Consider the following 72,089-nt stretch of genomic DNA (forward strand, 5'->3'; position numbering starts at 1 on the left):
AGATGTCAGTGTGACGTCACAGAGATATCTCTGTGAAATCACAGGAAGTTGTGTAACATCACAGAAATTTATTGGTGACATCGCAAAGATATAAGTGTGACATTCCTAAAAGCTGAGTGCTTTCACAGAGATTTCAGTGTGACATCACAGAGAGCTGTGTGACATCCCAGAGACGTCCATGTGGTATCACAGGGAGCTGTGTGACGTTATGGAGGCATCCGTGTGACAACATAGAGATGTAATTGTGAGATCAGAGGAGGAGGCTGTGTGACTTCACAGAGAAGTCAGTGTGACATCACAGAGAGCTGTGAACCATCACAGGGAAGTCCATGTGATATCACAGAGAGCTGTGTGACGTTCTGGAGGCATCAGTGTGACATCATAGAGATGTAATTGTGAGATCAGAGGAGGAGGCTGTGTGACTTCACAGATATTGGTGCAACATCACAGGGATGTCCATGTGACATCTCAGAGAGCTGTGTGACATCACAGAGATGTCAGTGTGGCATCTCAAAAAGATGTGTAACCTCACAGGGTCACTGTGACATTACGGAGGTGTCTGAGTGACATCACAGAGATGTCATTGTGACATCACAAAAAGATTTGTGACCTCAGAGGGTCTGTGCGACATCACAGCCATCTAAGTGTGACGTCACAGAGGTGTCAGTGTGACATCATAGAGATGTCACTGTGATGTCAGAGGAGGTTGTGTGGCATCACAGAGATGTCCGTGTGACATCATAGACAGCTGTGTGACCTCACAAGGTCAATGTGACCGCACAGAGATGTCACTGTGACGTCAGAGAGATAGCTCTGTGACATCACAGGAAGTTCTGTGACATCACAGAGATGTCTGTGTGACATCACTAAAAGCCCTGTGACCTCACAGAAATGTCAATGTGACATCATGAAGGGCTGTGCGACATCACAGAGATGTCCATGTAATATCACTGTCAGCTGTGTGACGTCACAGATGTGTCAGTGTGGCATCAGAGAGATGTCATTGTAACATCAAAGGAGGATCTGTGCAACCATAGAGGAGTCAGTGTGACATCAAATAGAATTGTGTGACATCACAGTGTTGTCAGTGCGGCATCACAGAGAGCGGTGTGACGTCACAGAGATATCTTTGTGTCATCAGAAAAAGCTGTGTGACTTCAAAGGCTCTCTGTAACATCACAGAGGTGTCTGAGTGACATCACAGAGATGTCTTTGTGACATCACAAAAAGCTTTGTGACCCCACAGGGTCTGTGCGACATCACAGCCATCGAAGTGTGACGTCACAGAGGTGTCTGTGTGACGTCATAGAGATGTCATTGTGACATCAGAGGAGGATGTATGACATCAAGGAGATGTCTGAGTGACATCATAGACAGCAGTGTGACCTCACAAGGTCAATGAGACAAAACAGGGATTGTTGGAGGCTGCCGCGGGAGACAAGACTCATGCTATCATGATCATCAAGTCTCAGTTTATTGTGACAGATTACACAGTTTATAGATGTTTGTTAATTAGGTCATACATATTGCAAAAGCCGAGCTCATGAGTGGTTGCTATGTGACTTGTACTATTATCTTAAAAGTATCTTTGTGAATGATACTTGCCTGTCCAGCTGGCCTTGCAGCTAGAACAGCTTAGTAGTTCTTTGTTCTTCTCTATCTACTTCTACATACCAAGCAGTTTCAATATCCTGCTTTCTGCACACCATCTACTCTTCAGGGTCATGCGAACTTTGCAGCAGTCACGTAGCCCTCCCTAGTTGGATTAATTTTACAGCATCATGTCCCCTGTTGTACAACCATTCCTCTGTCAAGCTCTCTTCAAGAGATGTCAGTGTGACGTCACAGAGATATCTCTGTGACATCACAGGAAGTTGTGTAACATCACAGAAGTTTATTGGTGACATCACAAAGATATAAGTGTGACATTCCTAAAAGCTGAGTGCTTTCACAGAGATTTCAGTGTGACATCACAGAGAGCTGTGTGACATCCCAGAGACGTCCATGTGGTATCACAGGGAGCTGTGTGACGTTATGGAGGCATCCGTGTGACATCATAGAGATGTAATTGTGAGAGCAGAGGAGGAGGCTGTGTGACTTCACAGAGAAGTCAGTGTGACATCACAGAGAGCTGTGAACCATCACAGGGAAGTCCATGTGATATCACAGAGAGCTGTGTGACGTTCTGGAGGCATCAGTGTGACATCATAGAGATGTGATTGTGAGATCAGAGGAGGAGGCTGTGTGACTTCACAGATATTGGTGCAACATCACAGGGATGTCCATGTGACATCTCAGAGAGCTGTGTGACATCACAGAGATGTCAGTGTGGCATCTCAAAAAGATGTGTAACCTCACAGGGTCACTGTGACATTACAGAGGTGTCTGAGTGACATCACAGAGATGTCATTGTGACATCACAAAAAGATTTGTGACCTCAGAGGGTCGGTGCGACATCACAGCCATCTAAGTGTGACGTCACAGAGGTGTCAGTGTGACATCATAGAGATGTCACTGTGATGTCAGAGGAGGTTGTGTGGCATCACAGAGATGTCCGTGTGACATCATAGACAGCTGTGTGACCTCACAAGGTCAATGTGACCGCACAGAGATGTCAGTGTGACGTCAGAGAGATAGCTCTGGGACATCACGGGAAGTTCTGTGACATCACAGAGATGTCTGTGTGACATCACTAAAAGCCCTGTGACCTCACAGAAATGTCAATGTGACATCATGAAGGGCTGTGCGACATCACAGAGATGTCCATGTAATATCACTGTCAGCTGTGTGACGTCACAGATGTGTCAGTGTGGCATCAGAGAGATGTCATTGTAACATCAAAGGAGGATCTGTGCAACCATAGAGGAGTCAGTGTGACATCAAATAGAATTGTGTGACATCACAGTGTTGTCAGTGCGGCATCACAGAGAGCGGTGTGACGTCACAGAGATATCTTTGTGTCATCAGAAAAAGCTGTGTGACTTCGAAGGCTCTCTGTAACATCACAGAGGTGTCTGAGTGACATCACAGAGATGTCTTTGTGACATCACCAAAAGCTTTGTGACCCCACAGGGTCTGTGCGACATCACAGCCATCGAAGTGTGACGTCACAGAGGTGTCTGTGTGACATCATAGAGATGTCATTGTGACATCAGAGGAGGATGTATGACATCAAGGAGATGTCTGAGTGACATCATAGACAGCAGTGTGACTTCACAAGGTCAATGAGACAAAACAGGGATTGTTGGAGGCTGCCGCGGGAGACAAGACTCATGCTATCATGATCATCAAGTCTCAGTTTATTGTGACAGATTACACAGTTTATAGATGTTTGTTAATTAGGTCATACATATTGCAAAAGCCGAGCTCATGAGTGGTTGCTATGTGACTTGTACTATTATCTTAAAAGTATCTTTGTGAATGATACTTGCCTGTCCAGCTGGCCTTGCAGCTAGAACAGCTTAGTAGTTCTTTGTTCTTCTCTATCTACTTCTACATACCAAGCAGTTTCAATATCCTGCTTTCTGCACACCATCTACTCTTCAGGGTCATGCGAACTTTGCAGCAGTCACATAGCCCTCCCTAGTTGGATTAATTTTACAGCATCATGTCCCCTGTTGTACAACCATTCCTCTGTCAAGCTCTCTTCAAGAGATGTCAGTGTGACGTCACAGAGATATCTCTGTGACATCACAGGAAGTTGTGTAACATCACAGAAGTTTATTGGTGACATCACAAAGATATAAGTGTGACATTCCTAAAAGCTGAGTGCTTTCACAGAGATTTCAGTGTGACATCACAGAGAGCTGTGTGACATCCCAGAGACGTCCATGTGTTATCACAGGGAGCTGTGTGACGTTATGGAGGCATCCGTGTGACATCATAGAGATGTAATTGTGAGAGCAGAGGAGGAGGCTGTGTGACTTCACAGAGAAGTCAGTGTGACATCACAGAGAGCTATGAACCATCACAGGGAAGTCCATGTGATATCACAGAGAGCTGTGTGACGTTCTGGAGGCATCAGTGTGACATCATAGAGATGTGATTGTGAGATCAGAGGAGGAGGCTGTGTGACTTCACAGATATTGGTGCAACATCACAGGGATGTCCATGTGACATCTCAGAGAGCTGTGTGACATCACAGAGATGTCAGTGTGGCATCTCAAAAAGATGTGTAACCTCACAGGGTCACTGTGACATCACAGAGGTGTCTGAGTGACATCACAGAGATGTCATTGTGACATCACAAAAAGATTTGTGACCTCAGAGGGTCTGTGCGACATCACAGCCATCTAAGTGTGACGTCACAGAGGTGTCAGTGTGACATCATAGAGATGTCACTGTGATGTCAGAGGAGGTTGTGTGGCATCACAGAGATGTCCGTGTGACATCATAGACAGCTGTGTGACCTCACAAGGTCAATGTGACCGCACAGAGATGTCAGTGTGATGTCAGAGAGATAGCTCTGGGACATCACAGGAAGTTCTGTGACATCACAGAGATGTCTGTGTGACATCACTAAAAGCCCTGTGACCTCACAGAAATGTCAATGTGACATCATGAAGGGCTGTGCGACATCACAGAGATGTCCATGTGATATCACTGTGAGCTGTGTGACGTCACAGATGTGTCAGTGTGGCATCAGAGAGATGTCATTGTAACATCAAAGGAGGATCTGTGCAACCATAGAGGAGTCAGTGTGACATCAAATAGAATTGTGTGACATCACAGTGTTGTCAGTGCGGCATCACAGAGAGCGGTGTGACGTCACAGAGATATCTTTGTGTCATCAGAAAAAGCTGTGTGACTTCGAAGGCTCTCTGTAACATCACAGAGGTGTCTGAGTGACATCACAGAGATGTCTTTGTGACATCACCAAAAGCTTTGTGACCCCACAGGGTCTGTGCGACATCACAGCCATCGAAGTGTGACGTCACAGAGGTGTCTGTGTGACATCATAGAGATGTCATTGTGACATCAGAGGAGGATGTATGACATCAAGGAGATGTCTGAGTGACATCATAGACAGCAGTGTGACTTCACAAGGTCAATGAGACAAAACAGGGATTGTTGGAGGCTGCCGCGGGAGACAAGACTCATGCTATCATGATCATCAAGTCTCAGTTTATTGTGACAGATTACACAGTTTATAGATGTTTGTTAATTAGGTCATACATATTGCAAAAGCCGAGCTCATGAGTGGTTGCTATGTGACTTGTACTATTATCTTAAAAGTATCTTTGTGAATGATACTTGCCTGTCCAGCTGGCCTTGCAGCTAGAACAGCTTAGTAGTTCTTTGTTCTTCTCTATCTACTTCTACATACCAAGCAGTTTCAATATCCTGCTTTCTGCACACCATCTACTCTTCAGGGTCATGCGAACTTTGCAGCAGTCACATAGCCCTCCCTAGTTGGATTAATTTTACAGCATCATGTCCCCTGTTGTACAACCATTCCTCTGTCAAGCTCTCTTCAAGAGATGTCAGTGTGACGTCACAGAGATATCTCTGTGACATCACAGGAAGTTGTGTAACATCACAGAAGTTTATTGGTGACATCACAAAGATATAAGTGTGACATTCCTAAAAGCTGATTGCTTTCACAGAGATTTCAGTGTGACATCACAGAGAGCTGTGTGACATCCCAGAGACGTCCATGTGTTATCACAGGGAGCTGTGTGACGTTATGGAGGCATCCGTGTGACATCATAGAGATGTAATTGTGAGAGCAGAGGAGGAGGCTGTGTGACTTCACAGAGAAGTCAGTGTGACATCACAGAGAGCTATGAACCATCACAGGGAAGTCCATGTGATATCACAGAGAGCTGTGTGACGTTCTGGAGGCATCAGTGTGACATCATAGAGATGTGATTGTGAGATCAGAGGAGGAGGCTGTGTGACTTCACAGATATTGGTGCAAAATCACAGGGATGTCCATGTGACATCTCAGAGAGCTGTGTGACATCACAGAGATGTCAGTGTGGCATCTCAAAAAGATGTGTAACCTCACAGGGTCACTGTGACATCACAGAGGTGTCTGAGTGACATCACAGAGATGTCATTGTGACATCACAAAAAGATTTGTGACCTCAGAGGGTCTGTGCGACATCACAGCCATCTAAGTGTGACGTCACAGAGGTGTCAGTGTGACATCATAGAGATGTCACTGTGATGTCAGAGGAGGTTGTGTGGCATCACAGAGATGTCCGTGTGACATCATAGACAGCTGTGTGACCTCACAAGGTCAATGTGACCGCACAGAGATGTCACTGTGACGTCAGAGAGATAGCTCTGGGACATCACAGGAAGTTCTGTGACATCACAGAGATGTCTGTGTGACATCACTAAAAGCCCTGTGACCTCACAGAAATGTCAATGTGACATCATGAAGGGCTGTGCGACATCACAGAGATGTCCATGTGATATCACTGTGAGCTGTGTGATGTCACAGATGTGTCAGTGTGGCATCAGAGAGATGTCATTGTAACATCAAAGGAGGATCTGTGCAACCATAGAGGAGTCAGTGTGACATCAAATAGAATTGTGTGACATCACAGTGTTGTCAGTGCGGCATCACAGAGAGCGGTGTGACGTCACAGAGATATCTTTGTGTCATCAGAAAAAGCTGTGTGACTTCGAAGGGTCTCTGTAACATCACAGAGGTGTCTGAGTGACATCACAGAGATGTCTTTGTGACATCACCAAAAGCTTTGTGACCCCACAGGGTCTGTGCGACATCACAGCCATCGAAGTGTGACGTCACAGAGGTGTCTGTGTGACATCATAGAGATGTCATTGTGACATCAGAGGAGGATGTATGACATCAAGGAGATGTCTGAGTGACATCATAGACAGCTGTGTGACCTCACAAGGTCAATGAGACAAAACAGGGATTGTTGGAGGGTGGCGCGGGAGACAAGACTCATGCTATCATGATCATCAAGTCTCAGTTTATTGTGACAGATTACACAGTTTATAGATGTTTGTTAATTAGGTCATACATATTGCAAAAGACGAGCTCATGAGTGGTTGCTATGTGACTTGTACTATTATCTTAAAAGTATCTTTGTGAATGATACTTGCCTGTCCAGCTGGCCTTGCAGCTAGAACAGCTTAGTAGTTCTTTGTTCTTCTCTATCTACTTCTACATACCAAGCAGTTTCAATATCCTGCTTTCTGCACACCATCTACTCTTCAGGGTCATGCGAACTTTGCAGCAGTCACATAGCCCTCCCTAGTTGGATTAATTTTACAGCATCATGTCCCCTGTTGTACAACCATTCCTCTGTCAAGCTCTCTTCAAGAGATGTCAGTGTGACGTCACAGAGATATCTCTGTGACATCACAGGAAGTTGTGTAACATCACAGAAGTTTATTGGTGACATCACAAAGATATAAGTGTGACATTCCTAAAAGCTGATTGCTTTCACAGAGATTTCAGTGTGACATCACAGAGAGCTGTGTGACATCCCAGAGACGTCCATGTGTTATCACAGGGAGCTGTGTGACGTTATGGAGGCATCCGTGTGACATCATAGAGATGTAATTGTGAGAGCAGAGGAGGAGGCTGTGTGACTTCACAGAGAAGTCAGTGTGACATCACAGAGAGCTATGAACCATCACAGGGAAGTCCATGTGATATCACAGAGAGCTGTGTGACGTTCTGGAGGCATCAGTGTGACATCATAGAGATGTGATTGTGAGATCAGAGGAGGAGGCTGTGTGACTTCACAGATATTGGTGCAAAATCACAGGGATGTCCATGTGACATCTCAGAGAGCTGTGTGACATCACAGAGATGTCAGTGTGGCATCTCAAAAAGATGTGTAACCTCACAGGGTCACTGTGACATTACAGAGGTGTCTGAGTGACATCACAGAGATGTCATTGTGACATCACAAAAAGATTTGTGACCTCAGAGGGTCTGTGCGACATCACAGCCATCTAAGTGTGACGTCACAGAGGTGTCAGTGTGACATCATAGAGATGTCACTGTGATGTCAGAGGAGGTTGTGTGGCATCACAGAGATGTCCGTGTGACATCATAGACAGCTGTGTGACCTCACAAGGTCAATGTGACCGCACAGAGATGTCACTGTGACGTCAGAGAGATAGCTCTGGGACATCACAGGAAGTTCTGTGACATCACAGAGATGTCTGTGTGACATCACTAAAAGCCCTGTGACCTCACAGAAATGTCAATGTGACATCATGAAGGGCTGTGCGACATCACAGAGATGTCCATGTGATATCACTGTGAGCTGTGTGACGTCACAGATGTGTCAGTGTGGCATCAGAGAGATGTCATTGTAACATCAAAGGAGGATCTGTGCAACCATAGAGGAGTCAGTGTGACATCAAATAGAATTGTGTGACATCACAGTGTTGTCAGTGCGGCATCACAGAGAGCGGTGTGACGTCACAGAGATATCTTTGTGTCATCAGAAAAAGCTGTGTGACTTCGAAGGGTCTCTGTAACATCACAGAGGTGTCTGAGTGACATCACAGAGATGTCTTTGTGACATCACCAAAAGCTTTGTGACCCCACAGGGTCTGTGCGACATCACAGCCATCAAAGTGTGACGTCACAGAGGTGTCTGTGTGACATCATAGAGATGTCATTGTGACATCAGAGGAGGATGTATGACATCAAGGAGATGTCTGAGTGACATCATAGACAGCTGTGTGACCTCACAAGGTCAATGAGACAAAACAGGGATTGTTGGAGGCTGCCGCGGGAGACAAGACTCATGCTATCATGATCATCAAGTCTCAGTTTATTGTGACAGATTACACAGTTTATAGATGTTTGTTAATTAGGTCATACATATTGCAAAAGCCGAGCTCATGAGTGGTTGCTATGTGACTTGTACTATTATCTTAAAAGTATCTTTGTGAATGATACTTGCCTGTCCAGCTGGCCTTGCAGCTAGAACAGCTTAGTACTTCTTTGTTCTTCTCTATCTACTTCTACATACCAAGCAGTTTCAATATCCTGCTTTCTGCACACCATCTACTCTTCAGGGTCATGCGAACTTTGCAGCAGTCACGTAGCCCTCCCTAGTTGGATTAATTTTACAGCATCATGTCCCCTGTTGTACAACCATTCCTCTGTCAAGCTCTCTTCAAGAGATGTCAGTGTGACGTCACAGAGATATCTCTGTGACATCACAGGAAGTTGTGTAACATCACAGAAGTTTATTGGTGACATCACAAAGATATAAGTGTGACATTCCTAAAAGCTGAGTGCTTTCACAGAGATTTCAGTGTGACATCACAGAGAGCTGTGTGACATCCCAGAGACGTCCATGTGGTATCACAGGGAGCTGTGTGACGTTATGGAGGCATCCGTGTGACATCATAGAGATGTAATTGTGAGAGCAGAGGAGGAGGCTGTGTGACTTCACAGAGAAGTCAGTGTGACATCACAGAGAGCTGTGAACCATCACAGGGAAGTCCATGTGATATCACAGAGAGCTGTGTGACGTTCTGGAGGCATCAGTGTGACATCATAGAGATGTGATTGTGAGATCAGAGGAGGAGGCTGTGTGACTTCACAGATATTGGTGCAACATCACAGGGATGTCCATGTGACATCTCAGAGAGCTGTGTGACATCACAGAGATGTCAGTGTGGCATCTCAAAAAGATGTGTAACCTCACAGGGTCACTGTGACATTACAGAGGTGTCTGAGTGACATCACAGAGATGTCATTGTGACATCACAAAAAGATTTGTGACCTCAGAGGGTCGGTGCGACATCACAGCCATCTAAGTGTGACGTCACAGAGGTGTCAGTGTGACATCATAGAGATGTCACTGTGATGTCAGAGGAGGTTGTGTGGCATCACAGAGATGTCCGTGTGACATCATAGACAGCTGTGTGACCTCACAAGGTCAATGTGACCGCACAGAGATGTCAGTGTGACGTCAGAGAGATAGCTCTGGGACATCACAGGAAGTTCTGTGACATCACAGAGATGTCTGTGTGACATCACTAAAAGCCCTGTGACCTCACAGAAATGTCAATGTGACATCATGAAGGGCTGTGCGACATCACAGAGATGTCCATGTGATATCACTGTCAGCTGTGTGACGTCACAGATGTGTCAGTGTGGCATCAGAGAGATGTCATTGTAACATCAAGGGAGGATCTGTGCAACCATAGAGGAGTCAGTGTGACATCAAATAGAATTGTGTGACATCACAGTGTTGTCAGTGCGGCATCACAGAGAGCGGTGTGACGTCACAGATATCTTTGTGTCATCAGAAAAAGCTGTGTGACTTCGAAGGCTCTCTGTAACATCACAGAGGTGTCTGAGTGACATCACAGAGATGTCTTTGTGACATCACCAAAAGCTTTGTGACCCCACAGGGTCTGTGCGACATCACAGCCATCGAAGTGTGACGTCACAGAGGTGTCTGCGTGACATCATAGAGATGTCATTGTGACATCAGAGGAGGATGTATGACATCAAGGAGATGTCTGAGTGACATCATAGACAGCAGTGTGACCTCACAAGGTCAATGAGACAAAACAGAGATTGTTGGAGGGTGCCGTGGGAGACAAGACTCATGCTCTCATGATCATCAAGTCTCAGTTTATTGTGACAGATTACACAGTTTATAGATGTTTGTTAATTAGGTCATACATATTGCAAAAGCCGAGCTCATGAGTGGTTGCTATGTGACTTGTACTATTATCTTAAAAGTATCTTTGTGAATGATACTTGCCTGTCCAGCTGGCCTTGCAGCTAGAACAGCTTAGTACTTCTTTGTTCTTCTCTATCTACTTCTACATACCAAGCAGTTTCAATATCCTGCTTTCTGCACACCATCTACTCTTCAGGGTCATGCGAACTTTGCAGCAGTCACGTAGCCCTCCCTAGTTGGATTAATTTTACAGCATCATGTCCCCTGTTGTACAACCTTACCTCGGTCAAGCTCTCTTCAAGAGATGTCAGTGTGACGTCACAGAGATATCTCTGTGAAATCACAGGAAGTTGTGTAACATCACAGAAATTTATTGGTGACATCACAAAGATATAAGTGTGACATTCCTAAAAGCTGAGTGCTTTCACAGAGATTTCAGTGTGACATCACAGAGAGCTGTGTGACATCCCAGAGACGTCCATGTGGTATCACAGGGAGCTGTGTGACGTTATGGAGGCATCCGTGTGACAACATAGAGATGTAATTGTGAGATCAGAGGAGGAGGCTGTGTGACTTCACAGAGAAGTCAGTGTGACATCACAGAGAGCTGTGAACCATCACAGGGAAGTCCATGTGATATCACAGAGAGCTGTGTGACGTTCTGGAGGCATCAGTGTGACATCATAGAGATGTAATTGTGAGATCAGAGGAGGAGGCTGTGTGACTTCACAGATATTGGTGCAACATCACAGGGATGTCCATGTGACATCTCAGAGAGCTGTGTGACATCACAGAGATGTCAGTGTGGCATCTCAAAAAGATGTGTAACCTCACAGGGTCACTGTGACATTACGGAGGTGTCTGAGTGACATCACAGAGATGTCATTGTGACATCACAAAAAGATTTGTGACCTCAGAGGGTCTGTGCGACATCACAGCCATCTAAGTGTGACGTCACAGAGGTGTCAGTGTGACATCATAGAGATGTCACTGTGATGTCAGAGGAGGTTGTGTGGCATCACAGAGATGTCCGTGTGACATCATAGACAGCTGTGTGACCTCACAAGGTCAATGTGACCGCACAGAGATGTCACTGTGACGTCAGAGAGATAGCTCTGGGACATCACAGGAAGTTCTGTGACATCACAGAGATGTCTGTGTGACATCACTAAAAGCCCTGTGACCTCACAGAAATGTCAATGTGACATCATGAAGGGCTGTGCGACATCACAGAGATGTCCATGTAATATCACTGTCAGCTGTGTGACGTCACAGATGTGTCAGTGTGGCATCAGAGAGATGTCATTGTAACATCAAAGGAGGATCTGTGCAACCATAGAGGAGTCAGTGTGACATCAAATAGAATTGTGTGACATCACAGTGTTGTCAGTGCGGCATCACAGAGAGCGGTGTGACGTCACAGAGATATCTTTGTGTCATCAGAAAAAGCTGTGTGACTTCAAAGGCTCTCTGTAACATCACAGAGGTGTCTGAGTGACATCACAGAGATGTCTTTGTGACATCACCAAAAGCTTTGTGACCCCACAGGGTCTGTGCGACATCACAGCCATCGAAGTGTGACGTCACAGAGGTGTCTGTGTGACATCATAGAGATGTCATTGTGACATCAGAGGAGGATGTATGACATCAAGGAGATGTCTGAGTGACATCATAGACAGCAGTGTGACCTCACAAGGTCAATGAGACAAAACAGGGATTGTTGGAGGCTGCCGCGGGAGACAAGACTCATGCTATCATGATCATCAAGTCTCAGTTTATTGTGACAGATTACACAGTTTATAGATGTTTGTTAATTAGGTCATACATATTGCAAAAGCCGAGCTCATGAGTGGTTGCTATGTGACTTGTACTATTATCTTAAAAGTATCTTTGTGAATGATACTTGCCTGTCCAGCTGGCCTTGCAGCTAGAACAGCTTAGTACTTCTTTGTTCTTCTCTATCTACTTCTACATACCAAGCAGTTTCAATATCCTGCTTTCTGCACACCATCTACTCTTCAGGGTCATGCGAACTTTGCAGCAGTCACGTAGCCCTCCCTAGTTGGATTAATTTTATAGCATCATGTCCCCTGTTGTACAACCATTCCTCTGTCAAGCTCTCTTCAAGAGATGTCAGTGTGACGTCACAGAGATATCTCTGTGACATCACAGGAAGTTGTGTAACATCACAGAAGTTTATTGGTGACATCACAAAGATATAAGTGTGACATTCCTAAAAGCTGAGTGCTTTCACAGAGATTTCAGTGTGACATCACAGAGAGCTGTGTGACATCCCAGAGACGTCCATGTGGTATCACAGGGAGCTGTGTGACGTTATGGAGGCATCCGTGTGACATCATAGAGATGTAATTGTGAGAGCAGAGGAGGAGGCTGTGTGACTTCACAGAGAAGTCAGTGTGACATCACAGAGAGCTGTGAACCATCACAGGGAAGTCCATGTGATATCACAGAGAGCTGTGTGACGTTCTGGAGGCATCAGTGTGACATCATAGAGATGTGATTGTGAGATCAGAGGAGGAGGCTGTGTGACTTCACAGATATTGGTGCAACATCACAGGGATGTCCATGTGACATCTCAGAGAGCTGTGTGACATCACAGAGATGTCAGTGTGGCATCTCAAAAAGATGTGTAACCTCACAGGGTCACTGTGACATTACAGAGGTGTCTGAGTGACATCACAGAGATGTCATTGTGACATCACAAAAAGATTTGTGACCTCAGAGGGTCGGTGCGACATCACAGCCATCTAAGTGTGACGTCACAGAGGTGTCAGTGTGACATCATAGAGATGTCACTGTGATGTCAGAGGAGGTTGTGTGGCATCACAGAGATGTCCGTGTGACATCATAGACAGCTGTGTGACCTCACAAGGTCAATGTGACCGCACAGAGATGTCAGTGTGACGTCAGAGAGATAGCTCTGGGACATCACGGGAAGTTCTGTGACATCACAGAGATGTCTGTGTGACATCACTAAAAGCCCTGTGACCTCACAGAAATGTCAATGTGACATCATGAAGGGCTGTGCGACATCACAGAGATGTCCATGTAATATCACTGTCAGCTGTGTGACGTCACAGATGTGTCAGTGTGGCATCAGAGAGATGTCATTGTAACATCAAAGGAGGATCTGTGCAACCATAGAGGAGTCAGTGTGACATCAAATAGAATTGTGTGACATCACAGTGTTGTCAGTGCGGCATCACAGAGAGCGGTGTGACGTCACAGAGATATCTTTGTGTCATCAGAAAAAGCTGTGTGACTTCGAAGGCTCTCTGTAACATCACAGAGGTGTCTGAGTGACATCACAGAGATGTCTTTGTGACATCACCAAAAGCTTTGTGACCCCACAGGGTCTGTGCGACATCACAGCCATCGAAGTGTGACGTCACAGAGGTGTCTGTGTGACATCATAGAGATGTCATTGTGACATCAGAGGAGGATGTATGACATCAAGGAGATGTCTGAGTGACATCATAGACAGCAGTGTGACCTCACAAGGTCAATGAGACAAAACAGGGATTGTTGGAGGCTGCCGCGGGAGACAAGACTCATGCTATCATGATCATCAAGTCTCAGTTTATTGTGACAGATTACACAGTTTATAGATGTTTGTTAATTAGGTCATACATATTGCAAAAGCCGAGCTCATGAGTGGTTGCTATGTGACTTGTACTATTATCTTAAAAGTATCTTTGTGAATGATACTTGCCTGTCCAGCTGGCCTTGCAGCTAGAACAGCTTAGTAGTTCTTTGTTCTTCTCTATCTACTTCTACATACCAAGCAGTTTCAATATCCTGCTTTCTGCACACCATCTACTCTTCAGGGTCATGCGAACTTTGCAGCAGTCACGTAGCCCTCCCTAGTTGGATTAATTTTACAGCATCATGTCCCCTGTTGTACAACCATTCCTCTGTCAAGCTCTCTTCAAGAGATGTCAGTGTGACGTCACAGAGATATCTCTGTGACATCACAGGAAGTTGTGTAACATCACAGAAGTTTATTGGTGACATCACAAAGATATAAGTGTGACATTCCTAAAAGCTGAGTGCTTTCACAGAGATTTCAGTGTGACATCACAGAGAGCTGTGTGACATCCCAGAGACGTCCATGTGGTATCACAGGGAGCTGTGTGACGTTATGGAGGCATCCGTGTGACATCATAGAGATGTAATTGTGAGAGCAGAGGAGGAGGCTGTGTGACTTCACAGAGAAGTCAGTGTGACATCACAGAGAGCTGTGAACCATCACAGGGAAGTCCATGTGATATCACAGAGAGCTGTGTGACGTTCTGGAGGCATCAGTGTGACATCATAGAGATGTGATTGTGAGATCAGAGGAGGAGGCTGTGTGACTTCACAGATATTGGTGCAACATCACAGGGATGTCCATGTGACATCTCAGAGAGCTGTGTGACATCACAGAGATGTCAGTGTGGCATCTCAAAAAGATGTGTAACCTCACAGGGTCACTGTGACATTACAGAGGTGTCTGAGTGACATCACAGAGATGTCATTGTGACATCACAAAAAGATTTGTGACCTCAGAGGGTCGGTGCGACATCACAGCCATCTAAGTGTGACGTCACAGAGGTGTCAGTGTGACATCATAGAGATGTCACTGTGATGTCAGAGGAGGTTGTGTGGCATCACAGAGATGTCCGTGTGACATCATAGACAGCTGTGTGACCTCACAAGGTCAATGTGACCGCACAGAGATGTCAGTGTGACGTCAGAGAGATAGCTCTGGGACATCACAGGAAGTTCTGTGACATCACAGAGATGTCTGTGTGACATCACTAAAAGCCCTGTGACCTCACAGAAATGTCAATGTGACATCATGAAGGGCTGTGCGACATCACAGAGATGTCCATGTGATATCACTGTCAGCTGTGTGACGTCACAGATGTGTCAGTGTGGCATCAGAGAGATGTCATTGTAACATCAAGGGAGGATCTGTGCAACCATAGAGGAGTCAGTGTGACATCAAATAGAATTGTGTGACATCACAGTGTTGTCAGTGCGGCATCACAGAGAGCGGTGTGACGTCACAGAGATATCTTTGTGTCATCAGAAAAAGCTGTGTGACTTCGAAGGCTCTCTGTAACATCACAGAGGTGTCTGAGTGACATCACAGAGATGTCTTTGTGACATCACCAAAAGCTTTGTGACCCCACAGGGTCTGTGCGACATCACAGCCATCGAAGTGTGACGTCACAGAGTTGTCTGCGTGACATCATAGAGATGTCATTGTGACATCAGAGGAGGATGTATGACATCAAGGAGATGTCTGAGTGACATCATAGACAGCAGTGTGACCTCACAAGGTCAATGAGACAAAACAGAGATTGTTGGAGGGTGCCGTGGGAGACAAGACTCATGCTATCATGATCATCAAGTCTCAGTTTATTGTGACAGATTACACAGTTTATAGATGTTTGTTAATTAGGTCATACATATTGCAAAAGCCGAGCTCATGAGTGGTTGCTATGTGACTTGTACTATTATCTTAAAAGTATCTTTGTGAATGATACTTGCCTGTCCAGCTGGCCTTGCAGCTAGAACAGCTTAGTACTTCTTTGTTCTTCTCTATCTACTTCTACATACCAAGCAGTTTCAATATCCTGCTTTCTGCACACCATCTACTCTTCAGGGTCATGCGAACTTTGCAGCAGTCACGTAGCCCTCCCTAGTTGGATTAATTTTACAGCATCATGTCCCCTGTTGTACAACCTTACCTCGGTCAAGCTCTCTTCAAGAGATGTCAGTGTGACGTCACAGAGATATCTCTGTGAAATCACAGGAAGTTGTGTAACATCACAGAAATTTATTGGTGACATCGCAAAGATATAAGTGTGACATTCCTAAAAGCTGAGTGCTTTCACAGAGATTTCAGTGTGACATCACAGAGAGCTGTGTGACATCCCAGAGACGTCCATGTGGTATCACAGGGAGCTGTGTGACGTTATGGAGGCATCCGTGTGACAACATAGAGATGTAATTGTGAGATCAGAGGAGGAGGCTGTGTGACTTCACAGAGAAGTCAGTGTGACATCACAGAGAGCTGTGAACCATCACAGGGAAGTCCATGTGATATCACAGAGAGCTGTGTGACGTTCTGGAGGCATCAGTGTGACATCATAGAGATGTAATTGTGAGATCAGAGGAGGAGGCTGTGTGACTTCACAGATATTGGTGCAACATCACAGGGATGTCCATGTGACATCTCAGAGAGCTGTGTGACATCACAGAGATGTCAGTGTGGCATCTCAAAAAGATGTGTAACCTCACAGGGTCACTGTGACATTACGGAGGTGTCTGAGTGACATCACAGAAATGTCATTGTGACATCACAAAAAGATTTGTGACCTCAGAGGGTCGGTGCGACATCACAGCCATCTAAGTGTGACGTCACAGAGGTGTCAGTGTGACATCATAGAGATGTCACTGTGATGTCAGAGGAGGTTGTGTGGCATCACAGAGATGTCCGTGTGACATCATAGACAGCTGTGTGACCTCACAAGGTCAATGTGACCGCACAGAGATGTCACTGTGACGTCAGAGAGATAGCTCTGGGACATCACAGGAAGTTCTGTGACATCACAGAGATGTCTGTGTGACATCACTAAAAGCCCTGTGACCTCACAGAAATGTCAATGTGACATCATGAAGGGCTGTGCGACATCACAGAGATGTCCATGTAATATCACTGTCAGCTGTGTGACGTCACAGATGTGTCAGTGTGGCATCAGAGAGATGTCATTGTAACATCAAAGGAGGATCTGTGCAACCATAGAGGAGTCAGTGTGACATCAAATAGAATTGTGTGACATCACAGTGTTGTCAGTGCGGCATCACAGAGAGCGGTGTGACGTCACAGAGATATCTTTGTGTCATCAGAAAAAGCTGTGTGACTTCAAAGGCTCTCTGTAACATCACAGAGGTGTCTGAGTGACATCACAGAGATGTCTTTGTGACATCACCAAAAGCTTTGTGACCCCACAGGGTCTGTGCGACATCACAGCCATCGAAGTGTGACGTCACAGAGGTGTCTGTGTGACATCATAGAGATGTCATTGTGACATCAGAGGAGGATGTATGACATCAAGGAGATGTCTGAGTGACATCATAGACAGCAGTGTGACCTCACAAGGTCAATGAGACAAAACAGGGATTGTTGGAGGCTGCCGCGGGAGACAAGACTCATGCTATCATGATCATCAAGTCTCAGTTTATTGTGACAGATTACACAGTTTATATATGTTTGTTAATTAGGTCATACATATTGCAAAAGCCGAGCTCATGAGTGGTTGCTATGTGACTTGTACTATTATCTTAAAAGTATCTTTGTGAATGATACTTGCCTGTCCAGCTGGCCTTGCAGCTAGAACAGCTTAGTAGTTCTTTGTTCTTCTCTATCTACTTCTACATACCAAGCAGTTTCAATATCCTGCTTTCTGCACACCATCTACTCTTCAGGGTCATGCGAACTTTGCAGCAGTCACGTAGCCCTCCCTAGTTGGATTAATTTTATAGCATCATGTCCCCTGTTGTACAACCATTCCTCTGTCAAGCTCTCTTCAAGAGATGTCAGTGTGACGTCACAGAGATATCTCTGTGACATCACAGGAAGTTGTGTAACATCACAGAAGTTTATTGGTGACATCACAAAGATATAAGTGTGACGTTCCTAAAAGCTGAGTGCTTTCACAGAGATTTCAGTGTGACATCACAGAGAGCTGTGTGACATCCCAGAGACGTCCATGTGGTATCACAGGGAGCTGTGTGACGTTATGGAGGCATCCGTGTGACATCATAGAGATGTAATTGTGAGAGCAGAGGAGGAGGCTGTGTGACTTCACAGAGAAGTCAGTGTGACATCACAGAGAGCTGTGAACCATCACAGGGAAGTCCATGTGATATCACAGAGAGCTGTGTGACGTTCTGGAGGCATCAGTGTGACATCATAGAGATGTGATTGTGAGATCAGAGGAGGAGGCTGTGTGACTTCACAGATATTGGTGCAACATCACAGGGATGTCCATGTGACATCTCAGAGAGCTGTGTGACATCACAGAGATGTCAGTGTGGCATCTCAAAAAGATGTGTAACCTCACAGGGTCACTGTGACATTACAGAGGTGTCTGAGTGACATCACAGAGATGTCATTGTGACATCACAAAAAGATTTGTGACCTCAGAGGGTCGGTGCGACATCACAGCCATCTAAGTGTGACGTCACAGAGGTGTCAGTGTGACATCATAGAGATGTCACTGTGATGTCAGAGGAGGTTGTGTGGCATCACAGAGATGTCCGTGTGACATCATAGACAGCTGTGTGACCTCACAAGGTCAATGTGACAGCACAGAGATGTCAGTGTGACGTCAGAGAGATAGCTCTGGGACATCACAGGAAGTTCTGTGACATCACAGAGATGTCTGTGTGACATCACTAAAAGCCCTGTGACCTCACAGAAATGTCAATGTGACATCATGAAGGGCTGTGCGACATCACAGAGATGTCCATGTGATATCACTGTCAGCTGTGTGACGTCACAGATGTGTCAGTGTGGCATCAGAGAGATGTCATTGTAACATCAAGGGAGGATCTGTGCAACCATAGAGGAGTCAGTGTGACATCAAATAGAATTGTGTGACATCACAGTGTTGTCAGTGCGGCATCACAGAGAGCGGTGTGACGTCACAGAGATATCTTTGTGTCATCAGAAAAAGCTGTGTGACTTCGAAGGCTCTCTGTAACATCACAGAGGTGTCTGAGTGACATCACAGAGATGTCTTTGTGACATCACCAAAAGCTTTGTGACCCCACAGGGTCTGTGCGACATCACAGCCATCGAAGTGTGACGTCACAGAGTTGTCTGCGTGACATCATAGAGATGTCATTGTGACATCAGAGGAGGATGTATGACATCAAGGAGATGTCTGAGTGACATCATAGACAGCAGTGTGACCTCACAAGGTCAATGAGACAAAACAGAGATTGTTGGAGGGTGCCGCGGGAGACAAGACTCATGCTATCATGATCATCAAGTCTCAGTTTATTGTGACAGATTACACAGTTTATAGATGTTTGTTAATTAGGTCATACATATTGCAAAAGCCGAGCTCATGAGTGGTTGCTATGTGACTTGTACTATTATCTTAAAAGTATCTTTGTGAATGATACTTGCCTGTCCAGCTGGCCTTGCAGCTAGAACAGCTTAGTAGTTCTTTGTTCTTCTCTATCTACTTCTACATACCAAGCAGTTTCAATATCCTGCTTTCTGCACACCATCTACTCTTCAGGGTCATGCGAACTTTGCAGCAGTCACGTAGCCCTCCCTAGTTGGATTAATTTTACAGCATCATGTCCCCTGTTGTACAACCTTACCTCGGTCAAGCTCTCTTCAAGAGATGTCAGTGTGACGTCACAGAGATATCTCTGTGAAATCACAGGAAGTTGTGTAACATCACAGAAATTTATTGGTGACATCGCAAAGATATAAGTGTGACATTCCTAAAAGCTGAGTGCTTTCACAGAGATTTCAGTGTGACATCACAGAGAGCTGTGTGACATCCCAGAGACGTCCATGTGGTATCACAGGGAGCTGTGTGACGTTATGGAGGCATCCGTGTGACAACATAGAGATGTAATTGTGAGATCAGAGGAGGAGGCTGTGTGACTTCACAGAGAAGTCAGTGTGACATCACAGAGAGCTGTGAACCATCACAGGGAAGTCCATGTGATATCACAGAGAGCTGTGTGACGTTCTGGAGGCATCAGTGTGACATCATAGAGATGTAATTGTGAGATCAGAGGAGGAGGCTGTGTGACTTCACAGATATTGGTGCAACATCACAGGGATGTCCATGTGACATCTCAGAGAGCTGTGTGACATCACAGAGATGTCAGTGTGGCATCTCAAAAAGATGTGTAACCTCACAGGGTCACTGTGACATTACGGAGGTGTCTGAGTGACATCACAGAGATGTCATTGTGACATCACAAAAAGATTTGTGACCTCAGAGGGTCTGTGCGACATCACAGCCATCTAAGTGTGACGTCACAGAGGTGTCAGTGTGACATCATAGAGATGTCACTGTGATGTCAGAGGAGGTTGTGTGGCATCACAGAGATGTCCATGTGACATCATAGACAGCTGTGTGACCTCACAAGGTCAATGTGACCGCACAGAGATGTCACTGTGACGTCAGAGAGATAGCTCTGGGACATCACAGGAAGTTCTGTGACATCACAGAGATGTCTGTGTGACATCACTAAAAGCCCTGTGACCTCACAGAAATGTCAATGTGACATCATGAAGGGCTGTGCGACATCACAGAGATGTCCATGTAATATCACTGTCAGCTGTGTGACGTCACAGATGTGTCAGTGTGGCATCAGAGAGATGTCATTGTAACATCAAAGGAGGATCTGTGCAACCATAGAGGAGTCAGTGTGACATCAAATAGAATTGTGTGACATCACAGTGTTGTCAGTGCGGCATCACAGAGAGCGGTGTGACGTCACAGAGATATCTTTGTGTCATCAGAAAAAGCTGTGTGACTTCAAAGGCTCTCTGTAACATCACAGAGGTGTCTGAGTGACATCACAGAGATGTCTTTGTGACATCACCAAGAGCTTTGTGACCCCACAGGGTCTGTGCGACATCACAGCCATCGAAGTGTGACGTCACAGAGGTGTCTGTGTGACATCATAGAGATGTCATTGTGACATCAGAGGAGGATGTATGACATCAAGGAGATGTCTGAGTGACATCATAGACAGCAGTGTGACCTCACAAGGTCAATGAGACAAAACAGGGATTGTTGGAGGCTGCCGCGGGAGACAAGACTCATGCTATCATGATCATCAAGTCTCAGTTTATTGTGACAGATTACACAGTTTATAGATGTTTGTTAATTAGGTCATACATATTGCAAAAGCCGAGCTCATGAGTGGTTGCTATGTGACTTGTACTATTATCTTAAAAGTATCTTTGTGAATGATACTTGCCTGTCCAGCTGGCCTTGCAGCTAGAACAGCTTAGTAGTTCTTTGTTCTTCTCTATCTACTTCTACATACCAAGCAGTTTCAATATCCTGCTTTCTGCACACCATCTACTCTTCAGGGTCATGCGAACTTTGCAGCAGTCACATAGCCCTCCCTAGTTGGATTAATTTTATAGCATCATGTCCCCTGTTGTACAACCATTCCTCTGTCAAGCTCTCTTCAAGAGATGTCAGTGTGACGTCACAGAGATATCTCTGTGACATCACAGGAAGTTGTGTAACATCACAGAAGTTTATTGGTGACATCACAAAGATATAAGTGTGACATTCCTAAAAGCTGAGTGCTTTCACAGAGATTTCAGTGTGACATCACAGAGAGCTGTGTGACATCCCAGAGACGTCCATGTGGTATCACAGGGAGCTGTGTGACGTTATGGAGGCATCCGTGTGACATCATAGAGATGTAATTGTGAGAGCAGAGGAGGAGGCTGTGTGACTTCACAGAGAAGTCAGTGTGACATCACAGAGAGCTGTGAACCATCACAGGGAAGTCCATGTGATATCACAGAGAGCTGTGTGACGTTCTGGAGGCATCAGTGTGACATCATAGAGATGTGATTGTGAGATCAGAGGAGGAGGCTGTGTGACTTCACAGATATTGGTGCAACATCACAGGGATGTCCATGTGACATCTCAGAGAGCTGTGTGACATCACAGAGATGTCAGTGTGGCATCTCAAAAAGATGTGTAACCTCACAGGGTCACTGTGACATTACGGAGGTGTCTGAGTGACATCACAGAGATGTCATTGTGACATCACAAAAAGATTTGTGACCTCAGAGGGTCGGTGCGACATCACAGCCATCTAAGTGTGACGTCACAGAGGTGTCAGTGTGACATCATAGAGATGTCACTGTGATGTCAGAGGAGGTTGTGTGGCATCACAGAGATGTCCGTGTGACATCATAGACAGCTGTGTGACCTCACAAGGTCAATGTGACCGCACAGAGATGTCAGTGTGACGTCAGAGAGATAGCTCTGGGACATCACAGGAAGTTCTGTGACATCACAGAGATGTCTGTGTGACATCACTAAAAGCCCTGTGACCTCACAGAAATGTCAATGTGACATCATGAAGGGCTGTGCGACATCACAGAGATGTCCATGTAATATCACTGTGAGCTGCGTGACGTCACAGATGTGTCAGTGTGGCATCAGAGAGATGTCATTGTAACATCAAAGGAGGATCTGTGCAGCCATAGAGGAGTCAGTGTGACATCAAATAGAATTGTGTGACATCACAGTGTTGTCAGTGCGGCATCACAGAGAGCGGTGTGACGTCACAGAGATATCTTTGTGTCATCAGAAAAAGCTGTGTGACTTCGAAGGCTCTCTGTAACATCACAGAGGTGTCTGAGTGACATCACAGAGATGTCTTTGTGACATCACCAAAAGCTTTGTGACCCCACAGGGTCTGTGCGACATCACAGCCATCGAAGTGTGACGTCACAGAGTTGTCTGCGTGACATCATAGAGATGTCATTGTGACATCAGAGGAGGATGTATGACATCAAGGAGATGTCTGAGTGACATCATAGACAGCAGTGTGACCTCACAAGGTCAATGAGACAAAACAGGGATTGTTGGAGGCTGCCGCGGGAGACAAGACTCATGCTATCATGATCATCAAGTCTCAGTTTATTGTGACAGATTACACAGTTTATAGATGTTTGTTAATTAGGTCATACATATTGCAAAAGACGAGCTCATGAGTGGTTGCTATGTGACTTGTACTATTATCTTAAAAGTATCTTTGTGAATGATACTTGCCTGTCCAGCTGGCCTTGCAGCTAGAACAGCTTAGTACTTCTTTGTTCTTCTCTATCTACTTCTACATACCAAGCAGTTTCAATATCCTGCTTTCTGCACACCATCTACTCTTCAGGGTCATGCGAACTTTGCAGCAGTCACGTAGCCCTCCCTAGTTGGATTAATTTTACAGCATCATGTCCCCTGTTGTACAACCATTCCTCTGTCAAGCTCTCTTCAAGAGATGTCAGTGTGACGTCACAGAGATATCTCTGTGACATCACAGGAAGTTGTGTAACATCACAGAAGTTTATTGGTGACATCACAAAGATATAAGTGTGACATTCCTAAAAGCTGAGTGCTTTCACAGAGATTTCAGTGTGACATCACAGAGAGCTGTGTGACATCCCAGAGACGTCCATGTGTTATCACAGGGAGCTGTGTGACGTTATGGAGGCATCCGTGTGACATCATAGAGATGTAATTGTGAGAGCAGAGGAGGAGGCTGTGTGACTTCACAGAGAAGTCAGTGTGACATCACAGAGAGCTATGAACCATCACAGGGAAGTCCATGTGATATCACAGAGAGCTGTGTGACGTTCTGGAGGCATCAGTGTGACATCATAGAGATGTGATTGTGAGATCAGAGGAGGAGGCTGTGTGACTTCACAGATATTGGTGCAACATCACAGGGATGTCCATGTGACATCTCAGAGAGCTGTGTGACATCACAGAGATGTCAGTGTGGCATCTCAAAAAGATGTGTAACCTCACAGGGTCACTGTGACATTACGGAGGTGTCTGAGTGACATCACAGAGATGTCATTGTGACATCACAAAAAGATTTGTGACCTCAGAGGGTCTGTGCGACATCACAGCCATCTAAGTGTGACGTCACAGAGGTGTCAGTGTGACATCATAGAGATGTCACTGTGATGTCAGAGGAGGTTGTGTGGCATCACAGAGATGTCCGTGTGACATCATAGACAGCTGTGTGACCTCACAAGGTCAATGTGACCGCACAGAGATGTCAGTGTGACGTCAGAGAGATAGCTCTGGGACATCACAGGAAGTTCTGTGACATCACAGAGATGTCTGTGTGACATCACTAAAAGCCCTGTGACCTCACAGAAATGTCAATGTGACATCATGAAGGGCTGTGCGACATCACAGAGATGTCCATGTAATATCACTGTCAGCTGTGTGACGTCACAGATGTGTCAGTGTGGCATCAGAGAGATGTCATTGTAACATCAAAGGAGGATCTGTGCAACCATAGAGGAGTCAGTGTGACATCAAATAGAATTGTGTGACATCACAGTGTTGTCAGTGCGGCATCACAGAGAGCGGTGTGACGTCACAGAGATATCTTTGTGTCATCAGAAAAAGCTGTGTGACTTCAAAGGCTCTCTGTAACATCACAGAGGTGTCTGAGTGACATCACAGAGATGTCTTTGTGACATCACCAAGAGCTTTGTGACCCCACAGGGTCTGTGCGACATCACAGCCATCGAAGTGTGACGTCACAGAGGTGTCTGTGTGACATCATAGAGATGTCATTGTGACATCAGAGGAGGATGTATGACATCAAGGAGATGTCTGAGTGACATCATAGACAGCAGTGTGACCTCACAAGGTCAATGAGACAAAACAGGGATTGTTGGAGGCTGCCGCGGGAGACAAGACTCATGCTATCATGATCATCAAGTCTCAGTTTATTGTGACAGATTACACAGTTTATAGATGTTTGTTAATTAGGTCATACATATTGCAAAAGCCGAGCTCATGAGTGGTTGCTATGTGACTTGTACTATTATCTTAAAAGTATCTTTGTGAATGATACTTGCCTGTCCAGCTGGCCTTGCAGCTAGAACAGCTTAGTAGTTCTTTGTTCTTCTCTATCTACTTCTACATACCAAGCAGTTTCAATATCCTGCTTTCTGCACACCATCTACTCTTCAGGGTCATGCGAACTTTGCAGCAGTCACGTAGCCCTCCCTAGTTGGATTAATTTTACAGCATCATGTCCCCTGTTGTACAACCATTCCTCTGTCAAGCTCTCTTCAAGAGATGTCAGTGTGACGTCACAGAGATATCTCTGTGACATCACAGGAAGTTGTGTAACATCACAGAAGTTTATTGGTGACATCACAAAGATATAAGTGTGACATTCCTAAAAGCTGAGTGCTTTCACAGAGATTTCAGTGTGACATCACAGAGAGCTGTGTGACATCCCAGAGACGTCCATGTGGTATCACAGGGAGCTGTGTGACGTTATGGAGGCATCCGTGTGACATCATAGAGATGTAATTGTGAGAGCAGAGGAGGAGGCTGTGTGACTTCACAGAGAAGTCAGTGTGACATCACAGAGAGCTGTGAACCATCACAGGGAAGTCCATGTGATATCACAGAGAGCTGTGTGACGTTCTGGAGGCATCAGTGTGACATCATAGAGATGTGATTGTGAGATCAGAGGAGGAGGCTGTGTGACTTCACAGATATTGGTGCAACATCACAGGGATGTCCATGTGACATCTCAGAGAGCTGTGTGACATCACAGAGATGTCAGTGTGGCATCTCAAAAAGATGTGTAACCTCACAGGGTCACTGTGACATTACAGAGGTGTCTGAGTGACATCACAGAGATGTCATTGTGACATCACAAAAAGATTTGTGACCTCAGAGGGTCGGTGCGACATCACAGCCATCTAAGTGTGACGTCACAGAGGTGTCAGTGTGACATCATAGAGATGTCACTGTGATGTCAGAGGAGGTTGTGTGGCATCACAGAGATGTCCGTGTGACATCATAGACAGCTGTGTGACCTCACAAGGTCAATGTGACCGCACAGAGATGTCAGTGTGACGTCAGAGAGATAGCTCTGGGACATCACAGGAAGTTCTGTGACATCACAGAGATGTCTGTGTGACATCACTAAAAGCCCTGTGACCTCACAGAAATGTCAATGTGACATCATGAAGGGCTGTGCGACATCACAGAGATGTCCATGTAATATCACTGTCAGCTGTGTGACGTCACAGATGTGTCAGTGTGGCATCAGAGAGATGTCATTGTAACATCAAAGGAGGATCTGTGCAACCATAGAGGAGTCAGTGTGACATCAAATAGAATTGTGTGACATCACAGTGTTGTCAGTGCGGCATCACAGAGAGCGGTGTGACGTCACAGAGATATCTTTGTGTCATCAGAAAAAGCTGTGTGACTTCGAAGGCGCTCTGTAACATCACAGAGGTGTCTGAGTGACATCACAGAGATGTCTTTGTGACATCACCAAAAGCTTTGTGACCCCACAGGGTCTGTGCGACATCACAGCCATCGAAGTGTGACGTCACAGAGGTGTCTGTGTGACATCATAGAGATGTCATTGTGACATCAGAGGAGGATGTATGACATCAAGGAGATGTCTGAGTGACATCATAGACAGCAGTGTGACCTCACAAGGTCAATGAGACAAAACAGGGATTGTTGGAGGCTGCCGCGGGAGACAAGACTCATGCTATCATGATCATCAAGTCTCAGTTTATTGTGACAGATTACACAGTTTATAGATGTTTGTTAATTAGGTCATACATATTGCAAAAGCCGAGCTCATGAGTGGTTGCTATGTGACTTGTACTATTATCTTAAAAGTATCTTTGTGAATGATACTTGCCTGTCCAGCTGGCCTTGCAGCTAGAACAGCTTAGTACTTCTTTGTTCTTCTCTATCTACTTCTACATACCAAGCAGTTTCAATATCCTGCTTTCTGCACACCATCTACTCTTCAGGGTCATGCGAACTTTGCAGCAGTCACGTAGCCCTCCCTAGTTGGATTAATTTTACAGCATCATGTCCCCTGTTGTACAACCATTCCTCTGTCAAGCTCTCTTCAAGAGATGTCAGTGTGACGTCACAGAGATATCTCTGTGACATCACAGGAAGTTGTGTAACATCACAGAAGTTTATTGGTGACATCACAAAGATATAAGTGTGACATTCCTAAAAGCTGAGTGCTTTCACAGAGATTTCAGTGTGACATCACAGAGAGCTGTGTGACATCCCAGAGACGTCCATGTGGTATCACAGGGAGCTGTGTGACGTTATGGAGGCATCCGTGTGACATCATAGAGATGTAATTGTGAGAGCAGAGGAGGAGGCTGTGTGACTTCACAGAGAAGTCAGTGTGACATCACAGAGAGCTGTGAACCATCACAGGGAAGTCCATGTGATATCACAGAGAGCTGTGTGACGTTCTGGAGGCATCAGTGTGACATCATAGAGATGTGATTGTGAGATCAGAGGAGGAGGCTGTGTGACTTCACAGATATTGGTGCAACATCACAGGGATGTCCATGTGACATCTCAGAGAGCTGTGTGACATCACAGAGATGTCAGTGTGGCATCTCAAAAAGATGTGTAACCTCACAGGGTCACTGTGACATTACAGAGGTGTCTGAGTGACATCACAGAGATGTCATTGTGACATCACAAAAAGATTTGTGACCTCAGAGGGTCTGTGCGACATCACAGCCATCTAAGTGTGACGTCACAGAGGTGTCAGTGTGACATCATAGAGATGTCACTGTGATGTCAGAGGAGGTTGTGTGGCATCACAGAGATGTCCGTGTGACATCATAGACAGCTGTGTGACCTCACAAGGTCAATGTGACCGCACAGAGATGTCAGTGTGACGTCAGAGAGATAGCTCTGGGACATCACAGGAAGTTCTGTGACAGCACAGAGATGTCTGTGTGACATCACTAAAAGCCCTGTGACCTCACAGAAATGTCAATGTGACATCATGAAGGGCTGTGCGACATCACAGAGATGTCCATGTGATATCACTGTCAGCTATGTGACGTCACAGATGTGTCAGTGTGGCATCAGAGAGATGTCATTGTAACATCAAAGGAGGATCTGTGCAGCCATAGAGGAGTCAGTGTGACATCAAATAGAATTGTGTGACATCACAGTGTTGTCAGTGCGGCATCACAGAGAGCGGTGTGACATCACAGAGATATCTTTGTGCCATCAGAAAAAGCTGTGTGACTTCGAAGGGTCTCTGTAACATCACAGAGGTGTCTGAGTGACATCACAGAGATGTCTTTGTGACATCACCAAAAGCTTTGTGACCCCACAGGGTCTGTGCGACATCACAGCCATCGAAGTGTGACGTCACAGAGGTGTCTGTGTGACATCATAGAGATGTCATTGTGACATCAGAGGAGGATGTATGACATCAAGGAGATGTCTGAGTGACATCATAGACAGCAGTGTGACCTCACAAGGTCAATGAGACAAAACAGGGATTGTTGGAGGCTGCCGCGGGAGACAAGACTCATGCTATCATGATCATCAAGTCTCAGTTTATTGTGACAGATTACACAGTTTATAGATGTTTGTTAATTAGGTCATACATATTGCAAAAGACGAGCTCATGAGTGGTTGCTATGTGACTTGTACTATTATCTTAAAAGTATCTTTGTGAATGATACTTGCCTGTCCAGCTGGCCTTGCAGCTAGAACAGCTTAGTACTTCTTTGTTCTTCTCTATCTACTTCTACATACCAAGCAGTTTCAATATCCTGCTTTCTGCACACCATCTACTCTTCAGGGTCATGCGAACTTTGCAGCAGTCACGTAGCTTTCCCTAGTTGGATTAATTTTACAGCATCATGTCCCCTGTTGTACAACCATTCCTCTGTCAAGCTCTCTTCAAGAGATGTCAGTGTGACGTCACAGAGCTATCTCTGTGACATCACAGGAAGTTGTGTAACATCACAGAAATTTATTGGTGACATCACAAAGATATAAGTGTGACGTTCCTAAAAGCTGAGTGCTTTCACAGAGATTTCAGTGTGACATCACAGAGAGCTGTGTGACATCCCAGAGACGTCCATGTGGTATCACAGGGAGCTGTGTGACGTTATGGAGGCATCCGTGTGACATCATAGAGATGTAATTGTGAGATCAGAGGAGGAGGCTGTGTGACTTCACAGAGAAGTCAGTGTGACATCACAGAGAGCTGTGAACCATCACAGGGAAGTCCATGTGATATCACAGAGAGCTGTGTGACGTTCTGGAGGCATCAGTGTGACATCATAGAGATGTAATTGTGAGATCAGAGGAGGAGGCTGTGTGACTTCACAGATATTGGTGCAACATCACAGGGATGTCCATGTGACATCTCAGAGAGCTGTGTGACATCACAGAGATGTCAGTGTGGCATCTCAAAAAGATGTGTAACCTCACAGGGTCACTGTGACATTACAGAGGTGTCTGAGTGACATCACAGAGATGTCATTGTGACATCACAAAAAGATTTGTGACCTCAGAGGGCCTGTGCGACATCACAGCCATCTAAGTGTGACGTCACAGAGGTGTCAGTGTGACATCATAGAGATGTCACTGTGATGTCAGAGGAGGTTGTGTGGCATCACAGAGATGTCCGTGTGACATCATAGACAGCTGTGTGACCTCACAAGGTCAATGTGACCTCACAGAGATGTCAGTGTGGCGTCAGAGAGATAGCTCTGTGACATCACAGGAAGTTCTGTGACATCACAGAGATGTCTGTGTGACATCACTAAAAGCCCTGTGACCTCACAGAAATGTCAATGTGACATCATGAAGGGCTGTGCGACATCACAGAGATGTCCATGTGATATCACTGTCAGCTGTGTGACGTCACAGATGTGTCAGTGTGGCATCAGAGAGATGTCATTGTAACATCAAAGGAGGATCTGTGCAGCCATAGAGGAGTCAGTGTGACATCAAATAGAATTGTGTGACATCACAGTGTTGTCAGTGCGGCATCACAGAGAGCGGTGTGACGTCACAAAGATATCTTTGTGTCATCAGAAAAAGCTGTGTGACTTCGAAGGCTCTCTGTAACATCACAGAGGTGTCTGAGTGACATCACAGAGATGTCTTTGTGACATCACCAAAAGCTTTGTGACCCCACAGGGTCTGTGCGACATCACAGCCATCGAAGTGTGACGTCACAGAGGTGTCTGTGTGACATCATAGAGATGTCATTGTGACATCAGAGGAGGATGTATGACATCAAGGAGATGTCTGAGTGACATCATAGACAGCTGTGTGACCTCACAAGGTCAATGAGACAAAACAGGGATTGTTGGAGGCTGCCGCGGGAGACAAGACTCATGCTATCATGATCATCAAGTCTCAGTTTATTGTGACAGATTACACAGTTTATAGATGTTTGTTAATTAGGTCATACATATTGCAAAAGCCGAGCTCATGAGTGGTTGCTATGTGACTTGTACTATTATCTTAAAAGTATCTTTGTGAATGATACTTGCCTGTCCAGCTGGCCTTGCAGCTAGAACAGCTTAGTACTTCTTTGTTCTTCTCTATCTACTTCTACATACCAAGCAGTTTCAATATCCTGCTTTCTGCACACCATCTACTCTTCAGGGTCATGCGAACTTTGCAGCAGTCACGTAGCCCTCCCTAGTTGGATTAATTTTACAGCATCATGTCCCCTGTTGTACAACCATTCCTCTGTCAAGCTCTCTTCAAGAGATGTCAGTGTGACGTCACAGAGATATCTCTGTGACATCACAGGAAGTTGTGTAACATCGCAGAAGTTTATTGGTGACATCGCAAAGATATAAGTGTGACATTCCTAAAAGCTGAGTGCTTTCACAGAGATTTCTGTGTGACATCACAGAGAGCTGTGAACCATCACAGGGAAGTCCATGTGATATCACAGAGAGCTGTGTGACGTTATGGAGGCATCCGTGTGACATCATAGAGATGTAATTGTGAGAGCAGAGGAGGAGGCTGTGTGACTTCACAGAGAAGTCAGTGTGAAATCACAGAGAGCTGTGAACCATCACAGGGAAGTCCATGTGATATCACAGAGAGCTGTGTGACGTTCTGGAGGCATCAGTGTGACATCATAGAGATGTAATTGTGAGATCAGAGGAGGAGGCTGTGTGACTTCACAGATATTGGTGCAACATCACAGGGATGTCCATGTGACATCTCAGTGAGCTGTGTGACATCACAGAGATGTCAGTGTGGCATCTCAAAAAGATGTGTAACCTCACAGGGTCACTGTGACATTACAGAGGTGTCTGAGTGACATCACAGAGATGTCATTGTGACATCACAAAAAGATTTGTGACCTCAGAGGGTCGGTGCGACATCACAGCCATCTAAGTGTGACGTCACAGAGGTGTCAGTGTGACATCATAGAGATGTCACTGTGATGTCAGAGGAGGTTGTGTGGCATCACAGAGATGTCCGTGTGACATCATAGACAGCTGTGTGACCTCACAAGGTCAATGTGACCGCACAGAGATGTCAGTGTGACGTCAGAGAGATAGCTCTGGGACATCACAGGAAGTTCTGTGACAGCACAGAGATGTCTGTGTGACATCACTAAAAGCCCTGTGACCTCACAGAAATGTCAATGTGACATCATGAAGGGCTGTGCGACATCACAGAGATGTCCATGTAATATCACTGTGAGCTGTGTGACGTCACAGATGTGTCAGTGTGGCATCAGAGAGATGTCATTGTAACATCAAAGGAGGATCTGTGCAACCATAGAGGAGTCAGTGTGACATCAAATAGAATTGTGTGACATCACAGTGTTGTCAGTGCGGCATCACAGAGAGCGGTGTGACGTCACAGAGATATCTTTGTGTCATCAGAAAAAGCTGTGTGACTTCGAAGGGTCTCTGTAACATCACAGAGGTGTCTGAGTGACATCACAGAGATGTCTTTGTGACATCACCAAAAGCTTTGTGACCCCACAGGGTCTGTGCGACATCACAGCCATCGAAGTGTGACGTCACAGAGGTGTCTGTGTGTCATCATAGAGATGTCATTGTGACATCAGAGGAGGATGTATGACATCAAGGAGATGTCTGAGTGACATCATAGACAGCTGTGTGACCTCACAAGGTCAATGAGACAAAACAGAGATTGTTGGAGGGTGCCGCGGGAGACAAGACTCATGCTCTCATGATCATCAAGTCTCAGTTTATTGTGACAGATTACACAGTTTATATATGTTTGTTAATTAGGTCATACATATTGCAAAAGCCGAGCTCATGATTGGTTGCTATGTGACTTGTACTATTATCTTAAAAGTATCTTTGTGAATGATACTTGCCTGTCCAGCTGGCCTTGCAGCTAGAACAGCTTAGTACTTCTTTGTTCTTCTCTATCTACTTCTACATACCAAGCAGTTTCAATATCCTGCTTTCTGCACACCATCTACTCTTCAGGGTCATGCAAACTTTGCAGCAGTCACTTAGCCCTCCTTAGTTGGATTAATATTACAGCATCATGTCCCCTGTTGTACAACCATACCTCGGTCAAGCTCTCTTCAAGAGATGTCAGTGTGACGTCACAGAGATATCTCTGTGACATCACAGGAAGTTGTGTAACATCACAGAAATTTATTGGTGACATCGCAAAGATATAAGTGTGACATTCCTAAAAGCTGAGTGCTTTCACAGAGATTTCAGTGTGACATCACAGAGAGCTGTGTGACATCCCAGAGACGTCCATGTGGTATCACAGGGAGCTGTGTGACGTTATGGAGGCATCCGTGTGACATCATAGAGATGTAATTGTGAGAGCAGAGGAGGAGGCTGTGTGACTTCACAGAGAAGTCAGTGTGACATCACAGAGAGCTGTGAACCATCACAGGGAAGTCCATGTGATATCACAGAGAGCTGTGTGACGTTCTGGAGGCATCAGTGTGACATCATAGAGATGTAATTGTGAGATCAGAGGAGGAGGCTGTGTGACTTCACAGATATTGGTGCAACATCACAGGGATGTCCATGTGACATCTAAGAGAGCTGTGTGACATCACAGAGATGTCAGTGTGGCATCTCAAAAAGATGTGTAACCTCACAGGGTCACTGTGACATTACAGAGGTGTCTGAGTGACATCACAGAGATGTCATTGTGACATCACAAAAAGATTTGTGACCTCAGAGGGCCTGTGCGACATCACAGCCATCTAAGTGTGACGTCACAGAGGTGTCAGTGTGACATCATAGAGATGTCACTGTGATGTCAGAGGAGGTTGTGTGGCATCACAGAGATGTCCGTGTGACATCATAGACAGCTGTGTGACCTCACAAGGTCAATGTGACCTCACAGAGATGTCAGTGTGGCGTCAGAGAGATAGCTCTGTGACATCACAGGAAGTTCTGTGACATCACAGAGATGTCTGTGTGACATCACTAAAAGCCCTGTGACCTCACAGAAATGTCAATGTGACATCATGAAGGGCTGTGCGACATCACAGAGATGTCCATGTGATATCACTGTCAGCTGTGTGACGTCACAGATGTGTCAGTGTGGCATCAGAGAGATGTCATTGTAACATCAAAGGAGGATCTGTGCAGCCATAGAGGAGTCAGTGTGACATCAAATAGAATTGTGTGACATCACAGTGTTGTCAGTGCGGCATCACAGAGAGCGGTGTGACGTCACAAAGATATCTTTGTGTCATCAGAAAAAGCTGTGTGACTTCGAAGGCTCTCTGTAACATCACAGAGGTGTCTGAGTGACATCACAGAGATGTCTTTGTGACATCACCAAAAGCTTTGTGACCCCACAGGGTCTGTGCGACATCACAGCCATCGAAGTGTGACGTCACAGAGGTGTCTGTGTGTCATCATAGAGATGTCATTGTGACATCAGAGGAGGATGTATGACATCAAGGAGATGTCTGAGTGACATCATAGACAGCTGTGTGACCTCACAAGGTCAATGAGACAAAACAGGGATTGTTGGAGGCTGCCGCGGGAGACAAGACTCATGCTATCATGATCATCAAGTCTCAGTTTATTGTGACAGATTACACAGTTTATAGATGTTTGTTAATTAGGTCATACATATTGCAAAAGCCGAGCTCATGAGTGGTTGCTATGTGACTTGTACTATTATCTTAAAAGTATCTTTGTGAATGATACTTGCCTGTCCAGCTGGCCTTGCAGCTAGAACAGCTTAGTACTTCTTTGTTCTTCTCTATCTACTTCTACATACCAAGCAGTTTCAATATCCTGCTTTCTGCACACCATCTACTCTTCAGGGTCATGCGAACTTTGCAGCAGTCACGTAGCCCTCCCTAGTTGGATTAATTTTACAGCATCATGTCCCCTGTTGTACAACCATTCCTCTGTCAAGCTCTCTTCAAGAGATGTCAGTGTGACGTCACAGAGATATCTCTGTGACATCACAGGAAGTTGTGTAACATCGCAGAAGTTTATTGGTGACATCGCAAAGATATAAGTGTGACATTCCTAAAAGCTGAGTGCTTTCACAGAGATTTCAGTGTGACATCACAGAGAGCTGTGAACCATCACAGGGAAGTCCATGTGATATCACAGAGAGCTGTGTGACGTTATGGAGGCATCCGTGTGACATCATAGAGATGTAATTGTGAGAGCAGAGGAGGAGGCTGTGTGACTTCACAGAGAAGTCAGTGTGAAATCACAGAGAGCTGTGAACCATCACAGGGAAGTCCATGTGATATCACAGAGAGCTGTGTGACGTTCTGGAGGCATCAGTGTGACATCATAGAGATGTAATTGTGAGATCAGAGGAGGAGGCTGTGTGACTTCACAGATATTGGTGCAACATCACAGGGATGTCCATGTGACATCTCAGTGAGCTGTGTGACATCACAGAGATGTCAGTGTGGCATCTCAAAAAGATGTGTAACCTCACAGGGTCACTGTGACATTACAGAGGTGTCTGAGTGACATCACAGAGATGTCATTGTGACATCACAAAAAGATTTGTGACCTCAGAGGGTCGGTGCGACATCACAGCCATCTAAGTGTGACGTCACAGAGGTGTCAGTGTGACATCATAGAGATGTCACTGTGATGTCAGAGGAGGTTGTGTGGCATCACAGAGATGTCCGTGTGACATCATAGACAGCTGTGTGACCTCACAAGGTCAATGTGACCGCACAGAGATGTCAGTGTGACGTCAGAGAGATAGCTCTGGGACATCACAGGAAGTTCTGTGACAGCACAGAGATGTCTGTGTGACATCACTAAAAGCCCTGTGACCTCACAGAAATGTCAATGTGACATCATGAAGGGCTGTGCGACATCACAGAGATGTCCATGTAATATCACTGTGAGCTGTGTGACGTCACAGATGTGTCAGTGTGGCATCAGAGAGATGTCATTGTAACATCAAAGGAGGATCTGTGCAACCATAGAGGAGTCAGTGTGACATCAAATAGAATTGTGTGACATCACAGTGTTGTCAGTGCGGCATCACAGAGAGCGGTGTGACGTCACAGAGATATCTTTGTGTCATCAGAAAAAGCTGTGTGACTTCGAAGGCTCTCTGTAACATCACAGAGGTGTCTGAGTGACATCACAGAGATGTCTTTGTGACATCACCAAAAGCTTTGTGACCCCACAGGGTCTGTGCGACATCACAGCCATCGAAGTGTGACGTCACAGAGGTGTCTGTGTGACATCATAGAGATGTCATTGTGACATCAGAGGAGGATGTATGACATCAAGGAGATGTCTGAGTGACATCATAGACAGCAGTGTGACCTCACAAGGTCAATGAGACAAAACAGAGATTGTTGGAGGGTGCCGCGGGAGACAAGACTCATGCTCTCATGATCATCAAGTCTCAGTTTATTGTGACAGATTACACAGTTTATATATGTTTGTTAATTAGGTCATACATATTGCAAAAGCCGAGCTCATGATTGGTTGCTATGTGACTTGTACTATTATCTTAAAAGTATCTTTGTGAATGATACTTGCCTGTCCAGCTGGCCTTGCAGCTAGAACAGCTTAGTACTTCTTTGTTCTTCTCTATCTACTTCTACATACCAAGCAGTTTCAATATCCTGCTTTCTGCACACCATCTACTCTTCAGGGTCATGCGAACTTTGCAGCAGTCACTTAGCCCTCCTTAGTTGGATTAATATTACAGCATCATGTCCCCTGTTGTACAACCATACCTCGGTCAAGCTCTCTTCAAGAGATGTCAGTGTGACGTCACAGAGATATCTCTGTGACATCACAGGAAGTTGTGTAACATCACAGAAATTTATTGGTGACATCGCAAAGATATAAGTGTGACATTCCTAAAAGCTGAGTGCTTTCACAGAGATTTCAGTGTGACATCACAGAGAGCTGTGTGACATCCCAGAGACGTCCATGTGGTATCACAGGGAGCTGTGTGACGTTATGGAGGCATCCGTGTGACATCATAGAGATGTAATTGTGAGATCAGAGGAGGAGGCTGTGTGACTTCACAGAGAAGTCAGTGTGACATCACAGAGAGCTGTGAACCATCACAGGGAAGTCCATGTGATATCACAGAGAGCTGTGTGACGTTCTGGAGGCATCAGTGTGACATCATAGAGATGTAATTGTGAGATCAGAGGAGGAGGCTGTGTGACTTCACAGATATTGGTGCAACATCACAGGGATGTCCATGTGACATCTAAGAGAGCTGTGTGACATCACAGAGATGTCAGTGTGGCATCTCAAAAAGATGTGTAACCTCACAGGGTCACTGTGACATTACAGAGGTGTCTGAGTGACATCACAGAGATGTCATTGTGACATCACAAAAAGATTTGTGACCTCAGAGGGCCTGTGCGACATCACAGCCATCTAAGTGTGACGTCACAGAGGTGTCAGTGTGACATCATAGAGATGTCACTGTGATGTCAGAGGAGGTTGTGTGGCATCACAGAGATGTCCGTGTGACATCATAGACAGCTGTGTGACCTCACAAGGTCAATGTGACCTCACAGAGATGTCAGTGTGGCGTCAGAGAGATAGCTCTGTGACATCACAGGAAGTTCTGTGACATCACAGAGATGTCTGTGTGACATCACTAAAAGCCCTGTGACCTCACAGAAATGTCAATGTGACATCATGAAGGGCTGTGCGACATCACAGAGATGTCCATGTGATATCACTGTCAGCTGTGTGACGTCACAGATGTGTCAGTGTGGCATCAGAGAGATGTCATTGTAACATCAAAGGAGGATCTGTGCAGCCATAGAGGAGTCAGTGTGACATCAAATAGAATTGTGTGACATCACAGTGTTGTCAGTGCGGCATCACAGAGAGCGGTGTGACGTCACAAAGATATCTTTGTGTCATCAGAAAAAGCTGTGTGACTTCGAAGGCTCTCTGTAACATCACAGAGGTGTCTGAGTGACATCACAGAGATGTCTTTGTGACATCACCAAAAGCTTTGTGACCCCACAGGGTCTGTGCGACATCACAGCCATCGAAGTGTGACGTCACAGAGGTGTCTGTGTGTCATCATAGAGATGTCATTGTGACATCAGAGGAGGATGTATGACATCAAGGAGATGTCTGAGTGACATCATAGACAGCTGTGTGACCTCACAAGGTCAATGAGACAAAACAGGGATTGTTGGAGGCTGCCGCGGGAGACAAGACTCATGCTATCATGATCATCAAGTCTCAGTTTATTGTGACAGATTACACAGTTTATAGATGTTTGTTAATTAGGTCATACATATTGCAAAAGCCGAGCTCATGAGTGGTTGCTATGTGACTTGTACTATTATCTTAAAAGTATCTTTGTGAATGATACTTGCCTGTCCAGCTGGCCTTGCAGCTAGAACAGCTTAGTACTTCTTTGTTCTTCTCTATCTACTTCTACATACCAAGCAGTTTCAATATCCTGCTTTCTGCACACCATCTACTCTTCAGGGTCATGCGAACTTTGCAGCAGTCACGTAGCCCTCCCTAGTTGGATTAATTTTACAGCATCATGTCCCCTGTTGTACAACCATTCCTCTGTCAAGCTCTCTTCAAGAGATGTCAGTGTGACGTCACAGAGATATCTCTGTGACATCACAGGAAGTTGTGTAACATCGCAGAAGTTTATTGGTGACATCGCAAAGATATAAGTGTGACATTCCTAAAAGCTGAGTGCTTTCACAGAGATTTCAGTGTGACATCACAGAGAGCTGTGAACCATCACAGGGAAGTCCATGTGATATCACAGAGAGCTGTGTGACGTTATGGAGGCATCCGTGTGACATCATAGAGATGTAATTGTGAGAGCAGAGGAGGAGGCTGTGTGACTTCACAGAGAAGTCAGTGTGAAATCACAGAGAGCTGTGAACCATCACAGGGAAGTCCATGTGATATCACAGAGAGCTGTGTGACGTTCTGGAGGCATCAGTGTGACATCATAGAGATGTAATTGTGAGATCAGAGGAGGAGGCTGTGTGACTTCACAGATATTGGTGCAACATCACAGGGATGTCCATGTGACATCTCAGTGAGCTGTGTGACATCACAGAGATGTCAGTGTGGCATCTCAAAAAGATGTGTAACCTCACAGGGTCACTGTGACATTACAGAGGTGTCTGAGTGACATCACAGAGATGTCATTGTGACATCACAAAAAGATTTGTGACCTCAGAGGGTCGGTGCGACATCACAGCCATCTAAGTGTGACGTCACAGAGGTGTCAGTGTGACATCATAGAGATGTCACTGTGATGTCAGAGGAGGTTGTGTGGCATCACAGAGATGTCCGTGTGACATCATAGACAGCTGTGTGACCTCACAAGGTCAATGTGACCGCACAGAGATGTCAGTGTGACGTCAGAGAGATAGCTCTGGGACATCACAGGAAGTTCTGTGACAGCACAGAGATGTCTGTGTGACATCACTAAAAGCCCTGTGACCTCACAGAAATGTCAATGTGACATCATGAAGGGCTGTGCGACATCACAGAGATGTCCATGTAATATCACTGTGAGCTGTGTGACGTCACAGATGTGTCAGTGTGGCATCAGAGAGATGTCATTGTAACATCAAAGGAGGATCTGTGCAACCATAGAGGAGTCAGTGTGACATCAAATAGAATTGTGTGACATCACAGTGTTGTCAGTGCGGCATCACAGAGAGCGGTGTGACGTCACAGAGATATCTTTGTGTCATCAGAAAAAGCTGTGTGACTTCGAAGGCTCTCTGTAACATCACAGAGGTGTCTGAGTGACATCACAGAGATGTCTTTGTGACATCACCAAAAGCTTTGTGACCCCACAGGGTCTGTGCGACATCACAGCCATCGAAGTGTGACGTCACAGAGGTGTCTGTGTGACATCATAGAGATGTCATTGTGACATCAGAGGAGGATGTATGACATCAAGGAGATGTCTGAGTGACATCATAGACAGCAGTGTGACCTCACAAGGTCAATGAGACAAAACAGAGATTGTTGGAGGGTGCCGCGGGAGACAAGACTCATGCTCTCATGATCATCAAGTCTCAGTTTATTGTGACAGATTACACAGTTTATATATGTTTGTTAATTAGGTCATACATATTGCAAAAGCCGAGCTCATGATTGGTTGCTATGTGACTTGTACTATTATCTTAAAAGTATCTTTGTGAATGATACTTGCCTGTCCAGCTGGCCTTGCAGCTAGAACAGCTTAGTACTTCTTTGTTCTTCTCTATCTACTTCTACATACCAAGCAGTTTCAATATCCTGCTTTCTGCACACCATCTACTCTTCAGGGTCATGCGAACTTTGCAGCAGTCACTTAGCCCTCCTTAGTTGGATTAATATTACAGCATCATGTCCCCTGTTGTACAACCATACCTCGGTCAAGCTCTCTTCAAGAGATGTCAGTGTGACGTCACAGAGATATCTCTGTGACATCACAGGAAGTTGTGTAACATCACAGAAATTTATTGGTGACATCGCAAAGATATAAGTGTGACATTCCTAAAAGCTGAGTGCTTTCACAGAGATTTCAGTGTGACATCACAGAGAGCTGTGTGACATCCCAGAGACGTCCATGTGGTATCACAGGGAGCTGTGTGACGTTATGGAGGCATCCGTGTGACATCATAGAGATGTAATTGTGAGATCAGAGGAGGAGGCTGTGTGACTTCACAGAGAAGTCAGTGTGACATCACAGAGAGCTGTGAACCATCACAGGGAAGTCCATGTGATATCACAGAGAGCTGTGTGACGTTCTGGAGGCATCAGTGTGACATCATAGAGATGTAATTGTGAGATCAGAGGAGGAGGCTGTGTGACTTCACAGATATTGGTGCAACATCACAGGGATGTCCATGTGACATCTAAGAGAGCTGTGTGACATCACAGAGATGTCAGTGTGGCATCTCAAAAAGATGTGTAACCTCACAGGGTCACTGTGACATTACAGAGGTGTCTGAGTGACATCACAGAGATGTCATTGTGACATCACAAAAAGATTTGTGACCTCAGAGGGCCTGTGCGACATCACAGCCATCTAAGTGTGACGTCACAGAGGTGTCAGTGTGACATCATAGAGATGTCACTGTGATGTCAGAGGAGGTTGTGTGGCATCACAGAGATGTCCGTGTGACATCATAGACAGCTGTGTGACCTCACAAGGTCAATGTGACCTCACAGAGATGTCAGTGTGGCGTCAGAGAGATAGCTCTGTGACATCACAGGAAGTTCTGTGACATCACAGAGATGTCTGTGTGACATCACTAAAAGCCCTGTGACCTCACAGAAATGTCAATGTGACATCATGAAGGGCTGTGCGACATCACAGAGATGTCCATGTGATATCACTGTCAGCTGTGTGACGTCACAGATGTGTCAGTGTGGCATCAGAGAGATGTCATTGTAACATCAAAGGAGGATCTGTGCAGCCATAGAGGAGTCAGTGTGACATCAAATAGAATTGTGTGACATCACAGTGTTGTCAGTGCGGCATCACAGAGAGCGGTGTGACGTCACAGAGATATCTTTGTGTCATCAGAAAAAGCTGTGTGACTTCGAAGGCTCTCTGTAACATCACAGAGGTGTCTGAGTGACATCACAGAGATGTCTTTGTGACATCACCAAAAGCTTTGTGACCCCACAGGGTCTGTGCGACATCACAGCCATCGAAGTGTGACGTCACAGAGGTGTCTGTGTGACATCATAGAGATGTCATTGTGACATCAGAGGAGGATGTATGACATCAAGGAGATGTCTGAGTGACATCATAGACAGCTGTGTGACCTCACAAGGTCAATGAGACAAAACAGGGATTGTTGGAGGCTGCCGCGGGAGACAAGACTCATGCTATCATGATCATCAAGTCTCAGTTTATTGTGACAGATTACACAGTTTATAGATGTTTGTTAATTAGGTCATACATATTGCAAAAGCCGAGCTCATGAGTGGTTGCTATGTGACTTGTACTATTATCTTAAAAGTATCTTTGTGAATGATACTTGCCTGTCCAGCTGGCCTTGCAGCTAGAACAGCTTAGTACTTCTTTGTTCTTCTCTATCTACTTCTACATACCAAGCAGTTTCAATATCCTGCTTTCTGCACACCATCTACTCTTCAGGGTCATGTGAACTTTGCAGCAGTCACGTAGCCCTCCCTAGTTGGATTAATTTTACAGCATCATGTCCCCTGTTGTACAACCATTCCTCTGTCAAGCTCTCTTCAAGAGATGTCAGTGTGACGTCACAGAGATATCTCTGTGACATCACAGGAAGTTGTGTAACATCGCAGAAGTTTATTGGTGACATCGCAAAGATATAAGTGTGACATTCCTAAAAGCTGAGTGCTTTCACAGAGATTTCTGTGTGACATCACAGAGAGCTGTGAACCATCACAGGGAAGTCCATGTGATATCACAGAGAGCTGTGTGACGTTATGGAGGCATCCGTGTGACATCATAGAGATGTAATTGTGAGAGCAGAGGAGGAGGCTGTGTGACTTCACAGAGAAGTCAGTGTGAAATCACAGAGAGCTGTGAACCATCACAGGGAAGTCCATGTGATATCACAGAGAGCTGTGTGACGTTCTGGAGGCATCAGTGTGACATCATAGAGATGTAATTGTGAGATCAGAGGAGGAGGCTGTGTGACTTCACAGATATTGGTGCAACATCACAGGGATGTCCATGTGACATCTCAGTGAGCTGTGTGACATCACAGAGATGTCAGTGTGGCATCTCAAAAAGATGTGTAACCTCACAGGGTCACTGTGACATTACAGAGGTGTCTGAGTGACATCACAGAGATGTCATTGTGACATCACAAAAAGATTTGTGACCTCAGAGGGTCGGTGCGACATCACAGCCATCTAAGTGTGACGTCACAGAGGTGTCAGTGTGACATCATAGAGATGTCACTGTGATGTCAGAGGAGGTTGTGTGGCATCACAGAGATGTCCGTGTGACATCATAGACAGCTGTGTGACCTCACAAGGTCAATGTGACCGCACAGAGATGTCAGTGTGACGTCAGAGAGATAGCTCTGGGACATCACAGGAAGTTCTGTGACAGCACAGAGATGTCTGTGTGACATCACTAAAAGCCCTGTGACCTCACAGAAATGTCAATGTGACATCATGAAGGGCTGTGCGACATCACAGAGATGTCCATGTAATATCACTGTGAGCTGTGTGACGTCACAGATGTGTCAGTGTGGCATCAGAGAGATGTCATTGTAACATCAAAGGAGGATCTGTGCAACCATAGAGGAGTCAGTGTGACATCAAATAGAATTGTGTGACATCACAGTGTTGTCAGTGCGGCATCACAGAGAGCGGTGTGACGTCACAGAGATATCTTTGTGTCATCAGAAAAAGCTGTGTGACTTCGAAGGGTCTCTGTAACATCACAGAGGTGTCTGAGTGACATCACAGAGATGTCTTTGTGACATCACCAAAAGCTTTGTGACCCCACAGGGTCTGTGCGACATCACAGCCATCGAAGTGTGACGTCACAGAGGTGTCTGTGTGACATCATAGAGATGTCATTGTGACATCAGAGGAGGATGTATGACATCAAGGAGATGTCTGAGTGACATCATAGACAGCTGTGTGACCTCACAAGGTCAATGAGACAAAACAGAGATTGTTGGAGGGTGCCGCGGGAGACAAGACTCATGCTCTCATGATCATCAAGTCTCAGTTTATTGTGACAGATTACACAGTTTATATATGTTTGTTAATTAGGTCATACATATTGCAAAAGCCGAGCTCATGATTGGTTGCTATGTGACTTGTACTATTATCTTAAAAGTATCTTTGTGAATGATACTTGCCTGTCCAGCTGGCCTTGCAGCTAGAACAGCTTAGTACTTCTTTGTTCTTCTCTATCTACTTCTACATACCAAGCAGTTTCAATATCCTGCTTTCTGCACACCATCTACTCTTCAGGGTCATGCAAACTTTGCAGCAGTCACTTAGCCCTCCTTAGTTGGATTAATATTACAGCATCGTGTCCCCTGTTGTACAACCATACCTCGGTCAAGCTCTCTTCAAGAGATGTCAGTGTGACGTCACAGAGATATCTCTGTGACATCACAGGAAGTTGTGTAACATCACAGAAATTTATTGGTGACATCGCAAAGATATAAGTGTGACATTCCTAAAAGCTGAGTGCTTTCACAGAGATTTCAGTGTGACATCACAGAGAGCTGTGTGACATCCCAGAGACGTCCAAGTGTTATCACAGGGAGCTGTGTGACGTTATGGAGGCATCCGTGTGACATCATAGAGATGTAATTGTGAGATCAGAGGAGGAGGCTGTGTGACTTCACAGAGAAGTCAGTGTGACATCACAGAGAGCTGTGAACCATCACAGGGAAGTCCATGTGATATCACAGAGAGCTGTGTGACGTTCTGGAGGCATCAGTGTGACATCATAGAGATGTAATTGTGAGATCAGAGGAGGAGGCTGTGTGACTTCACAGATATTGGTGCAACATCACAGGGATGTCCATGTGACATCTCAGTGAGCTGTGTGACATCACAGAGATGTCAGTGTGGCATCTCAAAAAGATGTGTAACCTCACAGGGTCACTGTGACATTACAGAGGTGTCTGAGTGACATCACAGAGATGTCATTGTGACATCACAAAAAGATTTGTGACCTCAGAGGGTCGGTGCGACATCACAGCCATCTAAGTGTGACGTCACAGAGGTGTCAGTGTGACATCATAGAGATGTCACTGTGATGTCAGAGGAGGTTGTGTGGCATCACAGAGATGTCCGTGTGACATCATAGACAGCTGTGTGACCTCACAAGGTCAATGTGACCGCACAGAGATGTCAGTGTGACGTCAGAGAGATAGCTCTGGGACATCACAGGAAGTTCTGTGACAGCACAGAGATGTCTGTGTGACATCACTAAAAGCCCTGTGACCTCACAGAAATGTCAATGTGACATCATGAAGGGCTGTGCGACATCACAGAGATGTCCATGTAATATCACTGTGAGCTGTGTGACGTCACAGATGTGTCAGTGTGGCATCAGAGAGATGTCATTGTAACATCAAAGGAGGATCTGTGCAACCATAGAGGAGTCAGTGTGACATCAAATAGAATTGTGTGACATCACAGTGTTGTCAGTGCGGCATCACAGAGAGCGGTGTGACGTCACAGAGATATCTTTGTGTCATCAGAAAAAGCTGTGTGACTTCGAAGGGTCTCTGTAACATCACAGAGGTGTCTGAGTGACATCACAGAGATGTCTTTGTGACATCACCAAAAGCTTTGTGACCCCACAGGGTCTGTGCGACATCACAGCCATCGAAGTGTGACGTCACAGAGGTGTCTGTGTGACATCATAGAGATGTCATTGTGACATCAGAGGAGGATGTATGACATCAAGGAGATGTCTGAGTGACATCATAGACAGCTGTGTGACCTCACAAGGTCAATGAGACAAAACAGAGATTGTTGGAGGGTGCCGCGGGAGACAAGACTCATGCTCTCATGATCATCAAGTCTCAGTTTATTGTGACAGATTACACAGTTTATATATGTTTGTTAATTAGGTCATACATATTGCAAAAGCCGAGCTCATGATTGGTTGCTATGTGACTTGTACTATTATCTTAAAAGTATCTTTGTGAATGATACTTGCCTGTCCAGCTGGCCTTGCAGCTAGAACAGCTTAGTACTTCTTTGTTCTTCTCTATCTACTTCTACATACCAAGCAGTTTCAATATCCTGCTTTCTGCACACCATCTACTCTTCAGGGTCATGCAAACTTTGCAGCAGTCACTTAGCCCTCCTTAGTTGGATTAATATTACAGCATCGTGTCCCCTGTTGTACAACCATACCTCGGTCAAGCTCTCTTCAAGAGATGTCAGTGTGACGTCACAGAGATATCTCTGTGACATCACAGGAAGTTGTGTAACATCACAGAAATTTATTGGTGACATCGCAAAGATATAAGTGTGACATTCCTAAAAGCTGAGTGCTTTCACAGAGATTTCAGTGTGACATCACAGAGAGCTGTGTGACATCCCAGAGACGTCCAAGTGTTATCACAGGGAGCTGTGTGACGTTATGGAGGCATCCGTGTGACATCATAGAGATGTAATTGTGAGATCAGAGGAGGAGGCTGTGTGACTTCACAGAGAAGTCAGTGTGACATCACAGAGAGCTGTGAACCATCACAGGGAAGTCCATGTGATATCACAGAGAGCTGTGTGACGTTCTGGAGGCATCAGTGTGACATCATAGAGATGTAATTGTGAGATCAGAGGAGGAGGCTGTGTGACTTCACAGATATTGGTGCAACATCACAGGGATGTCCATGTGACATCTCAGAGAGCTGTGTGACATCACAGAGATATCAGTGTGGCATCTCAAAAAGATGTGTAACCTCACAGGGTCACTGTGACATCACAGAGGTGTCTGAGTGACATCACAGAGATGTCATTGTGACATCACAAAAAGATTTGTGACCTCAGAGGGCCTGTGCGACATCACAGCCATCTAAGTGTGACTTCACAGAGGTGTCAGTGTGACATCATAGAGATGTCACTGTGATGTCAGAGGAGGTTGTGTGGCATCACAGAGACGTCCGTGCGACATCATAGACAGCTGTGTGACCTCACAAGGTCAATATGACCTCAGAGAGATGTCAGTGTGACGTCACAGAGATAGCTCTGTGACATCACACGAAGTTCTGTGACATCACAGAGATGTCTGTGTGACATCACTAAAAGCCCTGTGACCTCACATAAATGTCAATGTGACATCATGAAGGGCTGTGCGACATCACAGAGATGTCCATGTGATATCACTGTCAGCTGTGTGAGGTCACAGATGTGTCAGTGTGGCATCAGAGAGATGTCATTGTAACATCATAGGAGGATCTGTGCAACCATAGAGGAGTCAGTGTGACATCAAATAGAATTGTGTGACATCACAGTGTAGTCAGTGCGGCATCACAGAGAGCGGTGTGACGTCACAGAGATATCTTTGTGTCATCAGAAAAAGCTGTGTGACTTCGAAGGGTCTCTGTAACATCACAGAGGTGTCTGAGTGACATCACAGAGATGTCTTTGTGACATCACAAAAAGCTTTGTGACCCCACAGGGTCTGTGCGACATCACAGCCATCGAAGTGTGACGTCACAGAGGTGTCTGTGTGACATCATAGAGATGTCATTGTGACATCAGAGGAGGATGTATGACATCAAGGAGATGTCTGAGTGACATCATAGACAGCTGTGTGACCTCACAAGGTCAATGAGACAAAACAGAGATTGTTGGAGGGTGCCGCGGGAGACAAGACTCATGCTCTCATGATCATCAAGTCTCAGTTTATTGTGACAGATTACACAGTTTATAGATGTTTGTTAATTAGGTCATACATATTGCAAAAGCCGAGCTCATGATTGGTTGCTATGTGACTTGTACTATTATCTTAAAAGTATCTTTGTGAATGATACTTGCCTGTCCAGCTGGCCTTGCAGCTAGAACAGCTTAGTACTTCTTTGTTCTTCTCTATCTACTTCTACATACCAAGCAGTTTCAATATCCTGCTTTCTGCACTCCATCTACTCTTCAGGGTCATGCGAACTTTGCAGCAGCCACGTAGCCCTCCCTAGTTGGATTAATTTTACAGCATCATGTCCCCTGTTGTACAACCATTCCTCTGTCAAGCTCTCTTCAAGAGATGTCAGTGTGACGTCACAGAGCTATCTCTGTGACATCACAGGAAGTTGTGTAACATCACAGAAGTTTATTGGTGACATCACAAAGATATAAGTGTGACATTCCTAAAAGCTGAGTGCTTTCACAGAGATTTCAGTGTGACATCACAGAGAGCTGTGTGACATCCCAGAGACGTCCATGTGGTATCACAGGGAGCTGTGTGACGTTATGGAGGCATCCGCGTGACATCATAGAGATGTAATTGTGAGATCAGAGGAGGAGGCTGTGTGACTTCACAGAGAAGTCAGTGTGACATCACAGAGAGCTGTGAACCATCACAGGGAAGTCCATGTGATATCACAGAGAGCTGTGTGATGTTCTGGAGGCATCAGTGTGACATCATAGAGATGTAATTGTGAGATCAGAGGAGGAGGCTGTGTGACTTCACAGATATTGGTGCAACATCACAGGGATGTCCATGTGATATCTCAGAGAGCTGTGTGACATCACAGAGATATCAGTGTGGCATCTCAAAAAGATGTGTGACCTCACAGGTTCAATGTGACATCACAGGGGTGTCAGAGTGACATCACAGAGATGTCTTTGTGACATCACCAAAAGATTTCTGACCCCACAGTGTCTGTGCAACATCACAGCCATCGAAGTGTGGCGTCACAGAGGTGTCAATGTGACATCATAGAGATGTCATTGTGACATCAGAGGAGGATGTATGACATCAAGGAGATGTCTGTGTGACATCACAGACAGCTGTGTGACCTCACAAGGTCAATGAGACAAAACAGAGATTGTTGGAGGGTGCCGCGGGAGACAAGACTCATGCTATCATGATCATCAAGTCTCAGTTTATTGTGACAGATTACACAGTTTATAGATGTTTGTTAATTAGCTCATACATATTGCAAAAGCCGAGCTCATGATTGGTTGCTATGTGACTTGTACTATTATCTTAAAAGTATCTTTGTGAATGATACTTGCCTGTCCAGCTGGCCTTGCAGTTAGAACAGCTTAGTACCCCCTTTGTTCTTCTCTATCTACTTCTACATACCAAGCAGTTTCAATATCCTGCTTTCTGCACACCATCTACTCTTCAGGGTCATGCGAACTTTGCAGCAGTCACGTAGCCCTCCCTAGTTGGATTAATTTTACAGCATCATGTCCCCTGTTGTACAACCATTCCTCTGTCAAGCTCTCTTCAAGAGATGTCAGTGTGACGTCACAGAGATATCTCTGTGACATCACAGGAAGTTGTCTAACATCACAGAAGTTTATTGGTGACATCACAAAGATATAAGTGTGACATTCCTAAAAGCTGAGTGCTTTCACAGAGATTTCAGTGTGACATCACAGAGAGCTGTGTGACATCCCAGAGACGTCCATGTGGTATCACAGGGAGCTGTGTGACGTTATGGAGGCATCCGCGTGACATCATAGAGATGTAATTGTGAGATCAGAGGAGGAGGCTGTGTGACTTCACAGATATTGGTGCAACATCACAGGGATGTCCATGTGACATCTCAGAGAGCTGTGTGACATCACAGAGATGTCAGTGTGGCATCTCAAAAAGATGTGTGACCTCACAGGGTCACTGTGACATCACAGAGGTGTCAGAGTGATATCACAGAGATGTCATTGTGACATCACAAAAAGATTTGTGACCTCAGAGGGTCTGTGCAACATCACAGCCATCTAAGTGTGACGTCACAGAGGTGTGGAAAAAATGACGGGAGACAAGTCCATTCTATAATGTCAACAAGTCTCAGTTTATTTCAAGCACACATGTATAGTTATACCCGTTATAATGAAGCTCATGCATATTGCAAAATTTAAGCTCATCATTGGTGTATGAAAAACAGGTCAACCCCGCGTTTGGAGCTTTCTAAACTTGCTTTGTTTTCCCTTACATTTATCTTTTTGCTGAACATTCTACTGTTGAGAACCAGCTTTGCCAAGGACATAAGATATTATTGCTACATCTGCTATTGCTGCACTGTGCAATTTTCAGCTACTGCTTCACTAACTGCACGTAGTCATGTCCTTTCTCACGAAGCTATTCTTCCACAAAACTCTCCATATTTCCCCCGTTTTTGTTTTGGACAATTAAGTTAGTTGTCCACATCTTTTGAACCATGCGTTCCACCAGCTTCTGAAGACAGTTAAACAGGCAGGGCAAAATCAGCAAGAGTAGTAAAACAACAATCAAGATTCCCACTGCATACATTATAAAAGTTCTTAGCCAAGGACCGATTCCTAAGCTTTTAAGCCATTCTTCTATCCCCAGACCATCTTCTTCTTTTAATTGATGAAGGCCCTGTTGTAGTTCTTTAATCTTAGCATGTATTGATACAGAATGATCAGAGAGATTCATGCAACACATTCCTTCAAATTCCTCACATCCATGTCCCTGGGCTAACAACAAAAAATCAATAGCTGCTCTGTTCTGCAGTACAGCATGATTTACACTTTGTACATCCATAGCAAGCATAGATAAAACCTCTGATGTTTTGTTAAGTTCATCTTTAGTCCAGCATCCCAATTGTTCAGCTAACACCATAGCCTTTGTGGCAACTCCTCCTGGTAACAGGGTTGCCACTATTACCTGTTTTAAAGTACTCCAAAATTGAGGTTGTCCAACCTGATCACATTTTAAGTCATGCACATCACGCCTCTTCCTTGTCTTCCCTAGCCTGTCCCATTGCATTAGCAATGATATATTAGGATGGAACAGTGCTAGTTTTCCTAGGTAACAGGGTCCCCCTTGTGGTTTTACCGGAATTCCATTCCAAGCTCTATCTCCACAAATCAAAAACACACCCTTTGGCAACCTTAAGGGTTTGATTATCTTGGAACCATCACAGTTGGAATATAACTGTGATGCTACCCTACCTGAATCCAGTGAAGAGTCTAGAGAAGCCCATTTGTTTCTTGGGTTATTTACACTCTGCAAATTCAATGGAACAAAACTAAACCATCCTCCTGTTGAAACATTCCCTAAACTAGCATTAGCACTTCCAAAGAGATCTAATTCCTCTGGTGGAGATTGCAATGTTTCTTTAAGTGACAGTATCAACAAACATTGCCTATAGCCATCTCTTTGAGCTTCTGTATAACCAATATTCTTGTCTGGCCCTTTCACCTTTGCAAAATTCTTGCAAAGCGTCTGATTCCTTATCAACCCACAAAATTCCTCTGGTCTCCAGACAGGAACACCTGTTAGGCAGGTACGAAATGGATTTGTCACTCCTCCCAAGCGAAGGCATAGTGAACTTTGATTAGTCATGTTAGCCAAGGTTACCCAAATATTTTCTCTGGGCTGATTAAATTCTATTAGTCCATGACAAAGATTAGTCAAAAGAACAAAATAGATTATCCACCTTATCGCTCTCATGATTTCTTCTGCTTGGATTTTAATTTTAATGTCTGCACATATTTAATAAGCTTATCTAATTCTATGTCTGGATTTCCTACTACTGGTTTTCCTAAATAAGATCTTATAGATACCTTCACTTGCTTTTGACACCTTGTTGGTAAAACTTTTGAATTTGCTTGCTTAATTAATCTATCACAAGCGTGTTCTGCTTCCCACCTATAAAAAGCTAATATCTTTTGTTCTGGTGCTTCAAATAACTGTAAAGCTATAGCAACTCCTAAGCCTGTGTCTCGTATTAAATCTCTCTGCCAAGAATCTCCTCGTTTTTGAAAGTCACAATGTTTACACCAAAAATGTCGTTTTAAAAATACTTGATCTTCCCAGTATGTTTTTCCACAACCCCCACAAACAAAAGCAATCCAACTGTTACAATTAAAATTCCCACAACTAAGACACTCAGGATTCTTTGGTCCTGGAATATGAACAGTTTGTAAAGCCTCAATAGCTGTAACAATTGCTGTAAAAGTTAACTCTGAAGGCAAAAATTGATCAGTCACTGGGGAAAGTCCTCTTATCTCTTGAAGAATAGGTCCCACTGTGCGAATCAGCTTTTCTTCAATTCTCCTCTGGTCCTGATCCGTCAGGCGAGCTAAGAGACGACTCATCCAGAGCTGGTTTAGTCCATTTCGCTGGCACCCAGAGTGAACCTGTAGGGGTGGAAACACAAAGATATCCCCTTCCCCAATATAGGACCTTTGCTGGGTTCTGCCAAATACCTGTTTTAGGGTCCCTATACCTGACCCATACTTCTTTGCCCTTTTTTCTCATTTCTTTTTGTCCATAATGTACCATTGCAGGTGGTGCCTCTGAATCCCCAAATACACACAAATGTTTAAGAACAAAGAGCACTTTCATTAATCTTTCCTGAACATCTCCAATCTCTCTATGTTTTTCCAGATATCTCTTCAAAGTTCCATTTGCCCTTTCTACAATTGCTTGTCCAGTGGGAGAATGTGCTATTCCTGTAATGTGCTTAATTCCCCATGATATTAAAAATCTATTCACCCTGCCACCAATGTATGCAGGACCATTGTCTGTCTTAATCTGCTTTGGCACTCCCATTACTGCAAAACAACTACACAAATGCCTTATAACATGTAATGCTTTTTCTCCAGCTTGAGCTGTTGCCCAGATGTATTTACTATATGTATCTATAGTAACATGAACATATTTCAAGCGACCAAAACTATTTACATGAGTAACATCCATCTGCCAGAGTTCATTAGATGAAAGACCTCGTGGGTTAACTCCCCATCCCATGCCATGACCCCCATTATGATGACTACAGGTAGGACAAGCTCTCACTATAGCAGTGGCATCTGCATGGGATATTCCAAACTCCCGTTGTAACCCTTTTGCGTTCTGATGAAACATAGAATGTGCCTCCCTAGCAAGCATTTGCCTTGATAAAGGAGAAGTTTGAGTAACTGTGACGAGCTTATCTGCCCGAGCATTACCCTCTCCTAAACCAATTTCCCATTTGTGACTTCTTATATGAATGATAGCATAAGGATGTTCTCGGATTTTTACTGCTTTTTGAAGTTGTATGAACAGTTCAAATAGTCTCTGATTTCGTACTTCCTTGATAGCAGCATCCTCTATTCTTTCCACTACACCAACTACATACAAGGAATCTGTAACAATATTCAAAGGCCCCTTCAGGACTGTTAGAGCCCATACCACAGCTGCTAACTCCAAGGTCTGAAGGGTATCTGAATCATTTGCAGTAAGAATTTCATGATTCCAGACTCCCTGCTCCTGCCACGTAATTGCTGCTGTTCTTGACCTCTTCCCTGCATCTGTGTATGCCGTTATTGCACCAGGAATCGGCTCCTTTTCTCGCTGTGGCCGAACCATCCAACTCAATTTTCCAATCCACTGTAATGGAGGATTTTTAATACTTTCAGTTATGACAGCACCTCCTATTCCTAGCAGAGCTTCTTGCAATTCTTCACTATTGACCAAATACCATTGTAAAGAGTCCTTTTTCATAGGAATCTGTATTAGTTCAGGCTCTCGCCCATCAACCTGCAAAATTCTCTCACGACCCCGTTTTATCAAAGCTGCTAACAGTTCAATTTTTTGAATTAAAGTTTTTGTTTGCTGAAGTGGAGGGGATAGCCATTCCAACACCCTTATCTCCCCCGTTTTTGTTTCTAGCTGTGTTAAAGCTCCCAGCAAATGTTTTTCACCACACCATATAGTGAGATTAAGCGGGATTCCCAGTATTCGCCGATGTACACGACCCTGAACCACACAGTCTGTAATTTGCTGAAGAGTTCTTTTCTGCTGAGGATTAAGGGTCACTGGTGCTGTTGGGTCCGTGCCCTTCAATAAGGGTCTAAGAGAATCCAACAGTTCATTTGGAAGGCCCACTATAGGTTTAAGCCATTGTAAACCACCTAGTAATTTCTGAGCATCATTTAAAGTAACAATCTGTGTTTTCAGTTCTAATTTCTGAGGTGTTACCAAACTTTGAGACAATGTCCATCCCAAGTATTTCCAAGGAGAAGTTAACTGTATTTTCTCTGGGGCCACAACAAGCTTAAAAAGTCCCAGCAAGTTTTGTACATGCTTAACCTGTTGACTTGTAAATGACTTAGGCTGAGCAATCAAAATATCATCCATATAGTGATAAATGATAGCTTGTGGCCACTGTTGCCTCAATGGTTGTAATGCAGAATCTACGTAAAGTTGACACAAAGTAGGGCTGTTACGCATACCCTGAGGCAAAACCGTCCATTCAAATCTTTGATCTGGACCTTCTCTGTTCAGAGCTGGCAAGGTAAATGCAAAACGCTTTGTATCCCTGTCATGCAAAGCTATTGTGAAAAAGCAATCTTTGAGATCTATTATCAATAGAGGCCATCCTTCAGGTAACATTGCTGGATTAGGCAGACCTGGCTGTAGTGCACCCATTGGCTCCATCTGTTTATTAACCTCCCGCAAGTCATGTAGCAAGCGATATTTTCCTGACTTTTTCTTTATCACAAAGATAGGGGTATTCCAAGGACTTGTAGATAATTTCAGATGCCCTTGTTGATATTGTTCAGTGACTAAGGCATGAGCATGTTGCAGACTTTCCCTTTTTAAAGGCCATTGCTTTACCCATATAGGCTCATCACTTTTCCAAATTATGGGAATCGGGAAAGTCCAAGCAATGGCTATTATCCCAAAGGGTGCTCATTTGTCAGGACAACCCCTAGCTGTGCCAAAATGTCTCGCCCAATTAGGCATTGCACTGTAGGTGGTAACTGAACAACAGAAAATATTGCCTTTGTGATTTTACCATCTATTGAGACAGTAAGAGATGGCGAGCGACTTGCAAGAGTTAAACCTCCAACTCCTGTTACTGCTGTAGCAGCTGGCTGTAAAGGCCAATGTGCAGGCCAACACTGTGGTGCAATAATACTTGAATCAGCACCCGTGTCCAGCAAACCTGTAAGCATACATTTTTGTCCCTTATATTCCAACAAAACCTCTTTTCTTGGTCTGTGAAGAGAGCCTGACAGAGGAATGGTTGAACGACAAGGGACATGATACTGTAAAATTAATCCAAATGGGGAGGGCTACGTGACTGCTGCAAAGTTCGCATGGCCCTGAAGAATAGATGATGTGCAGAAAGCAGGATATTGAAACTGCTTGGTATGTAGAAGTAGATAGAGAAGAACAAAGGGGGTACTAAGCTGTTCTAACTTCAAGGCCAGCCGGACAGGCATGTATCGATCATAAAGATACTTTTAAGATAATAGTACAAGTCACATAGCAACCAATCATGAGCTTGGCTTTTGCAATATGTATGAGCTAATTAACGAACATATATAAACTGTGAAATCTGTTACAATAAACTGAGACTTGATGATCATGATATCATGAGTCTTGTCTCCCGCGGCATTCCCTCTAACAACTGGCGCCCGAAAGCAGGGATCTTATCCGAGCCTAAGGCGAGAGAGGTGCTGCGTTGGGGTTCGGGTCCTGCAGCTGGAAGGACGGCGAAAATAAAGAGAAGAGGCGAAACGCTCTGCTCCGCGCCCTGAGTGACCGTAGAAGCGGGCTCAGCCGATACGTGCTGCCGAAGCCTGAAGGAGCCAGCAACGTTACCAACGTAATCATGGAAAGGCAAGCAGCATATGATTTATTTAGTGCTTCTCTTATAAAAAGGCAGATTAGGGGGATTGACTTAGATAAGGATCTCCCTTCGCTATTGCATCATGCTGAGTCTTACGGCTTTTTCGTTAACCCCCATAGTGTTCATAAACTTTCAGAATGGAGAAGATATAGGGATAAGTTGTGGGAATTAGTGTTAGATGAGGATAAACCGGGCAAGAAAATGAGTAAACTTTGGAGAGTGGTTGATAACGAATTGTTAATGTGTCAGGCAGAAAAGAGGGCGGTGGAAGTGATACGGACAGCTCTGGAGAAAAATAAGGAATGTAAACCCTCGCTTCTCTCCAGTGAACCAAACCCTCCGGTTCTCACAAATTTTCCCATTCCCATCTCTGCTTCTGAAATGCCTGTACCTCCCATAGACACTAGTAGCATTGAGGTGCTGGAAATTGAGATCCAAATTGCTTTATGCAACGGGACTGGGATCCCAAATTCACTTTTTGTGAACGGGAATCAGGTAGAACGGAGCAGGCACGGGGCCAGACAGAGCGGGGCCGGCCAGCACCGAGCCGGAGGTGAGCCCGGGGCGGAGCGGACATCAGCCGAGAGACGGAAGGCTCCTTGCTGCCGAGCAGCAGCGCAAGGGGGGAGAGGGGCGTTCCTGGGGCTCAGCCGCGCTGGAGCCCGAGCAGGCGGGGCGCGGCCGTGGCGGGGGTGTCTCTTCTCCCATCCACAAGGTGACACAACAAGGACGGGAGCGAGGCGGCGCCGCCCCTCATCTCCCCGCAGCGCCCAGCAATGGCGGCGGAGATGGTGGCACAGTCCTGGTTGCCATGGCAGCGACAACGCCGAGAGCAGCAGTGCCGCCGATGGCGGGATCGCAACACTACAGCAAAAATTTCAACAGCATCTTCCCAATTTCTTACAAGAGTCAGAAGACGTAATGAAAAAATACAGCAGTACCGAGTGTTTTCCAAGATACCAAGAAGGATGAACATTATGTGAATCAATGTTATTTCAAATATGATATAGATAAAAATCACTGTATAAAGATAGAAATTTTAGTAATGATTTAATTACCAAAAATGTCTCTGAAAACAAAGAGTTGAGAAAATGTCATCTGATGGAATTTTAGTATTGAGTTTGTAATCTCCGTCTTTGGGTTTTTATAGATAATAATATAAGTAATAATGATTTTTAAGTTTTATAGATAATACGATAAATAGTGATTGTTAAGTTTTTGTAAGTAATGATAAGTAGTGATTGTTACTAAAGTTATATGAGTGCTTTAAAAGGATTGTCTTAAACTATTTTAAACATTTCTTGTTAATAGTTTGATCATAAAATGTGAGTTGTCTGATTTTTGTGATAAGAATTATTATTAAGGTATTAAGGTGTTGTTATAGTATTTACAGTCAGTTTTCATATGTTTTATTGTCTCTTTAGGTGATTGATTACAAGATGTTTTTTCAGGATCCTGTGTTTTTGATTTTTTAACTACTCATGTGTTTTCTTTATCCAATCTTTTATGCAGCTGCAATTCATCTTCCTTTAAAAATTCATTGTCCAAATTTTAGTTCAAGATTTCAGACTTCAAATTTTCAGATTTCTGAAGAAAGGGTTTGTTGTATTTAGAGAATTTTTGTCTTGAAAGAGATTTTAGACAGGTTCAATTATTTGATAGTTTGATAAAGTTTTAATAATAAGGTTTTTTACTTATAACTGTTATTTCTAGGACTTTTGTTTTATAATGTGTTAAAACATATCCTCCAATTAGAGTTTGAGCTCTGGCCAAGCTCTGGCTCTACGTGGATGGTGTGATTGACCCAGGTGTTTTCTGCATCAAAAAGTATTCAAGTCCTTTTGGCTTGACAATTTGACCATATAAGGCAGCTGAGCCTCAAAAAGAGTTTTGGAGAAACAAGATCCGGACATGTTTTATCCAGATCTCTGTTGTTTTAAGGTTTATCAGCTGCTGCAGACTCTGGGATGACAATTTGATAGTGTAGCACTTGGTAACTGTGATTTTATATGTAATATTAATTGTGTATTATCTGATTGATTTTTATTTGTTGTTAGTTTCTTTACTATATGCATTGTTTTGTTCTTGATGTTTTTTCATGTTTATTATCAAGATGTTGATATTTCCATTTCTTCATGCAAATTTTAGGAAACAGAATTGAGAGAGGACCCTCCAGTCCCTGTGGGGAGTGTTGAGTTTGTTTGTGTTTTAGCAGGTGCAGAATCTGGATAGATTTCATTGAAGAATGTTAAACTTATCAATTTCAAGAGAACACTAATCTCTCCACAAGTAAATCAGAGGATGCACAGCAAAAGTGGATTGTGCAAAGATTTGTGTTTCACCCACAGAAGATTGTAGACTTTGGGTTTTTTCATAAGTGTGTTTTTAATTATGTTATAGACTTTTTTTACTAAGTTTTGATGAGTTTTAGTAATGCCTGTGATTTTTCTGTTCATTTTACCATTGCTTTTCAATGGCAAAAGAAAAAGAGGGACAATCAATTAGATAATCAAAAGCATAACATTAAGTTTATCATAAATATAGTTTGTATTTGGAATTAAGTTTGTTCCTTTCATGTTAAACAGAACAATCAAAACCATGAGAAATATGAAGTGGGGTGCACTTCTGTAATACTAACCTCATTTTTCACCCCACGAGTTGCTTCAGTGCAAGCTCTCATACAATTGAAAATCCTAGCCTACTGGACAGAAAAATAAATTAATATTTCATCTAAAATGTTAAGTGAGCTTGCCACAAATATAGGTAGTATCTGTCATGCAGTTCTGCAAAACAGAGCAGCTGCCACTAATTTACTTCTTCTAGCCCAAGGTCATAGTTGTGAAGAATTTGAAGGAATGTGCTGTATGAACTTATCTGATCACGCTACATCTATCCATAAGCAAATACGAAAATTGACCGAGCTAACTCAACAGTTAAAGGTAGAGGATAGATTAGGTTTAAAAAGATAGCTAAAAGGATTGGGGATCGGACCATAGTTAAGAGACATTATCAAATACAGCATAATAGTTCTAAGCATAATTGTGATACTTTTGTTTGTTTTGCCCTGTGTGTTTACTTGCTTGCAAGGCTTGATGCAGCAGCTTTTGCAGAAAATGCTGAATGCACACCTTCTTGTACAAAAGGAAAACGGGGGAGATGAAGAGAGCCTGAGAGAGGAATGGTTGAACGACAAGGGACATGTTACTGTAAAATTAATCCAAATGGGGAGGGCTACGTGACTGCTGCAAAGTTCGCATGGCCCTGAAGAATAGATGATGTGCAGAAAGCAGGATATTGAAACTGCTTGGTATGTAGAAGTAGATAGAGAAGAACAAAGGGGTACTAAGCTGTTCTAACTGCAAGGCCAGCCGGACAGGCATGTATCGATCATAAAGATACTTTTAAGATAATAGTACAAGTCACATAGCAACCAATCATGAGCTTGGCTTTTGCAATATGTATGAGCTAATTAATGAACATATATAAACTGTGAAATCTGTTACAATAAACTGAGACTTGATGATCATGATATCATGAGTCTTGTCTCCCGCGGCATTTTCCCTCTAACAGGTCTGTCATTCAGATCCAAAGTTAATAGAGTCAAACCTCCTGTAGATCCAAATCCATCTCCTCCACGGCTTTTCCGTGAGGATACAGCCTTAGTAACTTGCTCCAGAGGAACCAATTGAGCAATCCTTTGTCCTTTATTAATCCGAATAGGAGGAAATGGAGTATGAACCATAATCATAATTTCACCAGTATAGTCTGCATCAATGACACCAGGCAGCACAAATAATCCAAGCATAGAGGCCGATGATCTTCCCAATAACAAAGCTCCCATCGTCCTGCCCTCGATTATAACAGGTCCATTTACTCCAGTGGGGATCTTCTGCGGCTGTGGTGTCATTAAAGTCACTTCTACTGCGGCTGCCAAGTCCATCCCGAGGCTCCCTCTTGTGGCTGGACGCAAGGTGTCGCTGTTGGAAAGGCTGGAGCAGCTATTTGTGTCGGAGCGCGGCTGCTCTTGTTCGCGCTGTTTCGGGCGTTTCCCGGTCTCCTCTTACAGGCAGCAATGTTATGAGTATCCGATTTGCATTTAGGACACCATATTCCAGCAGCAGAGCATTCTCGCCGAACGTGTCCTGTCCCTCCACATCGGAAACATCTCATACGACTGCCGTAAACATTTCCCTGGGTTGCTACTGACGCTTGGAGGGGTGCAAGAGCAGCTAACACTTGTGTCTGTGAAGCTTTTGCCTGCTCTTTTAATCCCTCCCCCAGCTCTTTAATAGCCTCAACTAAAAATGCCTGCTGCCCCGTTGGTATAGTAGCCATCCTCTCTAATGCATCTTCTATAGTCCAATTAGCTCCTAATGTGTTTAACACACTTCTTGTAGAAGCATTACAATTTTGCAAAGCACACTGCTTCAACAATGATCCACGCATAAACTCAGGCACTCCAGCTCTCTCTATTGCTGCCGCTGCCTTATCAATAAATGCTCCAAAAGTCTCATCCCTTCCTTGTTTAATTCCCATATACGCTGGCAAACCTCCCGGGTCTTTCACCTTATCTATAGCCCTTCGAGCTAGTCGCATTGCCTCTCGACACTTCTCAGGTCCTAGCATAGCTTGTGCCTCAGTGCGAAAATATGGTCCTAAGCCCATCAATTCATCCATAGTTACTCCATGAAGAGGATCTCCAGGCTGTCTTTGTATAGCTACAGCTTCATTAACTTCTGCCTGCCAATGTGCACCAAACAAAAGCCTCTGATGTGGCGAGAAAATAAGCTTAGCAAGACTTCTACAATCTCCTGGTAGCAATATATTAGTACTCCAAACATAATCCAATATCTGCCTAGCCGGTTCACTAGTAACTCCAAATTGACTCACTGTAGCTCGCAACTGTGACAACAACTTCCAATCTAACGGTGTAATCTGAGCTGTTAACCCTCCGCCTGCCTGCTGCTGAAAAATTACAGGACAAACCAGTTCTGTTGCTAGTTCCAAAGCCTGCCCATCTCCTTTGTCCAGCTCCTCTCTTGCCAAAGTCGCCCAAACTTCCCTCCGTTCCCTGGCCAGAGCCTCCGTTAGGTCAGACTCTGCCCTAGGGGTCGGTTTACTGGCAGACAAACTTTGACGAACTGTCGATTTCTGTTCTGAGGGGGCTGGAAGAGCCGTGGGCTCACAACGCAACTCTGTTTCCGTATCCTCAGGCACAGGTCGCAAGGGAGGTAACTCCACTGTAGATACAGCAGGTGGCATGGAAACACCAGGCAACCAATCCTCCCCGTTAAAACCTCTATTTTTCTCTATTGCTGAAGTTCTCTGCTTGGCAGCTTTCTTTTCTGCCTGATGTTGTAATAATTCATTGTGAACTACCTTCCACCACTTTCCCAACTTTTTAGCTGTCTTATCATCATCTAAAACTTCCTCCCATAGTTTATCCCCAAACTTACGCCACTCAGACAACTCATGTACTGTATGAGGGTTTACAAAGAACCCCTTAGAATACCCATATGTTAATAGCCCTGGCAGATCTTTTTGCAAATCAATGCCTTTAATCTGCCTTTTCTGCAAGAATGCAGTAAATAAATCATATGCTGCTTGCCTCTCCATACCTATATTGTCAGCGCTGTTGCAGCCCTCCGAGGTCGTCGGCAGCACGTATCGGCCAGGCTTGCCTCTGCAGTCACCTGGGGCACGGTGCACTCTATTTCAATTCAGCACTTTTGCCGTCCTGGCTGCATCAGGACCCGAACCCTTTTTCGTCACTCCACCGTGGCGCCTATCACGTCGATCGGGTCACCATTTTGTGGAAAAAATGACGGGAGACAAGTCCATTCTATAATGTCAACAAGTCTCAGTTTATTTCAAGCACACATGTATAGTTATACCCGTTATAATGAAGCTCATGCATATTGCAAAATTTAAGCTCATCATTGGTGTATGAAAAACAGGTCAACCCCGCGTTTGGAGCTTTCTAAGCTTGCTTTGTTTTCCCTGACATTTATCTTTTTGCTGAAAATTCTACTGTTGAGAACCAGCTTAGCCAAGGACATAAGATATTATTGCTACATCTGCTATTGCTGCACTGTGCAATTTTCAGCTACTGCTTCACTAACTGCACGTAGTCATGTCCTTTCTCACGAAGCCATTCTTCCACAAAAATCTCCATACAGAGGTGTCAGTGTGACATCATAGAGATGTCACTGTGATGTCAGAGGAGGTTGTGTGGCATCACAGAGATGTCTGTGTGACATCATAGACAGCTGTGTGACCTCACAAGGTCAATGAGACAAAACAGGGATTGTTGGAGGCTGCCGCGGGAGACAAGACTCATGCTATCATGATCATCAAGTCTCAGTTTATTGTGACAGATTACACAGTTTATAGATGTTTGTTAATTAGGTCATACATATTGCAAAAGCCGAGCTCATGATTGGTTGCTATGTGACTTGTACCATTATCTTAAAAGTATCTTTGTGAATGATACTTGCCTGTCCAGCTGGCCTTGCAGCTAGAACAGCTTAGTACTTCTTTGTTCTTCTCTATCTACTTCTACATACCAAGCAGTTTCAATATCCTGCTTTCTGCACACCATCTACTCTTCAGGGTCATGCGAACTTTGCAGCAGTCACGTAGCCCTCCCTACTTGGATTAATTTTACAGCATCATGTCCCCTGTTGTACAACCATTCCTCTGTCAAGCTCTCTTCAAGAGATGTCAGTGTGACGTCACAGAGATATCTCTGTGACATCACAGGAAGTTGTCTAACATCACAGAAGTTTATTGGTGACATCACAAAGATATAAGTGTGACATTCCTAAAAGCTGAGTGCTTTCACAGAGATTTCAGTGTGACATCACAGAGAGCTGTGTGACATCCCAGAGACGTCCATGTGGTATCACAGGGAGCTGTGTGACGTTCTGGAGGCATCCGTGTGACATCATAGAGATGTAATTGTGAGATCAGAGGAGGAGGCTGTGTGACTTCACAGAGAAGTCAGTGTGACATCACAGAGAGCTGTGAACCATCACAGGGAAGTCCATGTGATATCACAGAGAGCTGTGTGACGTTCTGGAGGCATCAGTGTGACATCATAGAGATGTAATTGTGAGATCAGAGGAGGAGGCTGTGTGACTTCACAGATATTGGTGCAACATCACAGGGATGTCCATGTGACATCTCAGAGAGCTGTGTGACATCACAGAGATGTCAGTGTGGCATCTCAAAAAGATGTGTGACCTCACAGGGTCACTGTGACATCACAGATGTGTCAGAGTGACATCACAGAGATGTCATTGTGACATCACAAAAAGATTTGTGACCTCAGAGGGTCTGTGCGACATCACAGCCATCTAAGTGTGACGCCACAGAGGTGTCAGTGTGACATCATAGAGATGTCACTGTGATGTCAGAGGAGGATGTGTGGCATCACAGAGATGTCTGTGTGACATCATAGACAGCTGTGTGACCTCACGAGGTCAATGTGTCCTCACAGAGATGTCAGTGTGACGTCAGAGAGATAGCTCTGGGACATCACAGGAAGTTCTGTGACATCACAGAGATGTCTGTGTGACATCACTAAAAGCCCTGTGACCTCACAGAAATGTCAATGTGACATCATGAAGGGCTGTGCGACATCACAGAGATGTCCATGTGATATCACTGTGAGCTGTGTGAGGTCACAGATGTGTCAGTGTGGCATCAGAGAGATGTCATTGTAACATCAAAGGAGGATCTGTGCAACCATAGAGGAGTCAGTGTGACATCAAATAGAATTGTGTGACATCACAGTGTTGTCAGTGCGGCATCACAGAGAGCGGTGTGACGTCACAGAGATATCTTTGTGTCATCAGAAAAAGCTGTGTGACTTCGAAGGCTCTCTGTAACATCACAGAGGTGTCTGAGTGACATCACAGAGATGTCTTTGTGACATCACCAAAAGCTTTGTGACCCCACAGGGTCTGTGCGACATCACAGCCATCGAAGTGTGACGTCACAGAGGTGTCTGTGTGACATCATAGAGATGTCATTGTGACATCAGAGGAGGATGTATGACATCAAGGAGATGTCTGAGTGACATCATAGTCAGCTGTGTGACCTCACAAGGTCAATGAGACAAAACAGAGATTGTTGGAGGGTGCCGCGGGAGACAAGACTCATGCTATCATGATCATCAAGTCTCAGTTTATTGTGACAGATTACACAGTTTATAGATGTTTGTTAATTAGGTCATACATATTGCAAAAGCTGAGCTCATGACTGGTTGCTATGTGACTTTTACCATTATCTTAAAAGTATCTTTGTGAATGATACTTGCCTGTCCAGCTGGCCTTGCAGCTAGAACAGCTTAGTACTTCTTTGTTCTTCTCTATCTACTTCTACATACCAAGCAGTTTCAATATCCTGCTTTCTGCACACCATCTACTCTTCAGGGTCATGCGAACTTTGCAGCAGTCACGTAGCTTTCCCTAGTTGGATTAATTTTACAGCATCGTGTCCCCTGTTGTAAAACCATTCCTCTGTCAAGCTCTCTTCAAGAGATGTCAGTGTGACGTCTCAGAGATATCTCTGTGACATCACAGGAAGTTGTGTAACATCACAGAAGTTTATTGGTGACATCACAAAGATTTAAGTGTGACATTCCTAAAAGCTGAGTGCTTTCACAGAGATTTCAGTGTGACATCACAGAGAGCTGTGTGACATCCCAGAGACGTCCCTGTGGTATCACAGGGAGCTGTGTGACGTTATGGAGGCATCCATGTGACATCATAGAGATGTAATTGTGAGATCAGAGGAGGAGGCTGTGTGACTTCACAGAGAAGTCAGTGTGACATCACAGAGAGCTGTGAACCATCACAGGGAAGTCCATGTGATATCACAGAGAGCTGTGTGACGTTCTGGAGGCATCAGTGTGACATCATAGAGATGTAATTGTGAGATCAGAGGAGGAGGCTGTGTGACTTCACAGATCTTGGTGCAACATCACAGGGATGTCCATGTGACATCTCAGAGAGTGGTGTGGCATCACAGAGATGTCAGTGTGGCATCTCAAAAAGATGTGTGACCTCACAGGGTCACTGTGACATCACAGAGGTGTCAGAGTGACATCACATAGATGTCTTTGTGACATCACAATAAGATTTCTGACACCACAGTGTCTGTGCAACATCACAGCCATGTAAGTGTGACGTCACAGAGGTGTCAGTGTGACATCATAGATATGTCACTGTGATGTCAGAGGAGGTTGTGTGGCATCACAGAGATGTCTGTGTAACATCATAGACAGCTGTGTGACCTCACAAGGTCAATGAGACAAAACAGAGATTGTTGGAGGCTGCCGCGGGAGACAAGACTCATGATATCATGATCATCAAATCTCAGTTTATTGTGACAGATTACACAGTTTATATATGTTTGTTAATTAGGTCATACATATTGCAAAAGCCGAGCTCATGAGTGGTTGCTATGTGACTTGAACCATTATCTTAAAAGTATCTTTGTGAATGATACTTGCCTGTCCAGCTGGCCTTGCAGCTAGAACGGCTTAGTACTTCTTTGTTCTTCTCTATCTACTTCTACATACCAAGCAGTTTCAATATCCTGCTTTCTGCACACCATCTACTCTTCAGGGTCATGCGAACTTTGCAGCAGTCACGTAGCCCTCCCTAGTTGGATTAATTTTACAGCATCATGTCCCCTGTTGTACAACCATTCCTCTGTCATGCTCTCTTCAAGAGATGTCAGTGTGACGTCACAGAGCTATCTCTGTGACATCACAGGAAGTTGTGTAACATCACAGAAGTTTATTGGTGACATCACAAAGATATAAGTGTGACATTCCTAAAAGCTGAGTGCTTTCACAGAGATTTCAGTGTGACATCACAGAGAGCTGTGTGACATCCCAGAGACGTCCCTGTGGTATCACAGGGAGCTGTGTGACGTTATGGAGGCATCCGTGTGACAACATAGAGATGTAATTGTGAGATCAGAGGAGGAGGCTGTGTGACTTCACAGAGAAGTCAGTGTGACATCACAGAGAGCTGTGAACCATCACAGGGAAGTCCATGTGATATCACAGAGAGCTGTGTGACGTTCTGGAGGCATCAGTGTGACATCATAGAGATGTAATTGTGAGATCAGAGGAGGAGGGTGTGTGACTTCACAGATATTGGTGCAACCTCACAGGGATGTCCATGTGACATCTCAGAGAGCTGTGTGACATCACAGAGATGTCAGTGTGGCATCTCAAAAAGATGTGTAACCTCACAGGGTCACTGTGACATCACAGAGGTGTCAGATTGACATCACATAGATGTCTTTGTGACATCACAATAAGATTTCTGACCCCACAGTGTCTGTGCAACATCACAGCCATGTAAGTGTGACGTCACAGAGGTGTCAGTGTGACATCATAGAGATGTCATTGTGACATCAGAGGAGGATGTATGACATCAAGGAGATGTCTGAGTGACATCATAGACAGCTCTGTGACCTCACAAGGTCAATGAGACAAAACAGAGATTGTTGGAGGCTGCCGTGGGAGACAAGACTCATGCTATCATGATCATCAAGTCTCAGTTTATTGTGACAGATTACACAGTTTATATATGTTTGTTAATTAGGTCATACATATTGCAAAAGCCGAGCTCATGATTGGTTGCTATGTGACTTGTACCATTATCTTAAAAGTATCTTTGTGAATGATACTTGCCTGTCCAGCTGGCCTTGCAGCTAGAACAGCTTAGTACTTCTTTGTTCTTCTCTATCTACTTCTACATACCAAGCAGTTTCAATATCCTGCTTTCTGCACACCATCTACTCTTCAGGGTCATGCGAACTTTGCAGCAGTCACGTAGCCCTCCCTAGTTGGATTAATTTTACAGCATCGTGTCCCCTGTTGTACAACCATTCCTCTGTCAAGCTCTCTTCAAGAGATGTCAGTGTGACGTCACAGAGATATCTCTGTGACATCACAGGAAGTTGTGTAACATCACAGAAGTTTATTGGTGACATCACAAAGATATAAGTGTGACATTCCTAAAAGCTGAGTGCTTTCACAGAGATTTCAGTGTGACATCACAGAGAGCTGTGTGACATCCCAGAGACGTCCCTGTGGTATCACAGGGAGCTGTGTGATGTTATGGAGGCATCCGTGTGACATCATAGAGACGTAATTGTGAGATCAGAGGAGGAGGCTGTGTGACATCACAGAGATGTCAGTGTGGCATCTAAAAAAGATGTGTGACCTCACAGGGTCACTGTGACATCACAGAGATATCATTGTGACATCACAAAAAGATTTGTGACCTCAGAGGGTCTGTGCGATATCACAGCCATCTAAGTGTGACGTCACAGAGGTGTCAGTGTGACATCATAGAGATGTCACTGTGATGTCAGAGGAGGTTGTGTGGCATCACAGAGATGTCCGTGTGATGTCATAGACAGCTGTGTGACCTAACAAAGTCAATGTGACCTCACAGAGATGTCAGTGTGACATCACAGAGATAGCTCTGTGACATCACAGGAACTTCTGTGACATCACAGAGATGTCTGTGTGACATCACTAAAAGCTCTGTGACCTCACAGAAATGTCAATGTGACATCATGAAGGGCTGTGCGACATCACAGAGATGTCCATGTGATATCACTGTGAGCTGTGTGAGGTCACAGATGTGTCAGTGTGGCATCAGAGAGATGTCATTGTAACATCAAAGGAGGATCTGTGCAACCATAGAGGAGTCAGTGTGACATCAAATAGAATTGTGTGACATCACAGTGTTGTCAGTGCGGCATCACAGAGAGCGGTGTGACGTCACAGAGATATCTTTGTGTCATCAGAAAAAGCTGTGTGACTTTGAAGGGTCTCTGTAACATCACAGAGGTGTCTGAGTGACATCACAGAGATGTCTTTGTGACATCACAAAAAGCTTTGTGACCCCACAGGGCCTGTGTGACATCACAGCCATCGAAGTGTGACGTCACATAGGTGTCTGTGTGACATCATAGACAGCTGTGTGACCTCACAAGGTCAATGAGACTAAACAGAGATTGTTGGAGGGTGCCGCGGGAGACAAGACTCATGCTATCATGATCATCAAGTCTCAGTTTATTGTGACAGATTACACAGTTTATAGATGTTTGTTAATTAGGTCATGCATAATGCAAAAGCCGAGCTCATGATTGGTTGCTATGTGACTTGTACTATTATCTTAAAAGCATCTTTGTGAATGATACTTGCCTGTCCAGCTGGCCTTGCAGCTAGAACAGCTTAGTACTTCTTTGTTCTTCTCTATCTACTTCTACATACCAAGCAGTTTCAATATCCTGCTTTCTGCACTCCATCTACTCTTCAGGGTCATGCGAACTTTGCAGCAGTCACGTAGCCCTCCCTAGTTGGATTAATTTTACAGCATCGTGTCCCCTGTTGTACAACCATTCCTCTGTCAAGCTCTCTTCAAGAGATGTCAGTGTGACGTCACAGAGATATCTCTGTGACATCACAGGAAGTTGTGTAACATCACAGAAGTTTATTGGTGACATCACAAAGATATAAGTGTGACATTCCTAAAAGCTGAGTGGTTTCACAGAGATTTCATTGTGACATCACAGAGAGCTGTGTGACATCCCAGAGACGTCCCTGTGGTATCACAGGGAGCTGTGTGACGTTATGGAGGCATCCGTGTGACAACATAGAGATGTAATTGTGAGATCAGAGGAGGAGGCTGTGTGACTTCACAGAGAAGTCAGTGTGACATCACAGAGAGCTGTGAACCATCACAGGGAAGTCCATGTGATATCACAGAGAGCTGTGTGACGTTCTGGAGGCATCAGTGTGACATCATAGAGATGTAATTGTGAGATCAGAGGAGGAGGGTGTGTGACTTCACAGATATTGGTGCAACCTCACAGGGATGTCCATGTGACATCTCAGAGAGCTGTGTGACATCACAGAGATGTCAGTGTGGCATCTCAAAAAGATGTGTAACCTCACAGGGTCACTGTGACATCACAGAGGTGTCAGATTGACATCACATAGATGTCTTTGTGACATCACAATAAGATTTCTGACCCCACAGTGTCTGTGCAACATCACAGCCATGTAAGTGTGACGTCACAGAGGTGTCAGTGTGACATCATAGAGATGTCATTGTGACATCAGAGGAGGATGTATGACATCAAGGAGATGTCTGAGTGACATCATAGACAGCTCTGTGACCTCACAAGGTCAATGAGACAAAACAGAGATTGTTGGAGGCTGCCGTGGGAGACAAGACTCATGCTATCATGATCATCAAGTCTCAGTTTATTGTGACAGATTACACAGTTTATATATGTTTGTTAATTAGGTCATACATATTGCAAAAGCCGAGCTCATGATTGGTTGCTATGTGACTTGTACCATTATCTTAAAAGTATCTTTGTGAATGATACTTGCCTGTCCAGCTGGCCTTGCAGCTAGAACAGCTTAGTACTTCTTTGTTCTTCTCTATCTACTTCTACATACCAAGCAGTTTCAATATCCTGCTTTCTGCACACCATCTACTCTTCAGGGTCATGCGAACTTTGCAGCAGTCACGTAGCCCTCCCTAGTTGGATTAATTTTACAGCATCGTGTCCCCTGTTGTACAACCATTCCTCTGTCAAGCTCTCTTCAAGAGATGTCAGTGTGACGTCACAGAGATATCTCTGTGACATCACAGGAAGTTGTGTAACATCACAGAAGTTTATTGGTGACATCACAAAGATATAAGTGTGACATTCCTAAAAGCTGAGTGCTTTCACAGAGATTTCAGTGTGACATCACAGAGAGCTGTGTGACATCCCAGAGACGTCCATGTGGTATCACAGGGAGCTGTGTGATGTTATGGAGGCATCCGTGTGACATCATAGAGATGTAATTGTGAGATCAGAGGAGGAGGCTGTGTGACATCACAGAGATGTCAGTGTGGCATCTAAAAAAGATGTGTGACCTCACAGGGTCACTGTGACATCACAGAGATATCATTGTGACATCACAAAAAGATTTGTGACCTCAGAGGGTCTGTGCAATATCACAGCCATCTAAGTGTGACGTCACAGAGGTGTCAGTGTGACATCATAGAGATGTCACTGTGATGTCAGAGGAGGTTGTGTGGCATCACAGAGATGTCCGTGTGATGTCATAGACAGCTGTGTGACCTAACAAAGTCAATGTGACCTCACAGAGATGTCAGTGTGACATCACAGAGACAGCTCTGTGACATCACAGGAAGTTCTGTGACATCACAGAGATGTCTGTGTGACATCACTAAAAGCTCTGTGACCTCACAGAAATGTCAATGTGACATCATGAAGGGCTGTGCGACATCACAGAGATGTCCATGTGATATCACTGTGAGCTGTGTGAGGTCACAGATGTGTCAGTGTGGCATCAGAGAGATGTCATTGTAACATCAAAGGAGGATCTGTGCAACCATAGAGGAGTCAGTGTGACATCAAATAGAATTGTGTGACATCACAGTGTTGTCAGTGCGGCATCACAGAGAGTGGTGTGACGTCACAGAGATATCTTTGTGTCATCAGAAAAAGCTGTGTGACTTTGAAAGGTCTCTGTAACATCACAGAGGTGTCTGAGTGACATCACAGAGATGTCTTTGTGACATCACAAAAAGCTTTGTGACCCCACAGGGCCTGTGTGACATCACAGCCATCGAAGTGTGACGTCACATAGGTGTCTGTGTGACATCATAGACAGCTGTGTGACCTCACAAGGTCAATGAGACTAAACAGAGATTGTTGGAGGGTGCCGCGGGAGACAAGACTCATGCTATCATGATCATCAAGTCTCAGTTTATTGTGACAGATTACACAGTTTATAGATGTTTGTTAATTAGGTCATGCATAATGCAAAAGCCGAGCTCATGATTGGTTGCTATGTGACTTGTACTATTATCTTAAAAGCATCTTTGTGAATGATACTTGCCTGTCCAGCTGGCCTTGCAGCTAGAACAGCTTAGTACTTCTTTGTTCTTCTCTATCTACTTCTACATACCAAGCAGTTTCAATATCCTGCTTTCAGCACACCATCTACTCTTCAGGGTCATGCGAACTTTGCAGCAGTCACGTAGCCCTCCCTAGTTGGATTAATTTTACAGCATCATGTCCCCTGTTGTACAACCATTCCTCTGTCAAGCTCTCTTCAAGAGATGTCAGTGTGACGTCACAGAGATATCTCTGTGACATCACAGGAAGTTGTGTAACATCACAGAAGTTTATTGGTGACATCACAAAGATATAAGTGTGACATTCCTAAAAGCTGAGTGGTTTCACAGAGATTTCATTGTGACATCACAGAGAGCTGTGTGACATCCCAGAGACGTCCATGTGGTATCACAGAGTGCTGTGTGATGTTATGGAGGCATCCGTGTGACATCATAGAGATGTAATTGTGAGATCAGAGGAGGAGGCTGTGTGACTTCACAGAGAAGTCAGTGTGACATCACAGAGAGCTGTGAACCATCACAGGGAAGTCCATGTGATATCACAGAGAGCTGTGTGATGTTCTGGAGGCATCAGTGTGACATCATAGAGATGTAATTGTGAGATCAGAGGAGGAGGCTGTGTGACTTCACAGATATTGGTGCAACATCACAGGGATGTCCATGTGACATCTCAGAGAGCTGTGTGACATCACAGAGATGTCAGTGTGGCATCTAAAAAAGATGTGTGACCTCACAGGGTCACTGTGACATCACAGAGATGTCATTGTGACATCACAAAAAGATTTGTGACCTCAGAGGGTCTGTGCGACATCACAGCCATCTAAGTGTGACGTCACAGAGGTGTCAGTGTGACATCATGGAGATGTCACTGTGATGTCAGAGGAGGTTGTTGGACATCACAGAGATGTCCGTGTGACATCATAGACAGCTGTGTGACCTCACAAGGTCAATGTGACCTCACAGAGATGTCATTGTGACGTCAGAGAGACAGCTCTGTGACATCACAGGAAGTTCTGTGACATCACAGAGATGTCTGTGTGACATCACTAAAAGCCCTGTGACCTCACAGAAATGTCAATGTGACATCATGAAGGGCTGTGCGACATCACAGAGATGTCTATGTGATATCACTGTGAGCTGTGTGAGGTCACAGATGTGTCAGTGTGGCATCAGAGAGATGTCATTGTAACATCAAAGGAGGATCTGTGCAACCATAGAGGAGTCAGTGTGACATCAAATAGAATTGTGTGACATCACAGTGTTGTCAGTGCGGCATCACAGAGAGCGGTGTGACGTCACAGAGATATCTTTGTGTCATCAGAAAAAGCTGTGTGACTTCGAAGGGTCTCTGTAACATCACAGAGGTGTCTGAGTGACATCACAGAGATGTCTTTGTGACATCACCAAAAGCTTTGTGACCCCACAGGGTCTGTGCGACATCACAGCCATCTAAGTGTGACGTCACAGAGGTGTCTGTGTGACATCATAGAGATGTCATTGTGACATCAGAGGAGGATGTATGACATCAAGGAGATGTCTGAGTGACATCATAGACAGCTCTGTGACCTCACAAGGTCAATGAGACAAAACAGAGATTGTTGGAGGCTGCCGTGGGAGACAAGACTCATGCTATCATGATCATCAAGTCTCAGTTTATTGTGACAGATTACACAGTTTATAGATGTTTGTTAATTAGGTCATACATATTGCAAAAGCCGAGCTCATGATTGGTTGCTATGTGACTTGTACCATTATCTTAAAAGTATCTTTGTGAATGATACTTGCCTGTCCAGCTGGCCTTCCAGCTAGAACAGCTTAGTACTTCTTTGTTCTTCTCTATCTACTTCTACATACCAAGCAGTTTCAATATCCTGCTTTCTGCACACCATCTACTCTTCAGGGTCATGCGAACTTTGCAGCAGTCACGTAGCCCTCCCTAGTTGGATTAATTTTACAGCATCGTGTCCCCTGTTGTACAACCATTCCTCTGTCAAGCTCTCTTCAAGAGATGTCAGTGTGACGTCACAGAGATATCTCTGTGACATCACAGGAAGTTGTGTAACATCACAGA

This window comes from Lonchura striata, chromosome 35, assembly GCF_046129695.1.
Source record: "Lonchura striata isolate bLonStr1 chromosome 35, bLonStr1.mat, whole genome shotgun sequence".
Classification (NCBI taxonomy): domain Eukaryota; kingdom Metazoa; phylum Chordata; class Aves; order Passeriformes; family Estrildidae; genus Lonchura; species Lonchura striata.